Below are 72,089 nucleotides of genomic sequence, written 5' to 3'. Positions count from 1 at the left end.
TCTAAAGATTTTTACTGTTTTTGTTTTATCAATTTATCTAACATAATAAATTCTGATATGGGTTACCATCGTGAGTGTCTTGGCTATGACTGCATATTATCCAAGATTATTACTATAGCTGCTGAGAACATATGATAGCATATTTTGGATAAGCAATAATGGTCAACTGTGTAGTCGTTTATATATAATTAAAAATGGAAGATAATCTTTTAGAAATTAAATGTCCACAAAAATTTTCTCGATTGTTTATCTAGCTTCCATCATGTCATCTAAGAGGAAGCTCTAGCCACCAAATAGTTTTATGATTTTGATTGGTCGTTTATATTCTCTTCTTCAAGAATTGTTGATTTGGTAAAGCCTATAAATTTTTCCTTGTTGAATATGTTGATCGATGTTATTTTATTATTCATTTTGTCAATTGATTTATTTTATATTATAACAATTTGTATTTAAATTTAATCGGTGAAAATTTTATATTGACATTTTTTTATACATCAATTTGTATTAGTTATTTTTTTATTATTGTTTAAAAAAAGATATATAAAGAGATAAAAAAAATGTAATTGAGATGGAAAAATAAAAATGTAATTTATCATATAATAAAATTTAAATTATGATTAAAAATAAAATGATAATCAAATAATAAATGTGGATATTAAGACAATTCTAACATGGAGGCCAATCTACGTCTGAACATTGCGTAAGTATTATCTCAAAATTTGATCTTGATTTTACAATGTACATTTATTATATTTCACGTCTTTATCGATGATAATTCTCTTACGATGGATGCTTTGAACAATTCCACATATATGACTGAATTTGTCAAGCTGGCTAGCGATGACAGCGCCTACATAGGGAAATTGCAAAATTTCTTCAACACCAGCAAGATATCCAACGGAGAAAAGGCCGCTTTATTTCTCCGAAGTCTTCCTGATGACGAATTCAATAATATTGGGGCAATTTGCACTGAGGAAGACTTCCAGGACCCAATCGCCCTGCTTGGCAAATTCAAGTTACAACATCAATTGAAGACCGAGAACGCTAAACTATCATTATTTTATGCTGCAACTCAAGGCAAGGATGAGACATTCTTGGCTTGGGTCACGCGCGTAGCACGACTCGATAAAGAATATAAATTTAATGGCATTCAGAGAATTATTGAGAAAGTGAGAGTATCTTCGTATTCCAAAGATGTCAGGAAAGCGATCAAGAGCTCTATGACCATAGAAGACATTTACAATCTAGGTCTAGAGGAAGACACCGTGGACCCAAGTGGCATCAAGGGCGAGATGAAATTGTTACATTTAAATGAATCACCTGGTGTACAAAAGGTAATCACATGGGCAGAGTCAAAAATAGTTACGTAACAACAAAACCCATTCAGGACTCTCACGCACATGGTAATTCTCTTATCAAGCAACCCCAGTTCATCAATGACAATCGCCCCGCACAGCATTTAGATGAACGTTACGATTTACGCTGCGACTATTGCCGTGACAAACGTGATGAACGTTATGATATACGCTACGACATCGACCGCGACAAACGATTCAACGGACGGCACAGCAACTTCCACGACAATCGTTTTGATCAAAGCTACAATAATTGTCACTATAACCGCAACCGTTTCGATAATCGCAATGATAACTACTACGACGATCGATACAACAATAGCGGGTACAAGGTCCATGGCAATCGCCACGACTATCATTGTGACCATCATCAAAGCCCTGATCGACGGGATGACTGCTATAGAGGTGATAACCGAATCAACTATCCCCATCGTGGTCAGCACAGACACAACCATCAAAATATTAATGGTTTTCCGAAATATTCGTCGAGGCCCAACCAGTACAAAAATGACAATAATACTTACAATAGATCTTCTGATTACAAAGATCGTGATCATCAATTGAATACGAACCATGCTATGAACATCGAAGTAATTGATGATGATGACGACTCAAACACATGCCTTAAAGAATATAATCTGCAGAATTTGGAAGTGTACAATATGGGGGTCAAGGATACCATATATGACGCCTACAATGTGACAGTGAGCATAAACAACATACCCACGTTAATGCAAGTTGACACCGGTACCAAGTACAGTATACTTCCGAAGCTGACAGCTAAGACTGTAGACATAACCGCGATACGTAAGACGGACATGAGACTCACTGTTTATGACGGCAGCGCTACCAATATATTAGGTCTTGCCAATGTGAAAGTTAAGTATGAAAGAAACTCACATACACTAGGCCATTGTAGTGGATAGTGATAAGAATCCCCTGCTAGGACGTATGTGGCTCCACACCTTCAACAACCTTTTAAAAATGTTCCTAGTGGGTAATGTAGAGAATGATCTCGAGAAGATAATCTCGACAACAAAAAAAGACCTCGAATCAACTTACTCCTACAAACCCAAAATGGTCAGACAAGAGAAAGTTCACTTGAAGCCCGATGCTGTGCCTAAGATCATACCTTCAAGGAGAATTCCGTGCGCCAAGATCGATGCAACGACTCAGAAATTGGATTGCTGGCTGAAGCATGACAAAATAAACCTTGCTCGAAAGGAATCTAGATGCCCGATGCCATGCACAAGCGACCCGGTTTGGAAATTGGCTAGGGGTTGTTTTTTCTTTACCAAGCCATCGTTCGGTTTGAAAAGAAGACTGCACCATGAACATGGGTGGTGTATTGCGTGGTGATCATGAATGTTAATGAGGTTACTACTCAACTTATCCAAGGAAATCATAAGCCGAATTTCTTTGGAGGGTGGAATGTTGAATATGTTGATCGATATTATTATTTATTTTGGCAATTGATTTATTTTATATTATAGCAATTTGTATTTAAATTTAATCGGTGAAAATTTTATATTAACATTTTTTTATACATCAATTTGTATTAGTTATTTTTTTTATTATTGTTTAAAAAAAAGATATATAAAGAGATAAAAAAATGTAATTGAGATGGAAAAATAAAAATGTAATTTATCATATAATAAAATTTAAATTATGATTAAAAATAAAATGATAATCTAATAATAAATATGGATATTAAGACAATTCTAACATTCCTTATTAGTCCATTCTATAAAACATTGTCTAAAATGATAACAGAGAATTATATTAGTTTCATGACCTTTTGTCAATGTAACTTGATAAGAATTATAGCCTTATGTGGTTTTTAAAAACCATTATCAATTGAGGCATATGTATAAATTAATTAACCTTTTTTATCACTTGTAATTCTTTAAGCAAAATTTTTTTATATCAGCAATCGAAAATATTTTATACTGTAATAAATAGTTTTGTATTAAAAAATATTATTTTTAGAAATGTCTTGTTTTGTTATTTATATGCTAGTTTATTTTGTATGCAAAATATTATAAATGACAAAATATGAAATTCAGTATAATTGTCTAGAGTTAGCATATTTTCAAAATGTATAATATATTAATATAAAACCTGGCCAAAGGCCGGGCAAAAACGGGCCAAAGGCCTACAAATCGGGGGATATGGGGGCGAAGCCCCCCACAAGTTTTTTTTAGATTATAAAGGCTAGCGACGCCCCTGCTATATGTTAGCTAGCTTGGAAATTAATGACGGAGTAATGAAACCAAGTTCCTCTATTTTTAGAGTAAGGAGGCTACTTCCAGTTATGTTTAGTTTTAAGTTTAAAGGTTGTTCTAGAAAATGTTTATTTTAGACACAATAAATCTTAATAATTGAGAAATGGCGGCACATATAAATGCGTTAATAAGTTTAGGTAAACCTTTTAAAAATAAGAATTAGAAGCTGATGCTTAGATGAATTCATCAAGATTCGTATTAATTCAATATATATTTTTGAAAAAATCTAGCATTGAGAGACTGTTATGTTCAATAACCATAAAAAGCAATGTATAATTAAATCCTAAGTGTTATATTATGAATACTTATTAATTCAGGTTATTTAATTCTTTCCTTTAAATGCGCATTATGTTATATTTACCATTTGAATATTAGATTTATTCAACTGACTTAATTTAGCCTTTTATTTTAACCTTATTTTATATTCATCATTTTAAGATTAGTTTTATTTTTTTATTACTTTAACTTTAGATTAAAAGTTTAGTGTTATCTTACAATAAACATTGGAATATGGATTTTTTTTGAATGTTATTAATTCTTTGATATAACACTAGGAATCAAATTTTAGATTTATTTTCATTAAAGATAGCCCAATGCGAGAAGAGAAAGTATTAATATATGTTCAATTGCACTCTGGACGTTTGGTGGACTGTCATATAGAGTGCCATCGTTTAAATTCATATATTCACAAGAATAAATTTAAGTTTGAGATATTTAACCAATAAATTAAGAGGGGGAGGCAATGCTAAAAGATTTTCTTGCTGAATATCTTTGTGAATCTAAGTAAACAGAACCATAATTAAGAGTGAGTAGAAAATAATAACAAGCCTTCAACAATTTTAATCAGAAAAATGAGATAAAAATTAGGGAATAAATAAATTTCTGTACAGACTATTAAAAAAATTTTGAAATTTAAACTAAAATTTAACTTTATAGCAGCGTGAGCTGCTCATCTTATATAATGCTAAAGCCTGACTTGGGTATGAACTAAAAGTTTTGTAGTTTTTCTCAGGATTGTTACTTTTGCCCCTCCATATTCTAGAATTAGTTGTAGGTTTGTTGGTAAGAATTTCCACAAGAGTAAGTGTTTTGGGACTCTATGTAAACTTGCGTATTCAAAATAATACATATATCGTATATTCTCTTTCTTTATATTATTAGCGTGCTGGTTACATGCTATAGACGTGTTTTTTTTATTTAATTCACGTATTTTTTTTATAAAATATCATCGATGCGTTATTTTTATAACTTCATTATTTTCCTTTATATAATCATAATTTGCGCTTTTAATGAATTATCAGCAATGGTTGAATGAGCTTAGTTTTTATTGGTTGTTTAACTGTAGCCACAATAACATTCATTGGATGGTATAAATCGTGCTCAAGGCAGAAAGAAGTAAGAAAAATTTTTGAATAATATATATACAGTATCTTTGATTTTAGTTGATAAGAAAAATGGAAGAGTGTAAAAAGAGACTAAATGCCAAGAAAGAAAATTCGGAAGCGGCGCATAACGTTGACCTTTTACTACACAATAAACTCAAAGAAAATATAGATTTTGTGAAAAAAGAAATTGACATTGAAAAATATCTTTTAAATGAATTAAAATTCGATAAAGTCATTTTATTGGAAGATAATGATGAATATAACAAAAGAGTAAAGTTAATTGAATGGCATCAAGGCTTTTCAAAAAACTAATTATGTAATAATGTTCCTTAAATTTTATATATAATTTATGTTTGAATTAAATTAATGTATTTCTTAATAAAAATGATTAAAAATTTATACATTCTAATCATGGGCTAAAGAATATGTTAAAATAATTATATTACATATATTAATGTTTATAATATATAAGTTTCTATAACAAAATAATTACTAGAGGGAATATTTTTAAGCATTTTTTTATGCACCTAAACATAATTCAAATAATATTTTGGATCGAAATCTTGCTACTTATATAGGCCCAATACTAAGAAATTATTTATATGTTTTTAGAAAAAGAATTTTACATTTTTGACCAAAGCCTGATATGAGCTAGTTGGAATCTTACCTGCTAAGATTTTTATCCAAATAAAAGCTGAATTTCATAAATATAAAGTAATATTAAAGTTTAGCTGTCTGATTTTTACCAAAAACAGATTTATAGATTATGGTAGAGGTTATATAAAAGAACCGGGACAAGTAATAAAAAATTAAAGAGCCATAAAAATATTTAAATCAAATTTAATTTGAAATTAATATTTTTAAAAAACTTTATTTGTTTCTTTTTATTTAGAAAAACACCCGGTAGGCATTCTGTCCTTTTCGAATGCGAATTTCCAAATTTTTGGTAAAAATGTAAATATTTCTTATGAAAATAAATAAATGAAATATATTAAATTATTAATAAACCATACCTGAGATTCAATTTTGCAGGGAGATTCAATTTTTTTATTTTCGGTATGATAGATTTAAATATGGAATGGTATAATCTTTCAAAGTTAAATATAAAGAACTAGTATTATTGATTGTAAGATAAAGTCTATGTTCATCAATATTTTTATCGTATTATTCAAAAGTGATTGTAATGTATTTGTACTAGTATTCTATTTTATTTAACCATATATTTATTTCTAGGTTCTCATAATGCTAATTAAAAGTAAAATTAACACAGACAATATAACCCTTCCACAATCAAATTTTTAATCGGGCATGGACTTTTTACCTCTCCTTTTATTTCCCATGGGCGTTTAAATAAGGGCCTTTGCCTCTTGCGCGCATGGGTAACTGCGGCCTACCCAATAAAGGTGGGTGATCTCCCATCTTTTTTATACTAGTTTGATGGGCTTTTTCTTGAGAGAACCAAGCGTTGCTCTATATATAACTGTTATATATAACCTTTAGGACTAGTGCGCTTAATATCATGTACGTAAATATGTTAAATTTACCAGTTCTTTCCAAAAATTTGGTGATTTAAAATTTTTATAACTCTAAAACACGTAATTCGTTGAAATTTTGATAATAAACTGTTTAGAACTTAATATCATCGAAATTAATTGGAATATTTTTTTCATAAATGGGCGAATGGGTTCCCTTGTTGGAATATCGCTAGATACTTGCTTTTTTCAACAATTTATCTTAATCATAAATTATAACGCAAAATACTAACATATTTGATATTCTTATTTAAAAGATGACAAATTATTCTGGAAGTTTTTTTTAATGAGAAATGGGTAGAGTAATATTAATCAAAATGGGCAGTATAAATTAAATAAGCAATAGAAAAATTATTTGGTTTTAATTTTTATTTTAGTAAATAATTAATTTTCAAGTTTTTATAATTTGGGCAGTATTTAAATGGGCAATTTAAAAAATTTTGATTTTAGTGTCCCCCCCCCCCAATACATGCATATTATTATGCTTTCATGAAGCAAATTTCCGATTAAATAAAATAAAATGATTAAGTCTATAAACATTAAAACATTTAATTATGCTCTTTTGAAAATACTTATATATTATCACATATCTTGAAATAGGCTTTATCAACGGGCTAGACATTAAAAGTTAAAATCAATTGTAATTCTTCAAATTTATAAAAAGTTTCAATGAGATCTATTCTTCATAATTAATATAATTTATGTTTGATTTCAATTATATATCTGCAAAAGTATGCTAAGGCCGGGCCTATTTTTAAAAATAAATTTTGGCTCGGGCTGAGTTTTTGGTCTATTTTTTAAAAAAAATAAGGGCCGGCAAGGCTGGGCATAAAATTTGAAATAAAATTGAGATATTTTAAAATTTTTGCTAGATAACTCAATATCTTTTATTTGTTTTTTTTTAAATGATTAAAAACTCGATTATGTTCAATGTAAAACTATATTGAAAATTTATTCATTTCTATATTTAAATAAATTTAGGGCTAAGCTGGTCTGAAAAATAATTTTTATTTAGGGTCGGGGTTATAATAAAAAAAAAATTGTTAGGAATTATGTCTGGTCGGATAAATTAAAATAAAAAATTTCGGGTCGGACAGGATCTGAAAAATATGGCCGGTGCCCTAACATCAATCATGAGATAATAATTTAAAATTATTTTTTCAAAAAAAACGAAAAATTGATCTAAATCTCATAGTCGGACTATCTAGAATGGCGGCCAAAAAGGCATATCTTCCCTCTTTAAGAAATTCAAATAAAGACTATCTAATTTTATCGCATAAATATCTGTATTAATGATATCGATGCCTCTTTATTCAATTATACTGCAAATAAGATATTTAAGAAAAATGAAATCAAATAACTATTTTTATGATTTATTACAAAACATAAAATAACCAAGGATTTTAGAAATACTGCATAACTACGTTTTCCGGCAATAAACAAGACTTTTTTTGATAGCCTCCTGCTTTCTAGTGAGAAAAAGTCTATGGATACCTTGATCTCATTAAAAAAAATTAAAAATTCGATCATCTATTTAAAGCACTTCGCTTTTATTACAAAATAAATTAGTGGAAACAATAATTCAATGATGACAAAGCAAAAATATAAACGCTGGAAAACGGTATTTATGAGTAGATTTAGCTATTATAAATTAATTCACTCTTAAAAAGAAATATTTTGAATTTGGATAAATTCAAAATACAAAAATATACGCAATCTAAAATAAATTATAAGAATTTAATATTCAACAATGAAATTCATTACTTAAAATTTGAGTGAATTAAGATATAATGTGAATTTTTTTTTTCTTCCGAAAATATTTTATTGCCCTTAAACTTTCAAAATTTATATATTAAGTACTAAAGTTATTATGATTTATTCTATTTTTTATCTCTTAAATGCTCATGTTTGATCGATAAAATTATAATTTCAACAAATGTAATGAATGGCATATATTAGAACGCTTATTTTATGCCACCATCTATATTTTCTAACATTCCTTGTGGGCTCTGATCCGAAATCAAAGAAAAGAAGCGGAGCGTGCTATTTTTCAAATTCGACTCTATCATGCCGGGGAAACAGTTACGGGAACACAAGGTTATATCTACATTCCATTAATACCTCAAACGTAAAAAGTGTCTATTTCGATAATATCGATTATCCTTTTATCTCCGACACGTATTTCAATGGGTTTTCGTTGGCACTAACCAATTTAACGTGGATTAAGAGTCATATAAAAGATATTCGTCCAGGAGCTTTCGATAAAATTAATCGTTTGAGAGAGCTGGTGTTGAGTGACAACAAGATAAAGGAGTTAAAATTATATTATTTCCAAAATTTGGGAAATATCAGGGTTTTAGATTTAAATGACAATCACCTGTCCAAGATAGAATTTCCGGTGTTCTACAATGGGTCGTTAAGCTTAACCAAATTACTGCTATGTTGCAACCTTATAAACGCCATTGCCGATAACGCCTTTTCCAATCTTCCAAACATTAAAGTGATAGATCTTCACTCAAATGAGCTAACTAATTTAAACTTTTCGTTTCCGTCATCATTGATTAGATTAGATTTGAGTAGCAACCGTATAATCACGGTGAACTATAAATTATTAAGTTTCTCTAGTAGCGTTGTATTGTTAGCGCGAAATCCGTTAGAATGCGATTGCCAGACACTTCTAATTTATATTAAATATAGGCGAAGGGAAAATTATTTATTAGAAAATTCGGTACTGAAAAATCGAAACACAACCGAATATACTGAAACTCAGGAGGGAGAAATCTTAAGGAAAGAAGAAAAAAATACGTTTTGTAAAACCAAAGATACACCAATAAAAATATATGGAATGTTTAATATCACGGATTATGCAAACTCTAACAACTGCATACAACAAGCTAAGAACATGACGCCAAGTATTAGTACTGTCCATACTTTATCAAAGAACGATCCCACTAGACGGTACACAGATAAATTAGGAAATTGGTTCAGCGAAAGAATTTATATGGATAATAGCTCGGGTCGAGATGAAAATTTGACAGCCATCTTCCTAAGGCAGATGTCCCAACAAAGAGACTTTAACGCGAACTCAAATTTTGATTATTATAATCAATTGGAAACACCTCAACCGCAGAGAGAAATATCATTTTTACGTAATATATTGCCCATCATTTTAATATTGGCATTTATAATAATCATAGTAACGGTTTTCATCGTTCTAGAATTAAAAAGGCAAGGGTATTGGAAAAAAAATGGAGATGATGAGAATGCTTTCAGCATAGAGAACAGAAATTATTGTCCCAGCAGACTTAGATTCGAATCCTGATAAGCCAACTGAATTGATTGGCATCATTTCAGCTTTTAAAGAAGTTGATTTGAAAAAAAATATACTAATTCGAGATTATCAAGTTATAACGATTCTCCCTAGTTAATACCAAAATTTTCTTTCTCTATTCGCACTTTAAAGTTTTTTTTTATATAAAATAATGAAAACTCTAATTTTATCCTTTATAAACTTTAATTTTCTCAAATTTTTAATTGATTTCTTTTTTATGTATAATTGTTATTTAAAAAAAACAACTTATAATGTTCATTTTTTTAAATTTCTAGAAATCCATTTACAAACTAGTGCTTCAATATTGCGGATCGAATATTTCATTTATTCGAATATCGATTCATTCAGATTATTTGCATATTAATTTGTTATTCGAATACGAATATTGATTTGAAAGAATATTCAAATATTTTTTTAAACTTTTAATCCCATTCATTACTATTGTAAAAAAAATAATATGATTGATATATAACTGGAGGAAAGATATAAAAATAATAACTTAACATTTCATTTTACAGAAATTAATATCATATTAAATCAACCAAAAAAACTCGATTCTCAACCCAACTCTCTTAGATTTAAAAAAAAATTTGTATGTTGATTGTGTTATATACTAGCTAATAAAAATGTATTTACTTTTCAAATCGGCTTACATCGTGAGATATGGCCATCTTTGGAAAGGTGAAAATTCCAAAATACACTATATTTAATTTTAAATATCTCAAAGAGTAATTTAACTAAAAACATAATTTAAATTTTATTAAATAGCTCAAGAATAGCACTTTAATATATAAGATTTATTTTATTGAAAATAAGTCTAATAGCAAAAACAGGAAATGGCTATAAAATAAAAATTGCTCCCTTTTTACAGATAGACATTATAGTTCCTAATATTTGTAAATCCTAGACTGGGACAAGTACTTGGGCTAATAGTTATTACACTTTAAATATAAGTAGTATGGCTTAAATCCTATATTATTACCAAATATATAAAAATTTATTTTTTAAAAAGTGGGGAATATATGTGAATAATAGCATTGAAACTAAATTCCTAAAAAACGCGATAATTTTACATTATTTTAAATATTAAAAAAGCCTTAATTTAATAATGATTTTGTAAAAAGTCATAAATTAAGATTAAAACAAGCTGACTCTTCACCTCAAAGATTGATATTCGTCCCACAAAATTTTTTTTTCTTTAGATATTTTTGACCTGGGTATTCCATGAGCGCATGATGTAGTTTATTTTTCATTGTCGTTAATTATCTTTGATCGTCAGAAATACATTTTTATTTTAAAGATTATTTTAATATTGTTATAATTAATTATCAAGCAAAATAATTATATTTGACAGTTATATTCAAAATTAATTCCAACCATTTTTCCATGAAATTAAATTAATGTATATCCAATTTATTTATTTTTAAACGAGTGATAATTATATAAAATTAATAAGCATCTTTTATTTGTCACCACAATAATATAAATGTCCAAAATTTATTTCTATAGTCAGTTACGATCTTAGAGATGTTATTCCGTGGATGATGCAAGTGAATTCCATCTTATCAATTAATCAAAAAATTTGTAGTTCTTGCTGGAGAAAATTAAAAAGATATTCAACAAATCCCATTTTACCTTTTACTTCCTTATATTAACTTACCTTCTACCTCAACTATCCTTGAAATATTCAGCGATTCTGAACCTGATCAACCATGTAATAATGTCGAATCTTTAACAGATTTTAATACTTCAATTGTAACTTTAAATGCAACTTTGCCATTTTTACACGTATTAAAAAGAGAAGGTTAAATGAAAAAAAATATCATGTAAATAAATTTTTGAAAATTCAGGGAAAAATATAAAAAAAAGCTTTATAAATAAATCTCGAAAATAGATTACTTAGCTCTTAGTTTGTGGCAGACCTACAGATAATTAAATTTCCCTGCATTCTAATATTTGGGATTCCAGAAAACTTATAATTTACAATATATTTTTATTTTTTCACCTTTTAAATTTGTTGTCCCCCTGTGAGAAAAGATTGCGGAGTTCATTATATTATACTGTATTTTTCATGAGGGATTCATTGGAATTAAATCTTTCTGATTAGATGTCATTCTTGACACCCAATTTCAATATAAATGGAAAGAAGGGGCAGGAACAATTTCCTACCCTATATTATTCAGATGAAAGCTAAGTTTCTAAGAGGAATAGGGAGTAAAAATTATATTTTGGAGAATAGAGGGTAATTTCAGCCTGCTGGCTACAAAAAGATTCTCTCCAGTAGACGTGCTATAACTAACACCAAATAAACTTGAAGCCAATTCATTCTTTGTTTTTATTATGATATAAAAATTCGTATATAAAAAAATGATACGATTTATAAATATAAAAAAAAATTTATATAAAAATTTTTTAAAAAAAAGAGAAGTAAAACATACTTTTATGGGGGGAAGCCATTATTTTATTTAAAAGTAAAAAAATAATTTGCGATAATGATCATTTTATACAAAAATATATTTCCTTATAAACGAAATTAAATGAATGACAAGTTTCATAAAAAAAAGATGGTACATTATATTTATATATAAATAAAGCTTTTTATTTGCGTTGGATTTATAAATTATAATGCTGTATCGTTGAGGTTAATGCATATTTGGTAGTAGTAAATCATTCATTGATTCGATTTAAAATTTTGTTATTATTCTAAAAGTAAACTTAAAATTTTGCGGTTTTAATAGAAAAACAAAGCAAAAAAAGCGGAGCAAATTTATATCATCATTAAAAAAGCTATAAATTATTTTAAAATGATTGATTTTTTATTAATATCGATAATATATTCAAAATTTTGTTATACCATATTTATTTTTATATATATAAGGCCAGATTATGAATAAATTTGTATTTTGTTTAAAAATAAATCAAACTATTTTTAATTGTTAAACTCAAATATATTTTGTTTGCTTTTTAAATTATATTATAGTGCAATAGTTAAATGCAGAAAACTAGTTTAAAAGCTTCTAGAAAGATAATTTAGCATATTTTTCTTTGGAAATGTCGAATTATATTATTATTTAATAAATTACCCTTCTATCTTTATTACTTCTTAATCAAATAGGTTGGGATGAAAACTAAAAAATATTAGGAAGCAGTATTTTATTTTGGAAATGTTAAACTGAATTTCTTTTAAACAAATTTACCATTCCATATTTCGTTAATTTTTAATCATATATGCCGTTTTTATGGCATTTAAAAAAATGTGAAGCGTAAAAATTAAAAATTATATTTATTATGATGATGGCGTTAAAAATAGGGAGTAAACTCCCATTTTTGATTTGTTAGATTTTACTACCCCTCGCTTCCTTTTTAACTGGATTGCAAAAACTATATAAATTTTTTTTAAAAGGTAAATAAATACAAACTACCCATGCATTCACAATTAGCGCTAAATATATAAAAGATGCTGCATTTATGTATATTTCGCCGCGAATTCGTGCCAACTATGCAGGGTAAAGGGCTGACTTTAAAAGAAGAATATCACATTAAATAAGAAAATGTCAAAACCTTCCAAAACTCCTTACTCCTCTCTAATAAAATTATACTGTAACGATCTAAAAATGGTAACTAAAAAAACTCAATTAAATTTAGCAAAACGGGAAATTCCTGACACCCAAATTATATGTTATATTTTTTTTAATATCATTCTTCTTTAAAATAGTTTCGCTAGTTATTATATCAAATGGACGTCTATGCTTGAATAACCAATCGTAATTTTCGTTCTGTTTCTAACCAACCAATCAAGAATATAGTAAATAACTGAAAGAATTATTTTTTTTTTCTGAATTTAATTTTCATCGTTCATTCGTTATTCCTGTCTTCCTCGATCCATTCTCCTCCGCTGGAGCTACCCCCTTCCCCGGTAGTGTCTTCCGTATCGGAATATTCCACCGCTATCCGCCTGGCTAAAATAGATGCTACGTCGGTAGGAAGGGGAGTGTTAGGCGGAGGCAACTCGGAGCTTCCCCCATTTGATACACCGTTATTCGTGGAATTGATATTGGTGGCGGAATTATAATTACCATGGTAACAATTATGGGCTGAATTAAGTGAGTTCGGCAGGAAGGAAGGTGGGTTAGAGGATGAAGAATAGGAAGTGAAAATATTCGAATTACTGTTCATCTTTTTGAGTTGAATCCCTAAGTAAGATGAGAGGGTGTGCAAACAAAAAATAAGATTTAAATAGAAAGAAAATTTAAAATTTTTGATAGGATTGAATGAGAATACAAATCAGGTGGTGATAAGCTCAAAGTTTTCATAAAATTTTAATGTAAAATCTATAAGGGGAAGCAAAAATGGCGTGCCACCAGCTGATTCTGTATTTTTATATGTCATTTCTACTTTATTATATTATAAGAATTAAATTAACTTTGGACACAAGTTATATAATTATTTTATAAGAGTTTAAAAAAGTAGCAACTCTAGATTTTTAGATTCAACATGAATATGGCTAACCCTGCAAACACAGCTAGCGTGAATTCGCAGCGAAGTATATAAAAATACATTATATTTACTATACGCCGCGAATTCACACTAACTGTGAATGTAGGGTAAGGATATATCTAAGTGTTATCGCGTTTGTCAGTCATTAAAAAAAATTGAACTAAATATATATAGTTATAAATTAGGCCTATTCAAAAATGAAAATAAATTGAATAGCGCCCTATTTGTATTCGATTGGTTTATTACTGATAAAATTTACAATTTGAATTAAATAAGAATAATTCCATTTAATATAAGAAAATATGTTGACAGTTTTTTTAGTTTCATATATCTGATAAACATGCATATTAATTTAACATAATAATGCCAGACCTATTTTTAAGAAAAAGTTTTCCTTATTGTTTTCTTCTTTTTATAAGACATGAGATTTATTACAGCAAATTAGTTCCAACTAAGGAAATTCTTTCACGAGCTGTTTATGTTTACCTGGTTAATAACGTCACCCATTATATTAATAGGTTATGAATAGAAATGAAATGATAAAAATTATATCAAAAAAACATATTTATTATTTCGAATAATTTAAATATTCGATTATATTATTCCGATAATGAATTATTCTAATAATTCGTCGCATATTCCAATTACTTGTTTTATTCTTATCGAAGAATTCTCTATTCGCATTCGAAGAAAACGAATAATTTACTATTCGATTCGTTTTTAAATAGGCCTTTATATAAATTATACAAAAGTAGTTTTAAACATTTAATAATTATAACCCATTACTTTTTAATATATGGAAAATTTGCAAAATCAATACAACTAACTTAAGCAGACGATAAAATTTTAAATGTGAAAACTTTTATCAAATTTTGGAAATTTTTGGCTTCCCATTAACCTTATGCCCTCGAATGCTCGGGTATGACCTTGAGCTGCATTTATAGTAAGCGAGATTAGCTAATGCGATGAGAAATCAGCTGATTTATCACAGCTATAATATATTTTGAAATATAGGTAAAGAGTTGTCAGGATTTTATCATTTCGCTCGCATATATAAATAACATCTATTATTGGCTTGATTAAGTGAAATACGTAGCAAATAATTTCGTATAGCTTGTCCCAATCGCGCTTAACAATAAATGCAACCTAAAGCCGTCATAGTGGGATCCGATATGACACGATTTAACAGCTGATCGATTTTTAAAATCTGATTAATAGATCAATTTAGATATTAATTTTATCTTTAATTCTATTCATAATAATTTAAGAAATATTAATCTTAATAAAAAAATTCATCTAATAAACAAGTTAAAATCGATCAGCTGTTAAATCGTATCGGATCCCACTATGAATGAGGCTTAAGTAGCAAACTCTGCTTTCAAAAAATACATATTTAACCCTATTATTAAAATATTAGTTAAAAAATAAACAATATGTTTACCACTCCTGATTGCTGATAGCAAATCGTCCCTCACTGAACTCGTAGTTGATACGCGACTCAAGTTAGAAATTTGTCCATCGTTTTGATAGATAACCTTGACGATAGGATGATTGACGGTTTTATCTTCTGGACCACCAGTGTCTTCGACGCTGTCCGCGTACTTGATGCTGGAATCATCTTCGACCCCGTTATGATGAGGGATTTTGTCTTCTACGACTTTTTGGTTCGAGATATTATCGGCGACATCATTTCCATTATTAGCCAGGTATTTCACATTTTGATTATAATCATTTCTTTGAGGAATATTCTCATCATTCATCTTGTTTTGTTCATTGAAGACCTTTTTGGATGGTATAACATCATCAACAGGCTTAAAATTATTTGTGATAGGAGGTCGAAATTTGTTTTTGGGTGAGTTTTGAACCCGGTCGTAGTATTCAATACAATTTCCATTGGGTGCCATATTGTAATCTGTGGTGGCATGACTATCTAATACATCAATGGAGTAATTCGGAGATGGAATTTCTTGAGAATTTTCGTTAGGAGCTAGGGGGGGGGGAGAGTTAATATTAAAATTGCACAAATTTAAAAAATAAATAAAAAATACTGGATAAATTAGGGCCTAGGTTTAATAATATGAATTTGATAAAATATTATTACAATCTATGAGCATTTGATTATTATGTGGATCATCATCGGATATATTCGTCATACCAACGTTAAGAGGTGGTGGGGGTGGAGGAGGAGTGGGAGGAATGGGTAATGGCGGTGGAGGCATATTGGGGCGCGGTTTGGAAGCTACGTGATTAAAATTATTAATAATGCCATTGCTTAAACTGCCAGTAATGCTTCCATTGGCGCTATATTCGTCCTCCTTGAACAAGAAAAAGTCGGGAGGGGGAAGAAGTTGGGAGGGGTCGGGCGATCTCAACATAGAATAGCTAGTGCCGTTTTGTTTTTCGCGAAATTCAAAGTTATTATCACCAATCCTGTATTTGTAAGGGGAGGTGGAAACGATGGGAAATGATGGGTGGTCAAATTGGCGTGAAGTGCGAATCGGAGGAAAAGGTTGGCTAATCTTTAGTTTACTGGGACTGGGATGATATAACATAGTATTCGTTTTTCGGTTATCTATCGTGCCGAAATCGAGATTTTGGTTATAGTTCAAGCCATAACTTCCTTGATAATCAAGATTGGGAGGTGAATTGGGGAAATTAATGGGGTAAATATTTGCGTCATTCGCAAACATATGGGGAACATTGGATGGTTCGTTTTGGCTGTAATCTGCCGAACCTTCTGTGTTAAAGTTGAAATCTGGGCGGCTATTGTTTGGAATTTGATTAACGCTAGAATGGTGATCTAGACGATTGTTGAATTCGTTGCTGCCAGCAGGTCTTATTTGAGAATTGTTATATACGCGATAAGTAGTGTTATTTTGAGGGAGGCTACAATTAGAATCGGCAGAGTATAACGATTTGGAAGTGAGAGGCTTCTGAATAAATTAATATTTTTATAGGAGATAAATTAAATAAAATGTAAGTGTCGTAATTTTTTTTCTTTACTATCGAGAAAAATTCATGAGGAAACAGTAACTCATGTTACTCCTTACTAGAAAAATTCATGGGGAAACAATAACTCATGTTATTCCTTAGAGGCGGGGTGTGTTAGCTAATAAAATCTGTCCATTTTATAAATGTTTGTTTCCAGTTACAGACAACAAATTGGGAAAATTTAATTTTTAAAATTTTTTTGATTCTATGGATAAAGATTTTTTTTAAAAATCAATCAGCTGATGCTTAAATGTCAGGAATTTAATGTTTCTACTAAATATTAGCGCAATCTTCCGAATGGATTCTGTTTAAGACCCACATAATCATCGTGATGGAATGACAATATAACGAAAACAGTTGGAAGAAAATGTACTTTCTGAATGGGCTGAAAGTCTGAAGTTGATAAAATATAGGGAGGCAAAATGATGTATTTAAATGGGTTTCGAAGGCTCGAGAAGTTAAAACAAAATAAATTCGCAAATTAATTTGGAGGGTGGAACGGAAAGAGACATGTATTTGGGATTAAGTAAATGGCTAAAAGGACTCTATGTTTTTTGAGATCAGTTGTTTGAACACCGAAGAAAAATAAATTAGCAGTAAAATGAGGAATTCATATATACAGAAAATTTCAAAACAAGGAAAATAAGTGGCTTAATAATATTAAGGGTTTGAGACGATTGTGTTATGATATCACAGAAATTGTAAACTTTAACCCTATCAGAAAACAAATTATTCATATTAATAGAGTGCAATAGATCAGTTATTCAAAAAAATATGAGATTTAAATTTTCTTTTTATATGAATTAGCCATTGCTTACGATATGAAACGTTTTCGCTTCGCGGTATTTTCCAAATAACTCATTTCAAAATGGCACAAGTCCGAATTTGACCGTTTGAGTTAAATGTCGCACTAATTTAGAAAGAGATTGTAAGTTATGAATTATGATAATTATGTTTAATTTAGTTTAAATCAAATTATTTAACTTAAATCAATGATTTTTTAAAAAAATCACTTGTTTTAACTTTATACACCCTTAAAAAAATATACGTTTTCTTACACAGGCCTTGTAATAAGGAAGATATTTAGAAATGCTATAGACAGAATTTTTGGACATAAATTTAAAATAATATACATAAAAGTTTTTATAAATAAAATGAAGATGGCGAAAAGTATTTAATGATCCTTGCTAGTAAGCAACATCTACCACTAATTTACACTTTATCATGGCAATAAAACATATATAACCGTAAATTAGGAAATTTATATAAAATATTCAACATTATCTTACGCGTATATTGGGTTTGGTTTCGATATTGTTTGAGTCGGTTGTGGAACTCAGCATATCTCGCTTCCAAAGATCGAAAAAATAACTGGGATCCGTGTACAATTTCGCGGCATCTTTCCCGTCCTCCCTTTGATAAAATTTAAAATAGAAAATATTTTTAAAAACTTTAATAATCAAAGTAAAACTGTACAATAGGCTCAGTACTACTGATGGGAGCTCCGTATGGGATATGTTTTTTTAAATCTATTTGACTGACCCAGGCTTTTAAAAAGAATCCAATCCAACTTTGGTCGAAAACTACTACTGATATCTCATAAATTCATTTTCTTTTTTTCTTTAAAGTTGATATTCGCCTTTAGCTATTAATAATTTTTAATAATCAATCGAGATTATAATCTTTTCTTATCAAATTACCCAATTTAAATTACATTCCAAGTAAGATCCTGAGTTTTTTAAATATTTGAAAAAAAAAAATATCACCCTCCTTACTTTAAAAAAATATATTTACTTTAAAAAAATATATTTTTTAAAAAAAACCTAAATTTGTTCAATTTTTCTAAAGGGGGCGGAGCGTCGCACAAGGCGTAGAGTCGTTTTAGCGTGGCGGGCATAGTGTCCTTTCGGACAACTTGTTGGTCTATTCGATTTTTGTTGAGATCTTATGAATCCAATCCGATTGTTGTAAAAAAAAATGTGGGTTTAAAAAAAATAATATTTTTATTATAACCTTAATAAATCAAATTTCCTGAGAATTCCTCAAATATTCCCATTTTTAGTAAACAAACACTAAAACTGAGCGAGTTTTCAAAAATTTGTCACCAAAATAAGAAATAATTCCCACTATAGCAAGTTACATATATATATATATATATTTTTTTACTATATAACAAAAAAAAGAAGGCTATTCAACCGAGAAAATAAAAATGATGTAGGAAGGAGAACGAAAATGATATCAATTTTTATTTGAAAAAATTAAAATAAACATTTATATATTATTTTTTTAAAAAAATTACTTAACTGGGACAGAAAATAAAATTTGCGTTTTTTTTTTATTTTTAGATTTGGAAACAATATTTTTTATATATTTTTCAAATCGATTTCCTTTTTTTAAATTTTGAGAGAAAGAAAAGTAAATGTAAGTTTGTGAAAATTATCTACTTTTCCATAAAAAAAAATATTTTTGATTTAGTTATGATGGAAACTATTCTTTTTTCCCCTATCCTTTCTCTTTTATGTTTTTCATTTCTTTCTTTCTTTATTTCATTTATCTAATTCTTTCCTTTCATTTTTTTTAAAATGGAAATGTATATTGGAATCGCTATCGGACAGACACAGAATTCTAAAGATCTATATCCGGTTCATGAAAAAAGAGTTCGTAAAAATGCAATAATAAAAAAAGAAATAGCCCACCTAGAAATTTTCCTCTACTCTTTCTCTCAATCTTCATTCTCGGATATTAAGAATTTTTTTACATGGTCATTTATTTTATAAAGTGTAGTTAAAAGTTACTTTTCAAATGTTATCTAGATACACCTATATACGACATAAAAAGTATATAGATACCGATACAAAATTCTCAAGATTTCCTTTTGATCATGTAAGGTGTGACATAATCTTGAAATTAAAGTTTTTTGAAAAAAATCCCATTTATCCGTAAACAATTTTTTAGCCACACTAAAAAAAAATTTCAACTGGATATATAAATTACAGATTAAAATATATCTAGATAAAGGTAGAGACACAATTTTTTTTATGAAATGTATCAAGATACTTTTAAAACTCTGAATTTTATTATTAAAAAAATGTGATTTTGATATTAAGACATGTCCTAGCGATCTGTTCCAATTCCATAAATCCATTTAAATACATTCTAGCGTTTCTTTTTCTGAATCGATATAAAAAAAATTTAATATGTGATGATCAGCCATAATAATAAAATAATTATATAACCTGAATTTAAAACGCATAAAATTATAATAGACAATTTTTTAATTATCAGCTGATAAGAGATACTATCTGCTTGTGATATAAATGCGTTTAAGAATGTTTAATAATAAATTCCTTTAGCTATCAGGGTTACCAAACTAAAAAATTTCCTAAAGAGTATTATTTTAGATAAGATATACTATACGGTATAATCAAAAACGGCAAACTTGTGAAAATTAGAAAATGTGAAATTGACATTTATTGGCATTGCTCGTTTTAAATTTTCATAAAAAAACAAAACAAAAACTTCATTATAATATTAACAGTCGTCGATAAAATAAGGACCAGTTATTCTAACGCAACGCTTAATTAAATAGGATATATATATATTATAGAAGACTAAAAAGTATCCTTTAACTTCTAAGGATAGAATCTTATAATCCAGTTAGGATTATTTAAAATTAGCATTCATTTATAGTAAACCCAATATAGCTTATAATCGCAATATAATCACTTAATCGGTATATCTCATTGTTATGGAGAGCTATATCAAGCTTACTATAAATGCGGCCTTTATGTCAAAAACCTCGATTTAGGCGTTTTTTAAAAAAAACGTTTCAAGATTTGAACTAATAAAATTTGTTCAGCCAAACCTTTCTCCCATCAATCTACGAAATTTCGAGGTTTAGGTAATATTTATTGGCTGAAATCTCGATTTACCCCTTTTATTAAGAAGCCCCGAAATTAAGGTTTTTGGTAACACTAGCGGTCTTATTAAAACCTCCATCTCAACCCGAAATAAATAACATATTAATAAATAATCAATAAATATTTCAGCTGTTATTTTACCTTTAATATAACCGTCATTTAAATCCTCCGGAGTTTTAATGGATGACCCATCTTGTCCCGATCCTTCTAACCCTGTAAGGGCGACCGAAGCCCTGTCCATCCTGGCCTGGAGGGATATGGAGCGACCGTAAAAGTCAACGGCTTGGGCGTGAAGCCCCTCGAAAACCGAACCACTCAGACGAGCCAGACCTGCTAATTTAACCAGCACGGTAGCCAAACGGGTATTACCAGCCTGAACTGGCCCATCGGTTTTCTGGGTTAAACGAGCGACAAGATGGTCATTAGAATTGTTGGTATTAGAGGGTGTCTTATAATAGCCATCGTCGAGTTCGCGAGTATTAATATCGTGGTTAGAAGCCGGGGAAGGATATTGTCGAAGAGGTGCTTGCCCTTGGGATTTCGCCGAAGAGCGAACAATGATAGGCATATTATTTCGACTGTCCGGGTAAGCATTTTTGGAGGTATTAACGAGATTATAAGGTAGGATACTTTCAGCGAGGAATTCATTATCAATAGATCCATTATTTAAGCGGGCAAAATGGGAGAAATGGTCCGGGTTGTTTGAGGAGTTACTCTGGTAATTTTGGAAATTACGGCCGTTTTGGTAAGCCTCTGGGTATTTGACTCCGTTACGAACGGCGTCAATCTTTATGTTGTTTAGGTTATGATTACTGAGGGCGTTTGTGAACTGGCCGGGATTGTTGGAGCCGTTAAGTGCGTGCATTCCGCCAAAACCGTAATCTTGAGCCCCGTGTTTGAGAGATCGATGATTATTCTGGTGGGAAAAATGATCGTTATAACCGTCAGTGAGAGTATCTAACCGCCTTAGACTGCCGTTGTTGGGCTGGGGGAGCGCTCGATAATCAAGAGGCATATATTACTAAATATTATGCGTATGTGTGCGCGCGCGTGTATAAGGTACTGCTTTAATAAGCGGGAAGAAAGAAAATAAATGAATGGCGACTTATGTTGGATCTGTGGTAGTATCGTATTTTTATTCAAATAAATATTAAAGCCCGTTCAGTTTTCTTACCCCCCCCCTCTCTATATCATTTTTTACTGTCTAACACTTATATTTATAGTTAAAAAAAATGCAAATGATTCAAATAGTGTACCGTAACGCTTATAATCTTAATGCATATCATTTGGGCCTAATGGAGAAGGTGGGGGGGGGGAGGAGTGATTTTAACTAAAATCTTAATCGAGCCGTTTTGAAAAATAGACCCAAATCGGGCTTTTTAACAACAGTATTTGGACCACTATTCGCCAAATCTCGAGACTTGCATAATATTATTTTGGCTAAAATCTTAATAGGGTCGTTTTTAAAAATAGACATGAATAGAGCTTTTTAACAACATACGAGTCCGAAAAACTTTAAAAAAATTTTATCGCGTAAAAATAAAAGATGGAGCCAATATTAATTTTAATGAAGATAAATAGAGATACGGTTAAAAACAAAATATCTATTCGTTCATTCTTGGGGTAACTCCTGGCGCATCTAAATATCTATTAATTAATATTAAAATGAAGCTTTTTTACATGATTCGTAAAATTTTAGGAGAAAAGTATATAAAAAAAAACAAAAAGTCAAGAAATTTAGTGTAATACGGTATAACACTTAAATTATCTTCTATCATTTAGAGCGTAAACTTTCAGTTTAATTTCGCCGGAAATGGATTCAACCATGGGTATAGTACCTAAATTAAATCATAAACACATTTACCATGAAGAAAATTTTTTCCCAGAACTTTTTATTATTAATCAAAACTATCCCAAAATTTCAGGGCAAATTTGCCTTAAAATCCATAAGGTAGGGGAAGCTCTATTTACATGTTGGAATACAAATCCGCCAAAATATTACTCTCTTTCAATATCAGCTGTTACGATTTTTTTAATAAAAATGTACATATTTACGGGAGGGGGGAAATATTAGAAATCATCACGAGTAAGTTATTAAAAATTCAATAAGATATTTCGGAATTTAAAATAAGGATTAGATCGGAATCTCGTATTATTTTATAAATTAAAAAATATATAATAAGATATCGATTTATTATAATATTATGGTACATTATTTTTAAAAAAAAGAATTTTTCTTTCAAACATTATAAGGAAGGAGGAGGAGGGGGTGGCAAAATTTTATAAAATAATATATTATTATGGATGGATGACCGATGTATTAAAAAAAGTTTAAAAAAATTTGATTTATTTTTTTACATAAAATGAAAAATACGATTTAAAAATCCGTCATTCAAATATTTTTGTATTTGTGTCCGATAACCAAAATAAAAATACAAAACTTTTGCTCAACTTATTAAAGGAGTTGTTGTATTTTCTTTCAAAATCTTCATTTTACAAAAAATTATCAAAATGAAAATCAAGTCTTAAGAATCAGTAACTCATGGAATCGGCCAATCCAATAGTATATTTCAGAATTGAAAATCTCCAAAGATTTTTGATTCCCAAGTAAAGATTAATCAAATTTTGCACAAAATTCTAAATCCGAAATATAAGAAAATCCTTTACGATGCATAAAAAAAATCTTTCATAATACAAAAATCTTCATCTACTCATTTGAATATTTTTGTTTAAACCCGGGTATATCAAAAAAACGATAAAAAGTAAATGGTTCCCAAATAATAGGTTTGTGGTTAGGGTTGGCATGATTAAATCAAATTGAATTTAAATCGTAATTTAAATCAATTCACTTTTTACTTGTATTTTTTAAATAATTATTAGTTTATGTTTTCAAATAATAAAAGGAGTTTATTTTAGCTCATTTTACAATATGTTATCAATAAGTTATTTGCTAAATTTTATCATCATAAATGGTTTGTTGTCATATAAACTTTTTTATCATTTTAAAATATTTAAGAAGACATAAAAAAAATCTCCATAAATTATTTCAATCCCATTATAGTAAAAATATTAATTTAATATTTGTCGATGTTGTTGACACTAAGATTAACTCAGATGCCGAAAGTGTTAATTTAAGATAATCATATTGTTAATATTAAAATTAAATTATAGATTATACATGCATCTAATGTTGTTAAATGGCTCGATTCGAGCCGACTTTTAAAAACGGCTAAATATTTTAGCCAGAAAAAACGCGCCCAATTCTCGAGATTTCGTGAGATGTCCAAACTTGTGTGCCATCTATAGCAAATCTTGGTTCGTATATTTCTGGATAAAATATTGAGTTAGCAGTTTTAAAAATTGACTAAAATCGAGACACTTAACAATACTATTTGCGTCTATGTTTATTTTCAGTCAAAATGTTATCCTTTAAACTAAAGATTATTTATGAGTAAATTTTTTTAAATTTGATGTTACCACAAATATCTATTTTTATGAATTTGAGACAATTTGCCGATAACTTTTGGGTGTAATTTTATATAAAAAATGTATGAAAAAAATATTACAAATCATAATGAGTTCGAAAGTTGTAGACAAAATTTTCTAAAAATAACAGAAAAGAAACATGCTGGAATAAATTTCCTGTAAGAAATAACACCGAATCAGATTGCATTAATAAAATTATTTTAATTCCATAAGAGATTCCGATGCCTAAGAATAAATACATGTCCAATTAATAATTTTGCATCAGGAGTTATAATATTCCTCAAGGTCACATTTTTAAGCTCATTATTTTATAATTAAATATGATTTAAATTAGTCTTGTTGAACGGCTCGATTTGGGCTGATTTTTAAAAACGGCCAACTCAATATTTTATCCAGAAAAATTATTACGCAAACTTAAAAGTTTTGCTCATAAGATGGCACAAAGGTTTGGACATATATTAGCGGAATTTTGAGGCTTATATACAATATTTTTATACTGGGTGAAATATAAAGTTAGCCGTTTTTTAAAATATATTCAAATTGAGCCGTTTAACATTAATCTATATAATTTAAATAATTGTGATTTAATCAAATAAAACAATTTTTTCATTGCATAAAAAATTATTAATTTTGCCAATCCATCCTATTTGGTAAAAACTAGGAAGAAATCGTTTAAGATCCAGATAAATTTCTCGAGGGGTATTGGAAAGAATTAATAATAAATTTTCTAAGTGGCTCAGATAACGGTCCTCAAGGAAAGACGATGGTAAAAACATCATAATTACACTTAAAAATAACAATCAAAAAATTTATTTTCCCGTCCCATTATAAATTTCATTGTAAAAATAAATATTTTTATAATAACGTTTAACCAAAAAAATTTTCATTCTTCTAAATAATTTTATTTTTCACTTACAACTATAGGTCAAAGCTATTTGTCTTGGGAAGAAAAATAAAAATGAACGAATTTAATTATTATGCGTTTTGTTGGAATAAAATAAAAATAAAATTCAACTTTTTAAACTTTTATTATAAAGAGAATCAATTTTTAAAAAAATCTATTGTTTTAAATGATTCAATTATCTTATTTAACATATCCTTTCTTTCTTTTTTTTTTCATTCCTTTCCTTTCTTTCTCCATCGTATTTCATATCTTTCACACTTCACTGTCTCACTCGATTATTTTCCCATTCTTTAATTCGCGAATAGGAAATTTGTAAAACTAAATCATTCATTTGTTAATTCGATTATCTCTCTATTATCGAAAAAGATAAATGTAATATTTATTATAAGATAAGGGGGGTTAAAAAAAATTGACCCGGAATGATGCATTGTGCTATAAATAAAAATTAATAATCTATTATGCTTTAACTTATAAAATTTGTAACTTTCGGTATTACCCCGTGCAGTTTGTGCATCATTCCTATTTTATTTGATTTTACAATAATATTATATTTAGAAAGATTATAGATAAACTATCGCCTAATCGTCCGTCAGTATTACTATAGCGTCACATAGTAAATAATAATTTAGGCTAGGATTAGTGTTATGTAAAGCTGACGGACGATTAGCCGAATTCCTTAGACTACGTTTAATTAGTTTTAGTATTAGCCAATTTTTTTAGGCTAAGTCTAATTAGACTTTAGGCGATTTTTAGCCGATTAAGCAATTCAAAGGTACTGCCCAGTTCTGAACACACTTTAGATGTACAAAATAAGTAATAATCGTTTTAAAAAAATAGCTGGAATATTCTCTAGGAATAACTAGTAAGCAATTTTTTTTATATTTATTTATAGTGATAAATTTTTAAAAATTTATATTTTTACGTTGAACCGGGTTTAAAAAATAAATATTCCAAGACGAACTTTATAATGATCAGACTGTCATAAACCAAATTGTAATTAATATAATAAAACGCTATTTTTTTAGGCTTTAAAAAATGGGCCTTTTAAATGTTTTCGTTAAGATTTTATATTTATAAGGAACAATTTTTCAATATAATTTCTCTTTAGAACTTCCGAGGTTAACTCAAAATTTTATGGAAATACTAAGGAGGCCCTGAACCTAGAGTTAAATTTGTGATCTGGTAATCATAACTACTCTTTGCATTACAATTTTAGGCCGCCAATGAAAAAAAAAACTCAAAGTAGAATGCTAGGATGTAGCAACCTAATTATATAAAATATAATATTAGGTTATATTAAATTGGAATAGCCTTTTATTTTGCTCTATATATCTATTTATAAATGCCACAGGGAATATATTCAATTAAAACATATATAAATTTGTAAGAGAAATTAACAAATTCTATATTATACATAATTTATATCCGTTTTCGTTAAAATATTAAACAACATTTCAAGAGTAATAATAGTTTCAATTCATAAGGTATAGAATTGATTGTTTATGTGTTATAATATTAAGACATGATTTAAACAAAAAAATATATTATTTTATTCATTAAAAAATTTTAACAATAGAAATATTTAATTAATTAAACAACTCTTGTTAAAAAAATAAGCTAATTTTAAAATATTTTTTTCAAATGTAAAAAAAAATACAACATTTTGTAGTGATAAAATGGGTCTAGCGTTAAGTGTACTATATTGTGAAAAAAATATCCTGATATTTTTATCCCCTATTCTATATTTCGTTAATCTTATTTTCACCCTTGCTAACTTTACTTAAGAAAATAGAAATTTAAATAATTTTAATTTTGGATTAAAATATGTTAAAAAAAATAAAGATTTGGTTATTTGTATATTAGGCAAAATATATCTATATATTTTGGAATTGAATTATGACTGAAGATATAAAAATATTGGTTAGAGTAACTAAAGAATTAGCATTTTCCATGCAAGCACTGCTTTTACAGTGTTTTTTTTTCCTGGAAAGAATTATAAATGATAAAAAAAAATCACTCTGTCTATAAAAGTGAGTTAATAGAAAGTTGCAAAAAATTTTCTGAGATTAAAAAATTTGATTGAAGGAGCAGAAACCAAGAGTAGGTATTTATATCTTATGAACTTTGGAAGAAAAGTGCAGGGACATTTTTTTTGCTCTGATCTATATACCAGTTCAGTATATTAGTAGAAACCTCTATTAAGTTATTTGAAATTAAAAATGATATTTGATGTATACTAATATACTGGATTTTATTTCATAAGGACAAAAAATATTAGAATCTCTGCCATTTTTTTTATAAAATATTCCCAACCAACTCTAATTTCTTGAAAATAGTGCTCCTGGAATGTTTAGGACCCTTGTTTTATAAATATAATCCTTAAATTCATAAGGGGGGGGGGGGTATAAATTCTCAATGAGGTATGCCAAACTCACATTTCAAGCTGTAATATTTCCATTTCTATTAATCATTATATTTTTATATTAATTTGAAATAAGATTTAACAAACTTTTTAAAAAATCATAGATTGTAAAAATGACTTATATAAAATAGAACAAACAAATTTAGTATATAAATTCCCATATACCGGTATATGTATCATTTGCATGATTAAGTCCAGATTTAAGTTTTATATTTTTAGACCCAGCCCAGCCCAACCCAGTTTTTTTTAAAAAAATTTCAGGCCTGGTTTATTTCTTAAAATTTATTATTAATTTTTATAGATAATAATGGTGATTTAAAATATTTGGTTAAAAATAATTTTTAGCCTAGTCTGGGTATTTAAAAATCAAATTTTTAGGGCCCAGCCCAGGTATATTAAAAATATTAAAATATAGCCCAGCCTATGTACCCAGTCCTGCCGGTCTGATAAACTATAAAATAAATTTAATATGGCTATTAAAGATTTTAGATCATAATTAACTATTTTTATAAAATATAAATTTTAATATCAACAATTATATGAAATATTATTTAAAAAAATCATTACAATTAAAAAAAATTAATTAGGAATTAGTGTATATATATATATATACATCTTTTATTTATGGAACTTGATTAAATTATAATATAATACATGGAATAAAAAGATATTAAGGAATTATTATTAATTAATCATAAAATAATGTCAATCTTATATTTAATATAGTAATGATAGCCATTAAGACATAGGATATTTTAAACCCATAAGTAAAAGATATTAGGAGAAGGGAAGGGGATGCCAGAAAATTAAATTTTAGTGCAATAATTCATAGATGCTAGCAATTTTTATTTAATAATTATTTTAATTTATTAACAAGGTAATATAGTAGATAATTTAAATAGATTATTAGATTTCAAATAAATTATTAATAAAACATTCTAGATTACACCAACCATATATTAATTTACATTAAAAATTCTAGTATGTATATATATATATATGTATCTTAGCTTTAAAAAATTATTAAATCATATAATAATTGATATATTTTATTTATGCAGATATGAAAATATGTATCAGTAAATTACATGATTTGTAGAATGCCTAAATAACTCATAAATAAATGCAATGTGGGGGAAAAAGTACAATAATGGATAGTTGGAAGAAAGTGTCTGTTTTAAATTCAAAAGAAATACACCATGGACATGGAAAGATCTTTCCGGGAAAGTGAACTGGAAATAATTATTAAACCAGGATCTTTGTCCCTGCTCTGAAATATATAAGCATAAAATTCTATTTGAGGATAATTATTTTATGATTCGCAATGAAATGCTATATAAATAATGAGTGTATTATAGTTTTTAGATATCCACTTCCATTCAAAGTTTATACTCTACTATCAATTAATCCTACAAAATAAGTATCCAAAAAAACCATATTAAATTTATAAGTAAATTATTTTTAAAAATAACAGGTAAATTCTTAATTTTAACAATGATGAGAATATATAGAACTTTTATAATATAATCAAGAAGCAAAAATTATCTCATGTATGTATATTCTTTATTGCAAAAACATAGCCACCCAAGGCCAATACATCTCTTCTTTATTAAAAATATAAATAGTATTTGCTCACATATTTTAGATAAATTTACTGAAATCTTTTAACATTCATTCATAATATCATGCTGAAATATTTTTTCAAATTTCGTTCATTATCAAATAAGTATTATCATTATAATAATGTCATTTGTCTGTCACAACTTGTTGCAAATGAATTTAAACTTAAAGATTTTATTCCTTTATTTGAAAATATTGATATTGGGGAAATATTTTTATCATCGAATGTTCAAAACATCATACTAAATATTAACAAAGAAATTCTAGATGTAAGCAAAGTCTTTCAACCTATAAAACAGAAGGTTGAATTATCAACAATTAAACTAATGACAAATGAAGAATTAGCGCCATTAATTGATGATGCTAAAGTTAGAGCCCTACATAAATTACAATCACCACCAATATTAGCCCCACGAAAACCCATAAAAGTAAATATTACATTAAGTTATTAATTCTATTTAAAGTTAAAAGGGGATTTTAGAAGAAAATATTCAAATTAAAGATTTTGACACTGCAAATTATGTTTTTACAGATATTACCTTTGGAATTAATGATAGAGAAAGATTTATTGTGGTTAGAGAACCTAATGGTATCCTGAGAAAAGCAACATGGGAAGTGAGTATAAGTTTATTTCAATATAGATACCTTATATATTTAACTAAGGAAAGAGATCACATGAATCAAATTTATTTTCCAAAAGAAAAAAGAGAATTGAGAGTACCCAAAATGTTTGATGAAGAATATTTTCAAGTTTATATATTTATTTTTATGAGATAATATAATACCTGTGCCAATGCTATCATAACATTTAAATTGTTTAAGATTTTTATTATATCTATAATTTTTAGATATTTTTTTATAGACATTTTATTTTAAAATATTATGGTCAGCCTAATCTTATTTCATTTAATCCAACTAGCCCTCTTAATATTTTTTAAAATTTATTTGAAAAGTAAAATATGCATTAGGCTTAAAGTTATAGATTTTAATAATTTTATTCTTCATTATGGTTACAAATAATTGGAAGTCATATCTAGTCAGAAAAGGTAAATTAAATGATTCCCATATAATATGAGCTACTGGGTCTATTATTATATAATTAAAAAAATAATGTTGATTTTTGCTTAGGGGTCTTAGGACTTACTTTGTTTCTGTGATATATATATATATGTAATTTATTTTTAGTGCCTATTTATTTAACAGGATTCTTATATTGTTTTCTTCCAAACTTCCTTTTACCATCATGGTGATATATTGTGTAGCTCATGCTATTACTCTTTTTTTTTGATAATCTGAATTAGGTTGCTGTTTGATGGAGTGTTGTTAAACGACTTGTTTTGAGCCGATTTCTAAAAACGGCTAATTCAATATTTCATCCAAAATAGTATTACGCAAGCCTGAAGATTTTGCTTGTAGAAGAAACAAAGGTTTGGACATCTATTAGCGAAATCTTGAGGCTTAGGCAATATTTTTCTGGCTAAAATATTGAGTTAGCCATTTTTAAAAATTGGCTCAAAACATTAACAACACTAGTTTGATGTTGCAATGGGTCAGGCAAATTTAAAAAAATAAGTGGGCTAAGTAATTGTGCATAATTTTTTTTAAGTTCAGGCTGAACAATTTATACCAAAAAAATCAGGCAAGGCCTCACAAATTTTTGATTTTTTATAAATTTTAATAGGGTAGTCTAGGCATTAAATACATTTTTAAACTAATATTTTGATTAATACTATTTTAAAATAAATTGCAATATGCTTAATTATTTGTATTTTAAGTGGTGTCTAAATATAATATTGAATCTATAAATAGTATAGTAAATTCATAATTAACAAGTTATTTATAATATAATTCAATTACACATAGACAATACAGATATCAAACAGAATAAATTTATAATATTATTTTTGTAGAAATACATAAACATAGAAGAGTTATAAGTAGTGTTGTTAAATGGCTGGATTTGAGTCGATTATTAAAAATGGCTAACTCATTATTTTAGCAGAGATATATTATCTTAACCTTGAGATTTCTTTTCAAACCTTTTTGCCACTTTATGAGCAAAATCTTGAGGCTTACATAATATTTTTTTGGATAAAATATTGAATTAGCCGTTTTTAAAAATCAGCTCAAAACAAGCCATTTAACAACACTAGTTATAAGAGCCTTAATTTACCCTGAAAAATAATTAGATATTAAAATGTGATGGCCAAAAAATTTTTAAATAATTTTAATAGACCATGCTAGACAAATTAAAATGAAATGTAATTTACTGGGCTGTGCAAAAATTCTTAAAGGGCCAGGCCCTGCAGATCCATAGTTTACACATAAAATATCTAACACCAATGGTAAATAAGAGTTTAAAGATAACAAAAGGGACTCAATTATATAGTATAAACATTAAAAATGGATTACAAATATATTATGAGAAAAGCAAACTCAAGTGCAAAGATCCTCTGCATGAATAAAATTAACACTTATTTTTTATAACTTATTGTATATTGCAAGATTTGTTTTCTATAATTTATTTACAATAATATACTTATTTTTTAAATTTAGGCAGAAAGTAGTAATTTTTCTGTAGCTCATAGATTCTTATGAGAACATTTTTTGGTGTCGACATAGTGTTGTTGTTGTAAAATGATGATATCATTTTTTTGGCGTCGACATGGTGTTTGTTAAATGGCTAAGAGGTTGATTTAGCTATTTTAGTCAAATTCAGAATATGTGGTTAAACAAGCAATATGAGTCAGCGTGATTATTTCTTGGATAGGGTAATAATAGTATAGTCATATATCTACAACATTACACATAAATACTTGAATTTCAAATTTTAAAAAATTTAATTTGACCCAAACCGATGGGGGGGGGGGGGGGGGGGTTAAAATTTTTATAAATTTTCCTCATTGAAATAATAATAGCAGGCCGATTCAAGATAAATTTTCGACTCATCAAGCCAACTTGTAACAAACGCATCTGGTTCATTGAGCCACTCAGTAAAGTCTTATTTTACGATTCCACCTAGATTTCGGAGTCGTAAAAACTTTAACATTAGTGTTGAGTATAGATAGATGGTATATAATATTTAAGAATAGTTCTGACTTCCTCTTTAATTTTACACTATTCAATTTTATTAACGTCGTTACTTTTACATCATAGTCGGGGAAAAGGTAATTAACTTACTCGTTACTTTAAAAAAAATAAAACGCGCCACATTACTTTTTAATAAGTGTAACATTATTCGTTATTTTCAATTTAAACTACTATAACAGGTTTTAATATTTTATAGATATGTAAAACAAGGTTGAGTAGTAATTTTTAAATATATAATTAACTCGATAATTACAGACCCAATGTAATTAGTAAATCTAATTAATTTCATTTTAAAAATGAAGGAATTAATTTTTTAGGCACATCATTTGTGACTAATAGCCAGCGTCTACATGAGTGGGAGGGGTAGGAACAGTTTGCATCTTATTTTTTTGATAGGGTAGGCTGCTTTAATGGAGGTATGATAAATTTTATGGGGGGTTATCTATTAAATTTTGAGATCAAATAGGACAAAATTTATTGCTGTAAAAATTAATACTATTATTATAATACAATTCATCGACCAAATCTATATATTGCAAACAATCATACACATTGTTTTCCACATAAAACTTTCTGCTATCCTTGTAATTTAAAAGGTTTAGATATTTTAGCAAGCTCATAATGCCTTAATAATTTATTGTAAATAATGGAGCTTTTAATTGAATTTATTATCTAAAAAATAAATTCTTTATATTCACAAAATATCGATAGTTGGTAGTAGAGATAGATTAATTTAAGTTATTTTATTAATTCTCTGAAAAGTGTATCAATAAATTAAAAAAATGAAAATAATAATAGAGAGACACCGTCGCCGAAGGCGGCGGAAATTTTAGGGGGGTAGGCACAGATTTTTGAAGGGGCTTTGCATCCAGTGAAAATCCTGTCAAGTAAACGCTGCTAATAGTTATAATTAATTATAATCCCTTTTCTTAAATCTATTTAATTTTTTATGAAAAACGATTAATGGTTGATATCTAATTTATAATTTTGGTAATATAATTAGGTAGGAAGTAATAACGTCCATAAAAGAAACTATTTTTACTTGAATTCTTATTTAATTGAGATAAAAATTTCAGTGATAATTAACCAGAAATAAATAAGAGTTGATATAAAAACTTAAAATTTTTAAGGATGATTTCTAATTTGTTTTTATTTTTTTCAATAAAACTTTGGTTTTGGTTGGCACTAAAAATTCTCAATTTTTCTATTCCTTATAATCCTTATTTGACAATAAGTAATAAAAAAATTATAAATATGTCCCACCCTCAAAGATAACACGCATTAAAAAATATATATTATTTTACTCCTAAAAATCAAACTTAAGCATTATATCGAAAATTGGCATAAAAAATATGGAATTATTGATTTCATAAAGCCTTGCGAGTCTTAAGCTCGGCCTTAAAACTAACATAGACAATGATGTTTTCACTTCCTTTATCTGAATAAAATGATAACTCGAATTAATCTATTATAAGAATAGCAATTAGTAAATTTTACTTTATAAAAATGTGTAAAATTTTGCAGCAAAGTCCAACCTCTCATATTCTGCCATCGAAAAACTTAAATCCTAAAAAAACAAATACGCTGGCCTCACCAACACTGTGTTCAAAATCGTTACCAAGACCCTAGGCATGTTTGGAAGTGAGGCTCTCAATTTCATTAAAGATCATAGGAAAAAAATGAGAGGTCTCAGGGGACCCCAATGAAAAATTTTACCTTCGTTTTCAATTTTTTAAATATTCACTCTTATCTAGGGTGATATGTACCCTTTTTTAAATATTTTTTTTCTCTTAGTTCTTTTTGGTTTTTCTTTATAGATTTATATATATTTTTTTTTTAATTTTATTTTTTAATATATCCTTATTTGTGTTTTAATTCAATAGTGCATATATCCCATTTTAAAATAAAGTATCATCTAATAAGAAAAGTGTAATTATATTTTGAATAAAAATTTCCTGCATATTGGGGAGGGAATTTTCGGGTCAGACAACTTGTGAAAAATATCTTTAAATGAACCCTTTCAAAAGTTTCCATGCCAGTTTAGGTGGCAGGACCACTAAAATTTAGGCGTATAAGATATTTTGGAAAATTCGAGTTGTCTTGATTCTTTGCAAATCATATATATTTTTCCTCTTTATTTTATTTTACATAGGACGCCCTGGAAAAGGGTAGACATATATTCGTACTAAACAGAATCATAGTCCAATTCGAACCTGACCATCCGGACTACCTTAAACACATGTTCAGAGTCTTCGATCACCTAATCCTCCACTCCAAATTGGAAACCATAAGATCCACCCGTTATTTTGGCACCTGTGTTTTATATTGCGCGCTCAGGGGCAACGTGGACGACATATTGTTGTATATCTTGAAAGATATGGGTAAAACGCCAACAAGCTATGATAATCTGGACACAAAACTTGAGAGTATTTCACTAAAACCATCTAACGCTGCTATAAAGGCGTCTTACCTTACTGTCCAGCTATATGATATCGCCCAAGAACAATTATATTCTACATTTAATAAAACCAAAAGTGATAATAATATTTCGACAATTAATAGTTGTCCCATAGAAAATGACCAAGATTTAACTCTAAATACTCGATTACTAGAGAATGATGATACAGAACCTCTTTTATTTCAAATTTTAAATTACGTGAAAAAACGCAGGGACAATAAATCGCTCCACAAGGTAATCGGGAAAGATGATATCAAATTGAGAGAACTGACTGACATAATAAAAGTTTTATTAAACACCGAAGATGATCTTGAGAATCAAAGGCAATTATAACTTTTGGTTCTACTTATAGTTTATATTTTTTTTAAAAATATGAATTTTGTTGTGAAAATATTTGCGAAATATAAAATGTTGTAAATTTTATATCAATATAAATTATAATAATTTTATAATATCGAATTTTATCATATTTTCGAAAAAAATGAATGGAATAGTTTTAATGGTCAGTTGTTCAGATATTAATTTTTTTTTCCTGATTATGAGTGGTTCTAAGACTTGATATTATTTTTAAATCTTTTATTACGTAACTCTTTCTCCCATTCTTTTTTTCTTGAAAGAAATAGCATCATTGCTGTCTTAGCATCTTCAATCTTAAGATTAATAAGTTATAAAAGGAATATTTTAAATTAAATACCACATGTTGAAAGTCATTTAATAAAATATAAATCTTTCTATGATAATAAGATATATTTAATTATTGAACTTTTGGTCAATATAATTTATAAAGTATTTTAAATATCAAATCAAAAAACCTTAAGCTAGCAAGAATCAAGAAGGTAACAAAGAGATATGTTCAATATTAAGAAAACTTATAAAATATTCAACTTTAAAAAAAAATGGATTATATATCTTAACCCTTTTAGCGCGCAGCGAGATCATTTGTCATCAAAATTTTTAATCAATTAATTTTTATATTTAAAAATCTAATGGGTTGCTACTTAGACACATGAATTTACAAATTAATATTTATTATTTCGTATTTTATCATTAACCTGACAAAATCATTATTTTATTATATCAAAATACAAGTTCAAAGTTAGGTATTTTACGCGCCTAAATTTTTACTCTTTTACATCGATAACCATTCTATATAAATCAAAGTTATATAATGTTTTTATAATAGATTATTACTAGTATTTCAAATTTAGTAAAAAAAATTTAACAATAACTATTATTTATATGATTTTTTGAAGGAAATCCAAATTGGTAACATTGGGATTTTATAATGTAATTTTTTTCACAAATTTTTTATAATTAGATATTGAAAATATGATATAGTAAGAATTAAATATATGTTATTTTCCATTTATAAAGTCAATATAATATTTGCAAAAAGTTAAGAAAGTGGGAATTGTTTTTATAACACTTTTTTTTAAAATTTTTATAAATAATTTTTAGATGACCTCAATGTATATTATACCAGAGGGAGATAAATTTAAATAAATTAGCACAAAACCGCATAAATGGGGAATTAAATTTTCGCTTTATGTGGATCGTCTGGAATGCTATATGATTTCGAAATATATTTAAGAAAATCCACAAATATAAAAAAAACTTTGATGGGAATTAGTGGAGATATTGTTATACGACTATTAGAAACTGTTCCCCCACATAAAAATCATAAAATTTACATGGATAACTTTTTTTCTTCATATAATTTAGCAGCTGCGCTCAAAGATAATGGGTTTATCATATCGGGGACCCTTAGATCTAATCGATTATCGAAATGTCATCTGGTTGATGATAAAATCTTAAAGGAAAAAGGAAGAGGGTCTATGATTATAAAGTGGATTCTAATGATATTATAATTTGCAAATGGTTTGATAACAAATCGGTTATCACCATATCATCATTTATGGGTATACATCCCATATCACGAACGAGAAGATGGTCAGTGTCTGATAAATCTTTTATCAATGTCAAAATTCCAGCCATATTTCAAGACTATTACGGGTATAAGCGGGGTGGATCTCCATGATATGCTAATTGAACTCTACAGAACTGACATAAAATGGAAGCGTTTTTACATGCGAGTTTTCTTTCATTTATTAGATTCCTGTGTAGTGAATTCATGGTTGCTCTATAGACGCCACATGAAACAGAAAAATAGTTAACATGTATCCCTTTTAGTATTTAAAACTCAGATAGCTAAAGGATTGATGATGGTTGGAAAGGAAAATGATGGAAAAGAAGGTAGACCTACGTTGAAGATTGAAAAAAAGGAAGGAAGTTGAATAGTTTTCATCCAATCCCAGATTAGATAAAACAGGGCATTGGCCATCAGCGGCTAGTAGACACAGATGCAAGTATTGCGAATATGGTTATTCAAGATTTGAATGTATAAAATGTAAAATATCTTTATGTTTAAATAAAAATCGCAATTGTTTTATTTCTTATCATTCAAAATAAATTATATTTTTTTACATATGAATATCCCAATGATGACAATTGGTAACATTAAATAATTCTATATATATACTTTTTTAAATAAAAAAAGTTGAAAATGTGTTATTTGTGTCTTGTTTAACTCAGTTTAAGAAAAAAAAATTTTTTGTTCACGGGATATTTTGGGCACGAAAAGGTTAAGAGATGATTAATTATTGCCTGATCTTCTAATACTCCACTTTCTAAGCAAAATTTTATGATGAATATTCATCAAAATTTGGTTAGACATATGTAGTGTTATTAAATGGTTTGATTTAAGTGAATTTTTTAAAATAGTTAATTTAATATTTTATGAAATGAAGATTTTGTTCAATTACTGAAATTTTGAAGCTTATGCAATAATTTTTACTTTTAATTATTGAGTTAACTATTTTTAAATATTAGCTTAAATCAAACCATTTAAATATCCTAATTTTAAGATGCTAATATCTGACAAAAAATATAGTGACCGGTACATGAAAATTTTGAAATACATGAAATAAAATTGCCTTAACTTTAAGGTTATAAAGATTTTTTACTCACAAATTTTACAAAATTAAGTATTAGCATAACTCTATAACTAGTTAATATGGTCATTGTAATTAAAATGTTTATAAAGATAGAGCAAATAAATTTTAGAAAAAAATTACTGGATTATGTATCCCATTTTGAATATTTGTATCTAGAAAAATTTTTGCTAATTTTTTTAAAGAAGGATATTTTGTCTTGACTGCTTGACAAAAGAATTTATGTTTTGAAGTGTCACGTATTTTGCTTCTGGGATGAGTTAGGTATAAAACTTTTAGGTCATTCTTCAGTGCATGGCCCACTAATATTTTATCCTTTAATATATCTGCCACATCTTTTTGTACAACTTTAAAGGATTTACCTAAATTAATCCTAAATGATAAATTCAAAATTGTTAACCTTCATTCATATCCTTATATGTCATTCCAGTTATATCATATCGGAAATCTGTAATTTTTTCTCTAGGTTTTACAAATGTATCATAAATACATTGACCATTTTTATTAACAATTGACACTCTGGCTAAATGATTTTCTTGTCCATTATATCCAGTTCCCACAAATTCACAATCTATTGCTATATATTTAGTACTTCAGTTAAATCATTAAATATTATTTAATGAGTATTTACTTTAACAAATGAGAATCTGTATTTAAAACTTTCTTATCTAAAAAATGTTGATTATTAGATTTAAATTTTTTTCTGATGGTTCTAGGATTTCTATTTTTCTCAATTTTCTATAAATGTACTTAATTAAAATTATATACTTATAAGTAACCTTTAACAAGCACTTCCAATTTGTTGAATATTGTGATGAATTTTTTGGTATTTTGGGGGTTGTTTTGATTTCCATAAATCTTATATTTTATTATTCGATTATGTTGTAAGAGCACGATATAGCGAAAAATTGGGAATCTCGCTTATATCACCTATAAAATTTTTTAAATAAATTTGAAATATTAATAGATGCTAGGGATAGGGAAGCAAAAATATCTATTTAAATTGTTTTTAAAAAAATAGACGAAATATTCTTATTTGCAGATTTTTTTATAAATTTAATTTAAATAGATACTAGCATCTATTAATATCAATTTACAATTTTCTAAGAGATATTAACAAGATTCCTAATTTTTCACTGTTTCTTCTGAATTACTCTACAGCAGAGATTAGTGAAATTTTATCAGATGTAATCAATTTAAGATACCGAATGTGATTTCTATTGCAAAAATTTTGTCGGTTGTTTATAAGTAATTAAGGGATTTATTAACGCTTTTGCTCTTTGACGTTGAAGATTCATCAGAGCTACACTAGGTATTCCTCATTTCCATGGAGCAAAATTTTGGTTGAAAAATAAAAATGAAGAGCTCTCCACACGTTTGTGGGCAAGCTGCATGTCCTTTTAGCACAAACAGTTGGAAAAATTTTGCATAAACTTCTGAGAGCAAGGCAAAGAAAGTTTATACCCAAGAACTATAGTATAATTTAATTACTAATGGTGAGGTGTAGAATATTTAAAGTTTAAGATTTCTTTGTGTGAGTTTTAAATGATTCCAAATCAATTTTGAATGTATTTGAATATTTAATATATTGAAGGATTTATTTATACCTATCAAAAAAGAATTTAAAATATCATATCCCTTAAATTACATATTTTTATAATAACTTTTCTTAATTAGTATAATCTATTAGAGATGTAATTGATGATATATTATTGTTATTTGTATTTTGATTGAGCGAAAATATGGATATTTGTCTTTCATTTAAAGTATCTCTCTTTAATACGAAATATTATTTTTGACAGAGATCTTAAAGTTATTTAGTTTTATAAATTGTTTCATGTTGATATATAATTCCATAGTTTTATAGTACCATAGTGATTTGTACTTTGTGTACTGTTTCCCTTTGTATATTTAAGGCCATGTGATCAGGGTTGCCAGGTCAAAAGTTTCAAATTGCAGGAGAAAATTGGTATTATGCGGGAGAAATACGAAAATTGTGGTAGAAATATAAAAATTGCTAAAAAAAAATTTTTGCGGGCCGAAAGACCGCAACGGCTTTCGGCCAGGATTTTGTTGATTAAGTTATCCACCTATTATTTTTTTTACAATTAGTTTATATAAATACAAAGTCGGTAACTATTTTTCAAAATAAAATAACATCTTGATTTATTAAAATATATTAATTTATAAAAAAAAACAACGATCTTTTTTAAATATACAAGAATGTAAACAAGATAAAATTTTATAAAAAAAAACAATTTTAATTTTACAATTAAAAATATAATTTATGCGAATGTCCCGCAAAACGACCGCAATTGGAAATCTACCGTGTGTGTGTATAACATTATAGGGATAGGCGCTTAATTATCACTAATCACGTTTAAATACATATAAGGTACTATAAAAATAAGAAATAATACAGATGCAACTACAGTTGCGGCAATTGTAATCACTTATCTTGTAGTACAACATTCAAAGAGATACTTATCATCACAATGTTGGTACATTCTTTTTCCCATAATATTTAACGACTCTAATATAAATGAAAACTATACTTGTAGAACAAAAATGAGCAAGGCTATCAATATTTTAGGACCTAAATCCAGGAGGTCAATTCTTGACGTTTTGAAAGATGGGCATACATATGCAATTCTAACAAATGCATTTAATCCTTCATCCTCCGCTATTTCAACAAAATTAAGGTCGTTTCAATACAACTATTAAATTTTTCCCCCTAAAATAGGGAAAAATCCAAAAACATAGCTAACCATATAATGGTAAATATAGTAGATTCGAGATTATCAATAAATTTCATGTCAGCTTTCTGATCTGGTAATGCCTCAGTGAATTTGGTAAAACAGTGTATTTCAGAATTGAGTCAGCACAATGTTGGTTGCGATATGTTCCTAATACAGGCCAAAGATAGAATTTTAAAATTTTATAAACCTTTAAAAAATATTTCTTAAATAAAGCTTATAAAAGTGGTCCTAACATTTTGAAAAAATTTTTCAATAATGAATGGCAGAGATATATTTATGAATGATTTCACATGTAGGAAATCTACTACATGCTGTTAATGTGTAGTTGCAATCAGAAGAATCTTAACAAAGATTCATAAAATTATGCTTCAGATCTGTTCATCTTTACAGTTAAAAATTGATAATAAATTTTATGGCGCCATTGCTAAAACTTAATTATATTTTATTTGAAATTTAAATAATAGAACTAAATGTTTACGGTTGTTATTGAGATATTTATAAAATTCCTTGGCATGACATATATATTTGTTTAACCATTAGCTCGGCATATAATGTTGTTAAAGCAATCCGATTTCTCTCCTTTTTCCAGGCAGTCCTCATCAGGCTAAAAATGCGCTCGGATGAGGTATTAGAATGAGGTTAGGAGAAGACATACTAGCATATTTTTTCCAAGCATGGGATTTATCGTTATTACGAAAAAATTCTATCCATTTCTCATCTGCTTTTAGACCATCTAACTAAGTATTTTGGCGAATCATAAAAAATAGACAGAATTACAATCTCCTCAAAAAAAGATATCAATGTCTTTCGATATTTTTAATATATTTATTAAATTATAAAAACCATCAATTGATGGTTTCTGTTCCAAGGTCATAATATTTATACAATTGTAAATAGAGTTATTAGAATCAAATTTTGATTGTAAATATTCTAAAATTGTCTTAATAAAAATATCTGCTTCATTTAAAAATGTATTAATTAAGTATTATTTGAACATTTTAATATAATATATTTAGCAAGAGCACCATAAAATTTATTATCAATTTTAACTGTAGAGATGAACAGAGCTGTAGCATGATTTTGTGAATCTTTTTTAATAAAGAATATTCTGATTGCAACTGAATATTAACTCCATGAAGTAGATTTCCTACATGTAAAACGAATCCTAAATAAAAAATTTTCAAAATTTTAGGACAGCTTTTAAAATCTCTATTTAAGAAGTATTTTTTAAGTGTTTGTAAAATTTTAAAATTCTATCGATGGCAGGTATTAATGACAACCACCTGATAGGTATATATCGCAACAACTTATACCATTCCAAGTCAGACCACTTCACCAACTCTTTTAATTCATTAACTCTTTTAGTTGATGAACTAAATTCGTTAAAACATTTCATTACAATTATTTCGATATCCACAGATAGTACATTCTGCCTTCTTGCAAGAATTATGTAGTATATGGCATATACAGCCAATTGGTGATAATTCATTATTGTGCTACCTCAATTCGGTAACTTTGGTTTTTGCCCAAATTTACAAAGGTATTATCAGCGCAGAGATCTAACATGCAAATCATTGATAACCCTGAATCACCTATATTTACCATTATGTGGCTAGCTACATTGTTGGATTTTTCACTATCAGAGGAAAAATTTTTAACAGTTATATTGAAATGTACTTATTCTTGTTGAAATAGCGAAGGATCGAGGGAAATGTTTTAATATTTCCCTCATTAGATGCATCTGTTAGAATTGCATATGGATTCCCATCTTACAAATCGTCTAGAATTGGGGAGATGATAGACTTACGCCAAATGGCGTATTAGCAAGAAATAAAAGTTATATTTTATCTTATTTATTTTCCCATTTTATAAAAAGTTACGAAGTTAAATAAACGAAATTAAATGCCCAATATTTTTTGATGATGTTCGCAATAGTTCTTAGTTCTTACCAAAGGTATATTATTGATATAGACAAATTTATAAACCTTTTTAATTAGATGATAAAAAAATCTTCTTTACACTATTTGAAGGATTTTCAAGTGACCTAGTAGAGGTAGACTTTGTACACTCAGACTCAAAGTTAAAAAATTGTAATTATTTACAGTTAATTGTAATTCTTAAAAATCATGATTAATTTACTTTTTTAAAATATTTAAAGCCATAGATGACACATTCATTAAAATCATTCAACATACATTTAAACATTTTTATAATCCAACTACCAATATTTAGAGAAAATATGCTTTTAAAATTTAGTGTCAGTAAAAAGACAGTCCCCCTAAATATAGGAAGGGTGCTAACTGTTCCATCAAAGATGGAAACAATTGAACCAGATGGGAATTATTTTTACTGGTAATTTAAAAATCATAAAAAAATTTGCCTGATTATATAGGTTAATATTTTATAAATTATAGTTGTATTTTTTTATACTAATATTAATAGGATATGATTTTGTTTCTTTCTTTACCTTAAATTTTAATGAATATATCCTTTATTAATTCAGAACATTATTTTTTTTTAAAGCATGATTGATTTTTTCTTAGATAGTAACATTTAATTTTTTTTAAAAAATAATTAGATCTATAAGTAGAGATTACAGGAAAACAAGACTCCTATGGTTTGATTAGTGAAGAGATTTTATGTGTAGAGAAAAAACGAAAACAAAAAAATATATTTTATTTATTATTAATAATTATTTTAAAAATGTTCATACTATATATATATTATCTAAAAATATAAATTAGAATACATATAATCAAAACGAAAAACAAAAGTAATAATATATAAATTTGAATTGTAAGTCAAAAAGCAAAAATGAAATAACAGTACAAATTTGAATATATAACAATTAGATCACATATGGTCTTGCTGATGCTGCAAAAAAAATATATTAGATTATGCTTAGGGTCAAAATACATGTGAAGATGATGTGCAACAGTATATAATAGAAAAGGTAAATAAGAATGCTGAATGTGCAATGATGCAAAGTGTTGCCACATTTCTACCCCGATTATGGTGTATGCTAACTATGGAGCTTCATTTTGCTAGCAAATGTATCCACTATTTAAATATGATGATGGAAATATAAAAAAATTTATATTAACTATTCTGGATCCCATTGTTAATGTTATTGATTTTGAAGATTAATCACAAATGTTGATAATTTTACTAAAAGTATTTTAGTTGATTGTATTTGTCTAGTTTTTATGCATATTTCTTTTTATTTATCCTATTTTAAGCATATTATAAATAAATAAATAGAATAAAGATATCTTTTTTAATCATACCATTTTTATATACATTTTATTACAACATCATAATCACACCAATTATTATGTTTACTTTAGATTAATTTGTATTGCTTGTACAATTTTTCCCAAATTCTAAAAAAAAATTTGAAATTTTTTTTAAAATCTGAATTAATCTTTTTTTTTAAATCATCAACTCAAAAATGTCTATATTAAAAATTTAGTATATAACATGAATATCATTTTTTTAAATAAAAAAAATAGCCACCTTATAAGATTTAATAAAATGTTAAAATTCATAATGAATATTTTAATGGCAAAAATTTTGCCAAAATACATAATTTGATTAGTTTGAAGTAATTCTAGAAACCCCGAAGAACCATAAGAAAATCTCAAGAAGTCTTTTAGAAATTGGTATAAATATTTTCCAAATGGTTCATAAGTTTTTAAAATTATATTAATTTAGGTGAATTAAAGAAGATTATGGGAGCTCATTTATTAAAAAAATATTATCAAAAGATATAATTTATAAATTTCAACATAAATTTAATAAAAAAATTTATATAAAAAATGAGCAATTGTTGTAAATTTGAAGCTTGCTAGGGAGATTGTTGTGTGTCAATTTTATAGAATAAGTTATCACAAGGTAAGGACTTTAATGTTTCCAACTAACCTTTAAAATAAGACATACAATATAATATAAAATGTATTTCTTTATATTTATTATTTTCTCAATCATTCTAAATTTCCTAATTCATTGCCATCTTATTTTTAATTTATATATCAAAAATAAACAACTATAATTACTTGGAGTGACCAAAATTTAAAAAAATGTTATATAACATTACTGAAAAGATGGCAATAGATATCATCATACCTTAGAATATATAATTTACTATTAACAATAAATAAAGTCAATATACATTTTTGTGAATCTGTAGAATAACATGAATATGTGCCGGTGAATAATAAATAAGTTTTATTAACTTTATTAAATAAAAAATATATTATTAACTAACTTCTTTTTTCTTTTCTTAAGGTATAAATACCTTTTCTAAAATATAAATTAGAATATAAAACGAAATACAAAAAAGTAAAATAATATTAAAAAAGTAAGGTTACGCCGTTTATAAAATAAAATTAGATTATAACAAAAATAATAAAAGTTCAAATGCACAAAACAAAAAATAAGATAAAGGAATAACGCAACATTCTCCCTCTTCTGATAATTTCATCGGAGAAGTCATAGAGAGTTTGTTGTTCAAGTGGTTTATAATTTTGGTAATCAAGTTGTATCACAAATCATCATAACGTTGGCTTGTCCAATCGTTGGTTTGTATAAATCGATTTTGCACGTTGGTTTGTTTAAATCGCAAGCTATCGTAAATTGTCTCCATTAATCATAGCTTGTTTGATAGTACTCAATTGTTATTATCATTTTTCCAAAATTGTTATTATAATAAATAAGTTGCGAATAAGAAATAATAGTTCGTCATAAGAATAAATGAAGAATGATAAATCAATAAGATTGTTATATTTTTAGCGTTTTAATATAAGCGTTTTAATATTTAATTTAGTTTATGCAATTTAACATTTATTTTATATTTTAAGTTACATAGTCTTTTAAATAAACAGGTTTTTTTTTATTCGCACAGGTCTAGAGATAGGTGTTATATCGTTATTATCAGTAATTTTTATATTTTTGTCCATACTTCCCTCCTTAAAAGAATCCTTAGAGTCATAGTTAATAATTGTGTTAAAACAGTTTCTAATTCTTATTTGATCTAAATGTCTCCTCAAAATACCTTTCTCAGTCTTAATTTGGAACAACATATCACTTTCCTTATGTGTGATTATACCTTTGCACCATTTATCATCACCTTGTATTTTATACCAAACAAAATCTCCTACGTTAAAAGTTCTATTTTGTGGTAAAGTAACGTTTATTTTATTCTTCTTTTCCTCCATCGGTTTTAATAAGTCCCATTTAATTCTAATATCTCGATTAAACATTCTCTGTGATGGTGTAACTCCTGTAGTATCATTACGCGTATTTCTGTAATTAAGTAAAAATTTGCTAAGTGCGATATCTGGGTCTATTTTATTATTCCTTTTCATGTGTGTTTTGAACGTTCTAACCATGCGTTCAACCTGGCCATTGGATTGCTGGTGATAAGCAGATGTAAGCACATGTTTAATACCAAAATTGTTGCAAAATTTTTCAAAATCGTTACTCGTAAAGTTAGTGCCGTTATCAGTAACTATAGTTTCAGGTATTCCTTATAGCGAAATAGTTTTAAAGATTTCTTTTAAAGTAACATTAGTCGTAATATTTTTAACAGGAATAATGATTGGAAATTTGCTGTAGGCATCGACTATTATCAACCAATTTTTTGTGAAAAACGGACCCGCATAATCTATATGTATCCTTTCAAACGGTTTAGTTGCCGAAACCCATGGTTTTTGTATCTTTATAGGATTATCGTGATATATATTACAATCATCACAACTTTTCACTTCCATAACAATATCATTATTTATGCCAGGCCACCACATGTAATCTTTGGCTAAGGATTTGATTTTTCCTGCTCCCAAGTGACCTTCATGTAATGACTGTAGTATAGTTTTTCTCATAGAAGACGGAATTATAATTTTATTGCTTTTGTAAAGACAATCTTTAATTATACTTAATTCCAATTCAATGTTTTTATAAATATTATTCATTATAGGTCTGTTGTTATTAATATCATTTATGACTTGTTTTAATTCCGTATCTTTCAAAGTTTCATCACGGATTTGATCAAAGTTAATAGGTAAGTCCTCATATTCATTTTTAATGGTTACATTTTCAATAGTTTCATCACGACATTCTTGTGGTAATCTTGAAAGGCAATCAGGAACAACATTATATTTACCGGCTTTATACTTTATATAAAAATCATATCCTCCTAATGTAATATTCCACTTCTGGAGTCTTAACGACATGGTGCTATTATCCTTAAGACCCTTGGTGAAGATGTGAACTAGAGGCTTATGGTCAGTAATAATTGTAAATTTTGTGCCGATTAAATATTCCTGAAATCTCTTTATGGCGAACATTATAGCGAGAGCCTCACGCTCAATATTGGTATAATTCATTTCAGATTTTAATAAAGTTCTCGACGCGAAAGCTATAGGCTTTTCTTTACCATCTTTTTCAATATGAAATAGAACAGCTCCTAAACCACATTTTGATGCGTCAGAGGCTATCCCTATAGGTAATTCAGGGTTAAAATATGTCAAAGCAGGTGGAAGACTAATTAACTTCTTTAGATCATTAAAACTTTAAGAGTGTTCTAGATTCCAAGCCCATTTTTCTTTATTGACAATCTTATAAAGAGGATCGGCAATTTCCGCAAAATTGTTCAAAAATTTTCTATAGTAGCCAGCCATTCCCAGAAATGTTGATAATTCAGCAGCTGATTTTGGTTCTCGCATATTAATTATTGCTTCAATTTTGTCGTGATTAGCATGAATCCCCTTAGCGTCAATATCATGACCCAGGAACCTCACTTTGTTTTTAAAGAACACACTTTTATTAAAGTTAGGTATTAGCCCAAACGATGATATTCTATCAAACACTTTTTTTATGTTGTTTAGGTGGGCTTCATCATTTTTTCCAGTTATAAGTAAATCATCAATATAAAATATAACGTCATCCATGTCCCCGAAGATTTGATCCATAATCTGTTGAAAAATTGCAGATGAGGTCTTAAGCCCAAAAGGAAGTCTAGTAAATTGGTAATATCCCTTATGCGTAGATATGGTTAAAATATTTCTGCAACTTTTATCAATTGGAATCTGTAAGAAAGCATTTTTAAAGTCAATCTTCGTAAATTTCTTTCCTTCCGAAAGTTTAGCAATTAGATCATTAATTCGTGGTAGAGGGTATCTAAAGTCTTCTAGAGCTGGGTTTACAGTATCCTTAAAATCAGCGCAAAGCCTAATGCTCCCATCTTCTTTATAGACAGCGGTAACAGGACTTGCCCATCGGACATCATTCACCGGCTCAATTATTTTATCATGTATCCATTTCTTGAGTTCTTTACTAACAAGATCAATTTTTGAATAAGGTATACGTCTAGGCGGTATAATTTAGGTTGGGCATCATTTTTTAAATGTAACTTGACACTTGCTTTGTTAATTGGCCCATTAGTCAATTTCGATTCACACTCTTTAATCAATTTTTTTATTTCATCTTCGTAATTAGTGTCAATATTTGCTATAAATTTATTTAAAATATTTTTGAAAGCATTGATCCACATACGTCCCAACAAAGCATTTTTACTTGATTCAACCACTACCGCTTGTAAATATTTGGACATACCATCATAAGTCACTTTAACTTGAGTAGTTCCTATGATTTTGATTAAATTCCCGTCATAAGCAGTGAGTTGTAGCTCGGATTTCTTAAGATCTCTAATACCAAGTTTTTTAGCCAGACCATGAGGTATGATAGTGTATTTGGATCCAGTGTCCACTTGCATACAAGTAACAACATCCGTTATCTTTGTCATTAATCACGTCACCAGGTTGACATTAAAATCATTATCATCTTTGTTCTTTGTAGAATCAACTTTCTCTTCAATAATTTCTTCAATATTCATGTTGTAATCGTTATTGTATTGTATTTGCTTTTTATTATTTTCGTCGCCACTTCTATAATTATTTGAGTTGTTATTATATTGTATTTGCTTTCTCTGAATATTATCATTACCTCTATAATTATTTGAGTTGTTGTTATATTGTATTTGCTTTCTCTGATACTTATCATTACCTCTATAATTATCTGAGTTGTTGTAATAAGATTGGTAATTGTTACGATTTCCGTCACCGTATTGGATTTGTTTTCTTTGATTATAATCATACCATGTATTATTTCTACCAAAATTCGATTGATTATTATTATTATAGCGATAATTGTTATAGTTATAATTGTTATAATTATCGTGGTATCGCGAATTATTATTACCATAATTGTATCTAAAATTATTATTGTAATTCCCATTTCTATATCTATTATCATAATTATTTCTAAAATTATTTCGAAAATTATTATCATTTCTACTGCAAAAATTTTTATCTTTATCGGATTTTTTATCATTATTTACATAACTTATATCATTATCCTCAGACTTAATATTACTAGAGTCCAGTTTCACCCCTAATTCCACCATCTGATTCAATGTAAGGTCCAAATTTTTGGAGAATTTGTATTTAATTTTATCGTTTAAAGTAGATGTCCGTAATTTCTCTTTTAATCTACTATCGTCCAAAAAATTACATTTCTTATGAAGTTTCGATACTCTAATGTACCACAGCATAAAACTCTCTGATGAGTTTTGTTGAAGAAGATTAAATTTATTAATTAAAGTATTTAAATTTAGCGCTGGTAAAAGATAGGTTAACTTTTTAATCACAATTTTAAGATCTAAAATATCGGTATCAGAACAAATTGCCTTAATGTCGTCAAAAACTTCGTCTGATAAATTATTAAGCAAAGTATTAATTTTAATAGAGTCCGATAATGTACTGGTCGAAAAGTAATTTAATATTCTGTCTAAATAAATTTCAGTAAGAGGACCCACTAACTAGGGATCTTATGTGTAAATTCTTGTTTAATTTCCATATTTAATTAATAAGACACATAAATAAGCAATTATAACATTTATTATTTTATCAATTCAAATTTTTGGTATAGCTATTCATGTTTTGGTAAATATACAGATTAATTCAATGAAATCATTGTCACCATAAATGTAATGTTTCCCATTTAACAATTCGAAACAATTAATCATATCTCTTAAGTTCATAAATTCAAACAACACGTCCTCCGTACCGTCTATCCTATAAAAGTTGACATCGGAATTATAGGTTAACTCAAACAAAATATCGTAGATGGAGATTTGATGGGGTACATTTAGTAGTTTGAAGGCGAACATAATTGATGAAAATAATTTTGAAATGACTTACCCTTTTTTTATCCATCTTATATAGAATTGTTTGTACCATTTTATAATTTTTTTTATTAACCATATTTACAAAGGGAAAAAAATTTTATTTTTAAAAAAATTTTCCATAAGGCGAGTTTCTTTTGCCAAAACTGGAGGCACCATGTAGAATAACATGAATATGTGCCGGTGAATAATAAATAAGTTTTATTAACTTTATTAAATAAAAAATATATTATTAACTAACTTCTTTTTTCTTTTCTTAAGGTATAAATACCTTTTCTAAAATATAAATTAGAATATAAAACGAAATACAAAAAAGTAAAATAATATTAAAAAAGTAAGGTTACGCCGTTTATAAAATAAAATTAGATTATAACAAAAATAATAAAAGTTCAAATGCACAAAACAAAAAATAAGATAAAGGAATAACGCAACAGAATCCAATACTGTAAATCTTAAGTTTGTAAATTTGAAGCTTGCTAAGGATTGTTGTGTGTCAATTTTATAGAATAAGTCATCACAAGGTAAGAACTTTAATGTTTCCAAGTAACCTTTAAAATAAGACATACAAATATAATTAAAAATGTATTTCTTTATATATATTCTTTTCTCAATCATTCTAAATTTCCTAATTCATTCCATCTTATTTTTATTATATCAAAAATTGTCTTTAAAAATTAACTACAATTACTTGGAGTGACCAAAATTTAAAAAAATCATATATAACATATTACTGAAAAGCTGGCAATAGATATCATCATAAGAATATATTACTATTAACAATAAAGTCTGTAATTTTTTGTGAATCCAATACTCTAAATACTAATTTTAAATTCTGAGGTAATTGAATTTCGTTTACGATATTATTTATGCATCCATTTTCTTTACCACTTCGTAACTTTTTATCGAATCGGAAAATAGTATAAATAAGGAAAAATATAGCTTTTATTTCTTGCTAATACGCCATTTGGCGTAAGTTTATCATCTCCCCTAAAATTGACCTATAGGATTCAGGTACTAAAACACTTGTGACAGCCTTGCTCATTTTTGTTCTGCCACAAGTACGGTTTGCATTTATATTGGAGTCGTTAAATATCATGAGAAAAATATTCGACCCACATTGTGATTATATAGCTCTGTGAATGTTGAACTACATGATAGATGTATACGATTTCCGCAAATTTAGTTGCATCTGTATTATTTATTATTTTTGAGAATATTTTTGTATTGCAGTCGATGTTGATATACTCCCCTGTACTGACTTATATGAATGAAATGATATTTATTATTAGATAAAAAAACAGGATAGAACGAAATTTACAAACTAGACATGATTTTCGAATAAATATTTAAAATATATTAAAATATAAAAATAATCAATTAATGTCTCTCAAAATTATTATTTATATATTAAAAACGTTAAAATACTATAAAAAAAAATTGCGGAAGAAATTAAAAAATTGCGGTAGATTTTTGCGGGAGATTTTCAATTGCGGTAGATTTGCGGGAGAGAGATGTCTGCGTGTAAACTAAAAAATTGCGGGAGTCTCCCGCTGATGGGGGGGGGGTGGGGAGACATGGCAACCCTGCATGTGATGGCAGCTGTGATCAGAATTTTTTATTATGTGGACTAAAAACTGAATTCGCGTTTTTTAAGTTTAAGTTTACTGGCATATGATTGGATTTTCCAAAGATTGGCATTTGAGATGATTTTTGGATAGAAGATACTATTTATGATTAAGAGGCATCTGGCTTGTTTATTTTTCATATGTTGCCTCCATTGAGTATTATGAGAATTATTGTCGAGTTGAAGATACGTAGTCTAGTAAATAACGAGATCTCTTTGTTTTCTATAATTTTCATTTACATGTAGAAAACACCTCTTGCCTTCTGTATTCTAATTCATTTGCAACTACCTTTATTATCGAGAGTGACCTCTAAGTAATTAATTTTGTCTACTATTTTTACTGCGTTTGCCCCAATCTTATAATTTTGTACGGTGATGCGTTTGGGGAGGGGAGAATAACTGTTTTGTTGAAATTTGTCACTAGTAAACTCGAAGGTTTCTAATAGGTAGAATAAGTTTTTGGTTTCCTTAATATTTTTAATTACCACTACAATGTCACCTGCATATGATGTAATTCTATTTTCTAAAAGTATCGACTCGTTTGTCCCTAAATCTATTAGATCGGTCGCGCTAAGTGCTTCTTTAATGATTTTATTTATTATGATATTAAACAATAGTGGCAATACAGTAATTAATCAAATTCATCAAAAATCAGCAAATCCAAGCCACAAATCCAATCCTATTTTTTTCGCTTGAATTCTTAATGCTTACTAGATATTATAAATAAAAAATTCTAGCCCTCTATTTCCTGTTGAAATTAATTAATGAAAGTGACATAAATTAATTGCGAAAAGGGATATCCAAATTAGCATGTCATCTTGATATCCATTTATTCTAATGCCGATAGCGTTATCACAATGCCTTTATTCTCTTTCAATTTTAAACAATCTCAGGCGACTCTCTACCCCTGGTAGAAGTTTCTGTAGCTATCTGATATAGACAAATTAACCAGTGTCTGCATTAACCCCCCAAAAAGATAGGAGTTATATGCCTCCATTATATCTGGGGGGGGGGGTATATGAGTAAAAAATATATTGGAAATAAGATTATAAATGCGTTTTAGCATTTCTCCTTTCATCATCGTAGTCTGTGCTCTACGCATCGTCGGATGGATAATGTTTCTGTACCTTAATAATAATTCGTGTTATCTAATACTGGATATTTTCTCCATAGCAATTTTTACCCTTCTTACAAATCTAGCGGCTTACTCGAATAAACAAGGGTGATACGGAGGTGTTGATATGCCCTTTAACTTCCTCTTTTAAATATTTTTAAATTGGTATCGATTTCATTTGGGAAATATTTTTCCAATACCTAGATAGTTTTCTCAGATGTGGTAGTTCTTATGCTCATATATCTTTGAAAGACTTAGAGGGTAAACTAAGTGACGGCTTTGGTTAATCTGACGCTAAACGGAAAATCATATAATAGGCTATTTCAGACAAAAGTTCTAATTTTTTTAAAAAAATAATGAAATTATTATTACTTTTAGATTTTAGAAAATTAATTTGAATTTCATATTTTGTCAGTTATTATATTATGCATACAAAATAAACTGGCATATAATATAAATAATTAAAACAATACAAGACATTTCTAAAAGTAATATTTTTTTAATACAAAATCTATTTATTACAGTAATATTCTCGATTGCTGATATAAAAAAATTTGCGTCTAAAGGATTATAAGTGATAAAAAAGATTAATTAATTCGTATATATGCCTCAATTGATAATGGTTTTTAAAAACCACATATTGCAATAATATAATTCTTAGTAACTTACATTGACAAAAGGTAATCAAACTAATATAACTCTCTGTTACCATTTTAGACAATGTTTTATAGAATGGACTAATAATGAAAAATTTATTGGCCTAAACCAAATTAACAATTTTTGAAGAAGAGAGTATAAACGACCATTCCAAATATAAAACTATATGGTGGTTAGAGCTTCCTTTTAGATGACAAGATGGAAGCTAGATAAGTAATCGAGAAAATTATTGTGAGATATTAAATTTCTAAAAGATTATCTTCCATTTTAAATAATATATAAACGCAGTTGACCATTATTGTTTATCTAAAATATAATATCATATGCTCTCAGCAGCTGTAGTAATAATCTTAAATTACATAGCCACACAAATAATAGATGCTGGTTAATTTACATTCATAGCCACGACACTCACGATGGTAACCCATATCAGAATTTATTATGTTAGATAAATTGATGAAACAAAAATACTAAAATCTTTGGAAGAAATAATTATGCAAATATATTGAAGCCTAGAGTTATTTACACGGCAATGTCATATTAGAAATGATTCATTCTGGAACATAAAATAAGGACCAGAGTTATAAGATAAAAGCGAGTAAGATTTTATATGTTATTGTAGCACCACATCTAGTTGATACATTATATCTTAAAATTATAGTAGTTTGTAATAATATCAAAAATATACTTGCATTAAACATTTAACTCAAAACTGTTTTTCGAAAAAGAAAAAAATAGCTTTCCTAAAAACACGTAAAAAAAGAGAGAAAAAAAAATATCAAATTTTTTACATCTATTGTAAAAAATAAAATGTTTAATTTTTAAAATTATTTATAACTAAATAGATGGCGTTAAATACTTGAATGCAAATTCTATATTTATTATCAAAACTATTTATTAGTAAAATTTATTATAGTATTAACTGTAATATATTATATAACTGTCAAATACGGCTATAAAAGTGATATTTTATCTAATATTTTATAAACAACTGTATATAGTAGAGGTTATAAACTATATGTCTACTTACTTTTTATAAAGAAATCACTTATACTATTTAGACATTGAAAATATTTTTAGGAATAGGTATGATAATAAAATTTAAAAATAAATATATATTGATTAGAATATTAAATTTGTTAATTTTCAAATACTATATGATTATAAATATTTAATTAGGTTTATATAATAATTTAATAATAAAAGTCAATTAAACTTCAACTGTTAAAGCTAAATTAATATTTAGTGAGTTATTGATATTATATTTTTAATACAGAGTTTGATTGCAAGCTGACATAGTTAAAATATGATTTATATGTATTAATCTAAACTAATAATTAAAATAGTATTCATTTAATAAAAATTTAAATAGTCTTATTAATTTCTAAATAATAAAATTAAATCTATATATTACTTAATCGAATTATAAAAGAAATCATTCAGGGGGCAATCAAAAAAATTTATTTTTAGTTCAAGGGAATATTAAGGAGCCATTAAAAAATATTTTTTTGCTTCAAGGGGCTATTCAAATTTTTCAGGGGGCTCGAGCCCCTGCTCGCTCCCCCCTAGTGACGCCACTGCTATATACTAATATCGAAATCCCAATTAAGCCATACACATTTCTTATTCTATCTTGGCCCATCCTTTCTCTGATAATTGGTAATATCAATTCTCAAGATCCATTTAAAATGTTATTCTTTGTTAAAGTAATATTTCAACAACCTTTTTATTTATAATCTCTATTCTTAACTTTCCCGTTTTCTGATATATTTAGTCATAGTAACCGTCATTGGTATGACGTGTACAAACATCGGTTGCGCCGCTTAAACGAAAAATTCAAAAATTGAATATTTTAAATATATAATTATAGAATAATATTAAGAAATCGTAAATTATCGAATGGTTACAAATAAATAAGAACAAAAAAGGATGTTTACATCGTAATCAAAAGGTTCGCCCTATTATATTCACATCACCCTTGGGGAGTATAGTAGCACATTCTAAAAAGAATTTTCAAATTGTTACCAAAATTTTTTTTTATTTTGTCCTGGTTTTTTTAGAAGCTTCCTTGTTATATTTTTGCCAAGTTTCATGCATTTTTATTATTTTTAACATATAAACGTATTTTGGAAACACGCATTTTAATTCTTATAGTTTATTTAAATCAAGGCATTATCCCAAAATAAGTTTAAACTTAAATATTAATTTGATAAAAATTATGATTATTGGATGTTTATATTAGATTTTTATAGTAAAAATGTTGAATATATATATTTTTTTTAAGGCAATTTAACTTTATTTTTGACACCATTTATAAAAATTTTCGCAAGTATTTTATTTAAAACTAAATCTTAAATTTTTTTATATTTGCAATTAAATTTAAGTTTAAAGTTAAAACTTAATAAATATAAAAAAATATTAAATATTATTATAGAAATTGAAGCGTGTTATAACAATTATAAAGTGGGGAGGGGGGGGGCGAGCTAGATGGTTACACGTAACAAAATCTTTAAGCCCGGCATGGTCCGGTTGGAATCTAGTTTTTTCCCTTCCCGCAGTCCAAATTTGTACCCAGCCGTGCCATTTCCTGTTCCAATTTTTTTTTTACTAAAGTTGTCCAGCTCGGTTTTTTAAAAATCAACAAATGTATCCTATGAAAAAATAATCATTAATGATGAGGATTTCGATTTCAGGATAATTAGCAATAAACACAAAATGTAGGAAAAGTAAAAAAATATCATATATATGAATGAATGAATGATAATAGTAGTAGATCATTTAATCAATTAAAAGCAAAATGAAATTTTAATATTTTAACAAATTTAGAATAATTTTTTTCTTATCATTCTCTTTTAACCCTTTAAGTTTTCTATTAATATATTGCCATATTTTTAATAAATGCTTGAAAATTTTTTTTTTTTAAATACAACCTCCACACACATATGAATAAGTAACTTACTTAATAATATATTTTGGTGGTTTCATTTTATATGATCAACTCCTTTAGAAGATATAAAGGTTGACAGGTGGTTTTTTATTTGCACTACCGAGACCGAGCACGTCGGATCTCCTGAGCTAAGTCCCAACCAACAACTTGGATTACTTTTTTTCCACTTTAATATTAAAGGGTTAAGCAAAATTGCTATAATAATTATTATATCGTATTTTTTCCCCCCATTTTTCTACTATTAAAAATATCTTAATTTGTTTTTTTATATCTATCTTCAAAGAATATATTATATAAATTAATTAAAATCACGTGCTTACCATAAATCAATGTATTAATTTTTATAAACTATTTAATAATTGTACGAACCTCAGCAGAAATAATAGTTCAACATAAAATAGGAGTTTAAAATATCTAAACCTTTATAATGTAACAATAATTTTTAAAAAATTATAAGATGGTAAAATATCCTCCATTGCTACTCACGGTTTAAAATAAAAACTCTAGACCTGCAAAATGTTCCAAAAATGAGACCGACCTGAAAACATTCGATAATTTTTTTTTATATCTGATTATATTAGAGTCTCATAGTGTCTCATATGTTTTTTTTAAATTCAAATGGAGTTCAGAAAAAATATTATAATGTAAGAAAAATCTGAAACAAAAAATGTTTTTTTTCTCTGTTAATACTTTCCTTAGAATTTTTGATCAGAAAAAAACATTGTAAAATAGTTTAATTTTCCCTTAAAAATATTTAAAAGCTTGAAGAAAATCTAAAACATTTTACTTCTATTAATTAATTTTTTGGGAAATCTAACATTTTTATTAGAAAAAAATTAAAAAAAAATGTTTTCATAACTTGTTAGATAATTATATTATAATAATATTTCCATTTTACTTCTATTAATAAGTCTAAAATAAAAAGATAGGAATTGCGTGCAAAAATATTAAAAATATAAATATTATTATTTTAGGTGGGTCTTATTTTTGTATGATCCTTCGTGTATTAAATAATAAATTAAAACGGATTAAATATGTGCTAGCAATGTTGACCCAATATTTTATCCAAAAAAATATAACGCAAGTCATAAGATTTTGCTCATAGTAGGAAGAGAATAGACCGACCTAAAAACATTTGATTATTCTATCAGATAGAATAGAGTTTCATATTAGTTTTTTTAAATATAGGCAGTTAGAAGCCTTGGACTACCAAAAAAAGGAAACTTTAAAGGCAGCCTAGAGCCGTTCCAATCATGAATAAATATTTTAAAAATATTATATTAATATCGTATTAACAGTAAGTTTTTCTTTTTCAGATTTTTAAAAAAATGTTATTTCTAGCAGCAAAATACATTATAAATAACCTTATTTTTTTTTTATTACTTAATACATTGTTCAATTTTTTTAAGATGGTGTCCTAAGCCATTTTGTAAAAATTCGAAAAGTATCAAAACTTTAGAAAATTTTTAAAATTATAAAGAAATATGTTTTGGACATGTTTTTATATTTATATTTAAAATAGCTTATTTATATATTTTCATTAAAGTTTCAAAAGTTTGCGAATTAATTTTTTTTTATGTTTTGGAAACTGCCTAATTAATATGAGAATAAGAAACAAACGTGTTTTTTCTATTTTAATACTTTTTTTTTTATTTTAAAATTTTTTTAAAATTAATTTAATTTTCTCTTAAAAATATTCTGTAGCTTGTAGAAAATCCAAAATATATTTCTATTTTTAACTTCTATTAATAAATTCCCACAAAAGATAATATTTTTTATTCGAAAACAATAATTTAAAATATGATCATTCTAAAAATAATATAATTTTTCTCTTAATAAAATCATTATAGCTTGTTAGAAATTTATGTAATAATTGATATGATATGATATATCTATTTTTTTTATTTCTATTAATAAATCCTTGGGAAATTTGTTGATATTTTTTTTTGCTTAAAAATAATAATTTAAAATAGTATGAAAAATAATAGTATATATATAATTATAATAGTTCATTTTTACATACGAACTTACTATTCAACTCTCTATTATTTATATATTTTTTTTTTTGAAATTTGAACTTTTTTGAATTATAAAATTAATAAAATACTAATAATAATTTTTTTTAACTCTTAAATTTTTTATAATAATGAAGAATATTCTACCAATTTTTCTTATTTCGACGATGACTTTCTGCTGCATTGGAGGTAAAAATTTCTTTTTTTAGAACACTATAATAATTTTTATAATGTTTTAACCGTTAAATTTTATAAATATTTTGATAATATGACACACGACTTAGAATTTCTCAATTTCGAGTATCATAAGATTAGAGCACACAAGTACCTAAAAGATTATCCTTATATTAAGGATTTATATTTTTCTATCATTGCTGCAAATTTTATTCCTTTTTCATATAATAAACTGATTAATTCAATATTAAAATTAAAATGCAATACAAGAAATATTTTATAAATATAATTTTGAATTTGTGGCCGTCCAACAGGGTAAATATTTAAAATATTCACTAAAAGTTTCTGATTTTTCAAAGAAAAAAGTTTGGAAATTAATTTAATATTATGTTGTAATCCTATCTCTTGAATGAATTACTTTAACATATGTTTATTGAGTTTAAATTTTAAAATAAAAATTATTTAGCAACAAACTCCACCACAATAGATTCTCAAAGGGAGGAGATGCCAACATTGCGTAATATTATATGCTTTTAAGAGAATTTTAATTAAAATAAATTAGTAATAAACTAAGCAAAGGAAAATATAAATAAACAATATAATTAGTTTCTGTAACTTGAAAAATAAAACTATGTATATTACATGAAAATTTAATTTAAAAGATTGTCATCCGTAGCTTTATTGATCTTAAGAAATCTAGTTATATATCAATAGAAAATAATGGAAAATACATATTAGTGAACATAACATTATCTATAGATCAAAATATGAATACTTTGAAATTTTAAACTGCATACTATATAATATTTTTTACAATTAAGATTTTCTTATAACTTGTATAATTAAGATTTTTTTTAAAATCACTTTAACACTAAACACGACAATTGAGCGTATATAACATAAATTTATTTAATAAATATCTTCGCAAATGTTTACTTTTCTTTGAAAAATCTCAATTAGGTTACACTATAATCAATTTAAACTTATTTGTAAATGAGTTAAGTGGTCTAGTAGAAGAAAGATAATCATTTTTTGATACTTTAACAAATCTTTTCATCGTGTATTAAATATTTCAATCACTTAAGTACAAAACATCTCGAACATTAACAATTTATTCATTCTTTTAAAACGAAAAACTATATATTTGTAACTAAGAAACTTAGGCTTGATTAAAAAACAGGAAAATAGGACTGATAAGAATAACTTCCTCCCTTAAGAAAATTTGATAAAAATAATGTTAAAATTCTTATCACTTCTTTGGTCAAAATTCAATTATAACTTTTAGTGTTGCTAAACGGTTCGATCTTTTAAAACGGTCAACTCAATATTTTGACAAAAAATATTACTTAGGTCTGGAGATTTTACTCACAGATGACGGAAATTTGGGCATCTATTAATGAAATATCATAAAGTAGTAATGGCTAAATCGGTCCTAACAACACTCCACATCTTAAAGACTTATTTGAAACGGGAAAAAATATTCTTTCAAATTGTTTCCAAAAATCTAATTTACTCATAACGATTTTTTTAAAACTAATGGTTAATATTCTATGGGGTCAAATATTACATAATATGAAACTTTTATCTTAGAATAGTCATTCCGAGGGAATAATTTTTATAGAGATTCGAGGTTTTAATTTAAACGATATATTATAATTATTACACATATTTTTGCTTCTACTAATCTTATAAAATAAATTTAACAGCACTCATCTTTCGAAATTGGAGTAAACATATTTATTTGTATAGGTTATCAGAAATTAGGAATACAAATTTAATTAGGAAAAAACATGCAAGAACAACTGTATTCTTAATACCAGGATAAATAAACCCATTATCAAAAGGAATAAATTTTAAAAGTCAATCATCCTAATTAGAAATATATCTATGGTTTTCTAACTTTCAACTTAATGCCAAATTATTTAAAAAAATACGATATTAATTTAGATGTATATCTGTAAATGAGTTCAAATTATGAAGGAATATAATCACAAATTTATTAAATTTATTCTTTATTTTGGTATTTTTTATCCAATTGTTTAATTTTTCTTTAAAAAATTAATTTAGCATCAATCTATGAAAATGATAGTAATACTAATATTCCTTAAAATGTTCTCTCTATGATAATGTTTGTCAGCTTAATTATATATAAATTTTAATATATTGGTAGATGACTTCTACATCTAAGCTAATAACGATAAAACGCCCTTCCTACTCCTAACCCCCTTATAATACCAATTTATCCAACTCCTAACTCTTTCCTACTCCCGAGCCAACTTTCTTCCTCCTACTCTCCCCTTATATAAATATAAATAAGGAATTCAGTATCAAAATTATAAAAATAAAAAAGGAAATCAAAATTAGCAAATACTCCTCACCACCATTTTATTTCTTTACCTTCGACCCCTCCCATTTTATTCTAATGACGTTATCATCTTTTCTCCCTCCCCTTCCCACTTCCAATATCATATACCCCTACTCTCATGGTTGAAGTGTTTTGTTGAATGATGGTTCATTTATGATGGAAATTAAATAAACACTTCTCGAAGTTTTAACTATATCATATTATAATCATATTTCACAATATTGTTTCTTTTTTTAAAAAAAAATTAATTACTCTTTTAGTAGAAAAAATGAAAAATGAAGGTTTACATCAAATAAATTTATATTATGAATATTATAAAAATCAGAATAGTGAGTTGTAGCCCCCCCCCCCTTCGCACCTTACTTATTCCGAATAAGAACTTATTTCAAATTAAATCTTAGCTCAACCCACCTAATTAATAATACTCTCAGTATATATTTGTAGTGACTCTTTCGTTTATTATCTGACAATCAATTTGAATGAATTTTTTCGAGTGATAGAAAAATTAATTAAGGAAGATTTAGCATCTTTCGAGCTTGATTTACCGATTATAATCACAATTATTATTATTATATGTGTTTTTTTTGTAGTTAATGATTTAATTTCTTTTAAAAAAAAATCACTTTAGTACAAACCCTCAATGATAAGAGTAACACTTAATTTATATATTTATACACTATTTGTAACTAAGTAACTCAAATTTGATAGAAAAACATGAAAGTGATTCACAAAAATTGTTATGGCCTTTGTCCAATTTCATGTTTCAACTTATAAAGACTTACTTGCCTTAGGAAATTAAAAATTATATATAACTTGATATAATCGAAACGATACAATAAAATGAGAATGCTAGGCTTATTCGTTTGAGCAATGAAAATGCGAAACCGTTGTGCATTTATTTATATATAAAAAAATTATTGCTTTTGATTAGCAACTATGGCACAGTTGGCGATGGAGCGCTTCAACATGGGGTTCGAATAAGGAAAGATGTTTTTTTAAAAAATTAATATATGGTGATTGTGCACATGATGTATTATAGCAGATCGGAAGCTATCACAGATTTCATCTGTGTTAATATAATATTTAAAAATACGTATTATTGCATTTTAATATATTTTGATTGTTTTTTTTAGAAAATTGCTATTCGAGCTGTGCTGCTTCATTTATAGTCAATTTAGTAAAATGAGCTCAATAATCTATTCAAGATAGAATAATTATGATAATAACTCAATTAGACAAATGTTCAACTGAATAAGATTTTTTAATTGAATAACATATATTTAAAATTAAAAAAATCCGATGTAACGAGTAGGTTTAAAGGTTAGAGAGATTAGGGTTAGTGTTATTGTTGGCATATCCAGGATTTAGGCAGAGGGGGGAATGCATTATTAGATAAATTTTTTTCCCTACAAATTTTATTGAAAATCTTTAAGTCCACTTATTATAAGCCTTAAGATAGATTTTTATAAAAATAATTTTGGGTTTTCATTTTTTTTCATAAAATTGCTTTTTTCGACAAATTTTGAATCATAGCTGTTATTTTAAAAGTTATTAACTTTTACTAATTTTTCTTTTAAAGTTTACCTTATAATGATAAATTGTTTAAATTTATTGGAGAGAAGGAAGTACTAGAGGGAGGGGAGTTTTTATTAGCTTAAAATTATATTTACTAGAACAGTCAAATTTGCGATGAGGGGTAAAATTTCCCCCACCCACATTGGCTACCAGCCTGAGGTTAGGGTTTAAGATATATTACAAATGGTTAAAAATAAAATTTAAACATTTTTATTCTGTCATATTTGATAATTCATCATACGACTATAAATTTAAATAAGTCAGCTGTTATAACCGTAATTTCCTTGAGTTGGACTATAATCAATAATTATATTCAAAGAGAAATGATTGACACTCCTCTTGAATTTATGATTTAAACCATAGTATAATCCTTTTTTTTATTTTAAATAATTGCAACTCTCTAGTTCTAACTATTCAAAATTGGAGTAACACAATATTTATTTATGCTTCATTTTAAAAAAAACAAATTTAAAATAAATTTTATTTATATTTATTAAAAGTTAAATAAGCACTAACTCAAATTAAATGAAGGAAAACATGAATTAATGAAATAAATTTAAATAAATGGAGTGGTTTTAAAATTGACCCAATGCAAATTTCATAATTCCTTATATGTCCAAGGCTGATTTTATTTCTTTATAATAATTATGTCCAAGACTGAATTTCATTCACGATTTAATAGCTATGATGATGCTTTAATCTTTTAATGGAATCAATTTTTCTTTATTAAAATCAATCATTCTTAAATTTCATCGTGAATAGAATTTAAAATAAAATTTATAAATTAATATACATTAGCTTACCAATTATTCTTATGAGATAAGGCTTCGAACTTTTAAGTGTGTCAAAAATTATTTTTTAAATTAGAAAAACCAAAGGGCTTTTCGCAAGATACTTTATTTATATTATAAAATCGTTTTTTATAATAAGGTATCACGTGAGGGCCTTGACATATTCATTTATGGCCATTTTATAGAAAAAAATACGTATTGAATAAGAATGTATTTGTAAATAATTATGAAAGAATTAATATAGAAAAAGATGACTACCTTTTCTTTTCCCAATTGTTTGTCATTTACTATTAATATCGCGCTTATTTTATATTTTTTACGACGCCTTTTATTTCTCTAATTTAATACTATTTTTTTTAAAATATATCGCTTAGTACTAGAGACCAAAAATCAATGTAACACTTTTTAATTAGAATAAAATTTTTTATACATTTACATATGAAACATTCCCTTGGTATTGGTATTCATTGGCACAATTTCATAAAAATTAAAAATGTTTTGTTTTAAAAAAAATTTATTCTTCCAAAATTACTACCAACTCCATTTGTTAGTACATTAGTGCTTACAAATTAAGCGAAAGTGTATATCTTTGTATTTTTCTAAAAAAAAGAAGCTTTATTGTTTAAGTGACAAATTTTTTTAAAATGAAAGCATAAACTTTCATGCGTTTTTAACAGAAAAAGACGCCGTTAATTAATTTTTATATTACCTATTAATATATCTTGTCTAAAATAAAACGCCAAACTCTTTAAATTTTAGGAACTATAAACATTAAATTTTTCTCTAATAGAAATTGGGATATAAGAAAAATGTGCTAAATAACTAAACTGTGGTATTTTTGAGATTGCGGTGATATGTGATAATCGTGTTAATAACAAAAGCGATATCGTATTTTCTCAAGTGGAAGCATTTAATAGATTTGTGATGGTTATAACTTTAATTAATTTTTTTGAACAAGATTAAAATATTTTTTAAAAAAAATTGTTAAAATCTCTAATAATAACACTTATATTTACTTTCAGAGAGGTATGCAGAAAAATATCTATTTAAATTTATTTGAAAAAGATTTATTTATTTTTGGGGTATTTATGCAAAGTTTAAAATTGATACTTTAGTTAAACATTTGAAATCATACCATTAAAGTATAGATAGAAATAATGGCTTACCAAAATACATCTCAAGTTTATAATGGTTTAAAATAGGGAACAAATTATGTGAATATCTCACTAAAACAATTTTTTAGCTCATTATTTATTTTTATCAAAAATGAAAAATTTGTCTAATTTGCCTCGCTCTCTTATTTTATTTATAGATAATATTTATTTTATATAAATAGCGAGACTGGCCACGGAATTATGTAAAAAATTTATATTTTTCTACTAAACTATTATCACATAAATCCAAAATAGTATATAAATTTAAAATACCTAAATATCGGCAGCTTCTGAGAATTTGTTTTATATAAATCGCGTAAAGATAACACTTATCACTTCTAATTCTGTATCATTTGCATATTTTTACATAAAATTACTTTTTTAAGAAAATATTTACTTGAGAAAGGGAATGTGGAATTTATTTATAGTTTAAAATTTTATCATAGGGAACTTTTGTTGTGGTTAATATCATTATAAGGCAAAAGGGGAAGTTTATCATTAACTTTTTTTACAATGGGGCCCATTATATTTTTCAAGAAGGGGCATTCTTTTGAACAAGATCATCAAAAATTGTTTTTTTTCATTGTTGGAAGAAATTAAGTTTGCAGTTATAAAATTGTATATCTTAATTTAGTTTTACTATTTAGCTGAAAGCTTTCTTATAAAACTAGCGATATTTTCTGATAAAATAGTTATTTGATATCGGTTTTAAATATTATGTAATAGTTATGTAATGGCAATTTATAATAACTGGATATATTCACAAATTATATTTTTACATTGATCGTTATCTCTTCCCTTGGACATATGCCAAGAACTTTAAAATTCTTAAAAAATATAGGCGATAAGATAAGAGCTCTTTCATCAGAACCAAAAGAATACTATTTTTTAAAACAAAACCTACAAATAAATATTTTGTCCTACCTCCGTTTTTATAAAATAATGTTTTATTTTATTTTATATTTGATATGTTAATTTTAATATTATAAACAAAAATTTATTAAAATCAAAAAGAATAAAAAAATTTTTTTAAAAAAAAATGAAATTTAAATAACTTTAAAATGTATCATATCATAGCAGACAAAATTTGAGTGTCACTCTTCGCAATTTATTTTTTAAAAGGAGACATATGCCTGTTGGCGCCATAGTGCAATTTTTCTAAAATTTTGCTAAATTATAATGGCATTATTTATTTTTTTTAAAATTTGATCTATAAAATCATTATAAAGTAAATATTTAAATTTATTGGAGAATGTTGTTAAACAGCATATCCGATTTTTAAAAACAGCGAACTCAATATTTTATCCAGAAAAATATTGTGCAGTCCTGAAGATTTTGCTAATAGATGGCACAAAGGTTTGGACATCTATTAGCCAAATCTGATCTTAAGTAATACTTTCCTTACTAAAATACTGTGTTAGCCGTTTTTAAAAATCTACTCAAATCGAGCCATTAAATAAGCATATTTTTTTATATTATATTTTAATGATAAACACAACAGTAGAAATATTTGGCAGTACAAATGGTAAATTATATTATAATATATATAATAAAGCCATGAGGCAATAGTCGATATTAAGTTAAAATCAATTAAATAAAACGCGTTTTACTCATATAGGCTTAAACTTATTTGTATAAGCTTTACTAGAATAATTGATTGCAAGAAAAAGTTTAAGGGGTTTTCAAACACAATATGCTTCTAAATTCTCCAATTTAAACCTTTCGTCTATTTATTAATCAAGTTTCTGATCTTACTAAAGGTAATTTATTCAAAAATATCATAATAATTAATAATAATATTATTTTAAACTTTTTCAACTTTATAGAACAAAAGGATCAGATAAGTATATTTATAAATTTTATCAATAGCAGCTAAAATTTAACAATTTATAAAAATTAGTGTTGTTAAACGGCTCGTTTTGTGCCGATTTTTTAAAACGGCTAATCAATATTTTAATTAGAAAAATATTGCCTGTCTCAAGATTTCGATAATATGTCTAGACCTTTGTTCCTTCTATGAGCAAAATCTTCAGGCTTTGGTAATATTTTTCCGGATGAAGTATTGAGTTAGCCGTTTTTAAAAATCGGCTCAAAAAGAGCCGTTTAACAACACTAATAATGAATTACTTCTTTAACCATATATTTCGCGAATACAGAAAAAAAACTCTTATTTATTCCAACGAGCAATTAAAATATCTTGTTCGAATAGATCTTTTTATATTAAAGAAAGATAGATAATAATATATAAAGTCAGCTATAAGTCAGAGCGCATTCTTATTCATTAAAAATTTAGAAATTATGCTAGTTGTTAAATGTAACATTTTTTGATATTAAAATTAATTTAGGGCGAAAATTCAGAAGATTTGGTAAAAATTTTATAAAATTGATTTATAATTTATTCATTTAATCATATTTAATTTATTATTTATAACTAATTAGCGAGAAAGTTTCAACTAGGTAATAAAAATATTAATATAGCTATTTATTTATGTCATAAGGTAAAAGTCCATGTGGTGACAATGATTTGTAAATTTATTTATAATTTTTTTCTTCTTGTGCCTGTCATATATATGAATTATTTGTTACACTAATTAAAACATGTAGTTTACGGTCATGGGGGAGGGGGCATAGATATATAGAAGGTATTTTGCTGTTTTGCAAAATGTTATTTTCATTATATAAGATTTTGTATCAATATTATCAAGTTTACGTGTACTTTATTATTTGGCGTGAAATTTAAAAAAAAAAAAAGAATAAAAATGTCATAAATGGGTATAATTAAATCTCTTCTATTTTAAAATAATATAATATATAAAATTTTGGTTAAATTTTATTTTATAATTTATAATATTTTTAACAACCATTGTTCATATTATTTGAATTCTATATAGAACCTAGAAATGATAGGAATAAACCAAAAAAAAATTAACCATATTTCTGGATTATATAAAATAGAAATTCTGTTAAATGTATTAATATCAGATGCAGTAAAAGTTATTCACATTGGGCTACCTTTCTTTTTTGCTAATAAATTCTCATGTGTTGGGCTCATATTTATAAAAATGTTGATTAGAAGACCAAAATCATAATAAGTAAAGATTATAGATGATATATCATTGTTTCGAGAATCTGGGGAGCGTAATTTTTTAAAACGTGAGTTAATCCAGACCTAAATCCTGCATGGCTCAGGATGTCCAAGTCTTCTACTTTCATTGAAAATTATGTTGAAACTTTTTTAAATCCTGCAGATACTACATCATGCATTTCAAAGAAAAAAGCAACCGGATAAATTCTTTAACAGCATAATGTATGTATATATAATTAGTAAATTTCTAATTTTTGAGAGTGATTATATAATTTTTATGTTTTCATTTACCTCGTATTATTTAAATTTGAAATGTATTTTATAATAACTCATTTCCTCTTTAGAAAACATATATAAATGGAAAATTCAATATATATTTAATAAGTTTAGACCTTCATTATAAAAGTGTCTGAAATTTATGGGATTAGTATAAATATTGTATACATGTTCTATATTTCCTAAAAGATTTATTTTTTTAAATTTAAATAAACATAATGTTTGATTTTAACGCGATAATATTAAATGTAATTAATTTAAATATGTATTTATGTGGTATTTTACATTTTAGTTTATACAGGTAGAGATAATTTATTATCATATTTTCTAAACGTTGTTTCCAATATTTTAAAAATATTTTTATGTTTTATGAGAATTCTTCTTAACTTTATGCCATAAAAATTTTTTAATCGCTTGATTTTAAAAAAAATTGTTCATGATTTCCGCTAAATATTTTTAGAATTAATATAAACATCTTTTCAAATTATTTAACAAATAATTTCTTATTTTAGAAAATCTCCAGAAAATAAGTAATTAAATTTTATTGAGTCATTAGATTTAATAAGAGCTAACAATATATTAGGAACAACCTCATGGTTCCAAGAGTTTTAGGTTATGTTTCCGGTTTCATATCACAAGAAATGAAAAAAGAATTTTAAACCGTTTACTTTAACTCCATGTTTCAAATAGTGTTCTTTTTTATTTGGGATATTTTTTTAAAATGGGATATTATTCTGATGGGATATAAAACCATATCCTGCTAATAAAAATGTAACTTTGGAAGGGTTATATTTCAAAAACACATTGATAGAGGAAATTATTATCAAATATAACTCTCGGTGGCCCTATATTTGAGAGTAAACCTTATCTTGATAGAATTTTAATATCAACTCGTTATTAAAAAACCGATATATTTTGTCTGTTTTACAGAAATTGAAATAGAAAATCAGAGTAAATAATAATATTATTTATCATTATTATTATGAATAGAAAAGCAATGATTATACATAAAATTAAATAATTTAATATTTTATTTATGTTAAGAGAATTTTGCCACAGAGGAATGTAATAAAAGAAAAATTATAATCTTCGAAAAAACTTGATATATTTTAATAAAAATAAAATGTTATAAATTATAATCATAAAACCAAATAAAAGAGAAAAATCCATATTCGGTTTTGATGAAATTGACATAATATGTTTTAACCAGATTAGAAAAAATCTTTAAAATTGAAGATATTTTTTGAACCTTAAATGTTAAAATTTTTTTTATAAGTAAATCTTAATTTATTTTCATGCATAAAATATATTTTAAAATGAAAAATATATTTTAAAAAATTTGTTCAAATTTGGGGATTTTTTTAAACTCTGGTGATTAAATTTGTTTTTTTTTATGCTTTTATATTTTCAATTTTTAAAAATTAATTTTAGTAAACGCGCATTATGATTTATGTAATTGAATTATTACTCTAAACACGAAAACTATTATGATATATACAATATAATGACTCAAATAGTGTTAGAAAAAATAGTTTATTTCATGGCTTAAAATAAACTCTATGCAGTATAAAAAAAATTTAAAAACCCCATTAACTTAAACTGACATACACCAGGAAAAGGTGATTAGCAAAATGATAAAATTTGGATCAATATTTTCAAGATATTTAAAAAAATTAAGTGTTGCTTCTCCTCCCAATATACTTATTGTTAGATAATATATTATCAATATTGTTTAAATCTAGTTTAATATAATTTAATTTTTAAAAATCATATAGTACAAATGAGAGAAAATGATAGTAATTCATAAAATTTATGTATAAATTGAAATACATATATAATCGTAAATATATTTCGTATATTGGTATAAGAAATTTACAGATATTCAGAATCTTTCTAAATCATTTACTGTGGGCAATTTTTGAACCTCAAAATTGTTTAAACAGAAATATATTCTAGAATGCGATAAGGAATATACCTATATTATCAATTGTACAATTTTTTACTATAAACTTTGGTGTAAATTTATCTATATCCCAAAAAATTTTGTATTCCAACTAAACAAACAAATACAGTATTCTTAAAATTGCCATTTTAGATATGTTTAAAGTTAACTTAGAATATAAAAATAGGTGATTTTGATTCATAATTCAAAATGAGCGCAATGAAAATGAAGAACTTGAGTTTCTAAACGATATTATTAGATTGAATATTTTATTTTGATGTGTTTAATTATTAAAAAAATTTTCATCACTTTAGAACGTTACATTGAAAATATAAGTAATAACCTTAAACTATTGAATATATATTACATTCAAATTTTTTTTATCTAAGTCCTCTAATTTAGTATGGAAACATGAATGAGCAATTACACCCCTCCAACATTCAGAAAATTTATTAAAATTTTTTTATCTAACATTTAATAACAAATTAAAAAATAAATGTATCTATAATTAGAGATAGATTTATACCTGAGCTGATTTTATAAACTAAAAAATTAAAATCATATTTCTATTTATTTTTTAAAGAATTTTAAGACATGATGTGGGCTTTGAGTTAAATGGTTAGAGTTAATGGTTTTGATGTTATCACTTATACTAGATGTTGGCTAAACTCCTGAGGCGCATTATGGTTAGTTTAAAATATAGGCGTTTCCAGGATTTTGCTAATTCCCACCTTTTCAAATTTGTGCGGACCCAAGGATCTTTATTGGTAGGGATGTATTTTTAAAATTTATTAGAGCGAAAGATCCTTGGATCAGCAATTCGAAAAGGACAAAATAAAGAATTTTTTTAAAAATATTGGTTCATTTCTATTTTTATTAAAATGTTTTTTTTCTAATAATTTTAAATATCGTTATTATAAAAAGTTAACTTTTAACATTTTTTTTTTGAAATTCTTCCTTATAATGTTATATTGGATACATTTTTGGGGGAAAGGGGGTTGGAAGATGTGTAGAGGGGAAATTTTTATTAGCTTAAAATTAAGAGAACAAACAAGTTTACTATGGGGAGAGTTCCCCTCCCCCCCACCCTGGTTACTCGCCTGGTTTTAATATATATAATATATTATGCTTTTATATAAGATGTAATAGTGTTACAATAACATAAAAATTATTATATCATTGTTAATTAAATTACTCTCAAAGATTTACAAACCATTATATTTAACCTTTCATTACCACATTTTTATATGAAAAAATCTCTATTTAACCTACAAAAATGGATTTATGAAAGGGGAATAAAACAATATCTTTTAGCATTTTAACAAAGTGCAACTTTCATGCTGAGAATTCCATTCCTATCTAAATTTTATTATTTTTGTATTAAGGCAATGATCGTTTTCTTAATAACTTTCTCCTGAGAGATAGTTTACTTGACAACAGTTTTTATTGAATCACATTCTGATCCCTCTTTCACCATACCATCAGTTGCATTATATTTAAATTAGTATAATGAGCAATTATAATCAAATCTTTAACAATATTATTGTAAGAATTTCTACTTTATAAGCTTTCAAGCCCATCAGGATGTAGAATAAATGACAAGGGGGTTCATGGATTTTAAAGAATGATGTTACAGAATTCGTGATAATAATTGTTTTCTGACTAAAAATCAAGAAATAATCTATTTTATTAAAAATTTTAATTAAATAAAAGTGTCTATGTAAAGGATAATTCAAATCGTAAAAATAATTTAAAAAATAATAAATAATGAGTCATTTTATTTTCTGATATCATAACAATACCTAGTACTATTCTAGTAGGGATGCTAGAAAATGCTAAAATTCGCTCATACATTTTTTTACCCAATAAGGTTCTCCGCTCCAACTTTTTTTAATGAGTAAAAAATGTTTTTTAAGTAAATCTATATTTATATACTTCATAGATGGGAAATATTTAGTTAGAATTTTATTTTACAATGTATTTATAAAAGGTATAACGATTCCATATAGCATCTAAGGGCTCCTTAATATAAAAATAATGTGTTTAAGAATAAATGATAGCATTTTAATAAATATTGTCA

At 26.6% G+C, this 72,089-nt stretch overlaps 4 protein-coding genes and 1 long non-coding RNA gene across 7 annotated transcripts; 2 read left to right on the top strand and 3 right to left on the bottom strand.

The window, feature by feature from the left end:
• Positions 1-12,841: 12,841 nt before the first annotated feature.
• Positions 12,842-29,275, bottom strand: LOC135931351 (uncharacterized). 3 transcript variants are annotated; one of them, XM_065468399.1, is made up of 7 exons: positions 29,197-29,275; positions 21,438-22,412; positions 19,200-19,320; positions 18,666-18,789; positions 16,487-17,318; positions 15,827-16,372; positions 12,842-14,081 (listed from the first exon to the last, which is right to left on the bottom strand). In XM_065468399.1, exons 2-7 carry the CDS (start codon positions 22,309-22,311, stop codon positions 13,744-13,746), a joined length of 2,835 nt encoding a protein of 944 aa, XP_065324471.1. In that variant the 5' UTR covers positions 22,312-22,412; positions 29,197-29,275; the 3' UTR covers positions 12,842-13,743. The 3 variants fall into 3 exon arrangements, with proteins under 3 accessions (XP_065324471.1, XP_065324472.1, XP_065324473.1); XM_065468400.1 differs by having other exon boundaries at positions 21,438-22,361; positions 29,197-29,257; XM_065468401.1 differs by having other exon boundaries at positions 21,438-22,358; positions 29,197-29,217.
• A 639-nt stretch (positions 29,276-29,914) lies between these two features.
• On the top strand, positions 29,915-35,659 carry LOC135931226 (small ribosomal subunit protein mS22-like). Its single transcript, XM_065468189.1, has 4 exons — positions 29,915-30,156; positions 30,200-30,343; positions 30,392-30,478; positions 34,971-35,659. The coding sequence occupies exons 1-4, from the start codon at positions 30,055-30,057 to the stop codon at positions 35,607-35,609; spliced, it is 972 nt and encodes a 323-aa protein (XP_065324261.1). The 5' UTR covers positions 29,915-30,054; the 3' UTR covers positions 35,610-35,659.
• Positions 35,636-39,578, bottom strand: LOC135931227 (uncharacterized). Its single transcript, XM_065468190.1, has 6 exons — positions 39,493-39,578; positions 39,067-39,217; positions 38,919-39,025; positions 38,688-38,878; positions 38,411-38,649; positions 35,636-35,926 (listed from the first exon to the last, which is right to left on the bottom strand). Exons 2-6 carry the CDS (start codon positions 39,139-39,141, stop codon positions 35,825-35,827), a joined length of 714 nt encoding a protein of 237 aa, XP_065324262.1. The 5' UTR covers positions 39,142-39,217; positions 39,493-39,578; the 3' UTR covers positions 35,636-35,824.
• Positions 39,579-48,853: 9,275 nt separating this feature from the next.
• Positions 48,854-50,275, bottom strand: LOC135931185 (probable ATP-dependent RNA helicase ddx42). Its single transcript, XM_065468119.1, has 3 exons — positions 50,059-50,275; positions 49,470-49,815; positions 48,854-49,316 (listed from the first exon to the last, which is right to left on the bottom strand). Exons 1-3 carry the CDS (start codon positions 50,273-50,275, stop codon positions 48,854-48,856), a joined length of 1,026 nt encoding a protein of 341 aa, XP_065324191.1.
• An 8,380-nt stretch (positions 50,276-58,655) lies between these two features.
• Positions 58,656-60,459, top strand: LOC135922130 (uncharacterized). The gene is made up of 3 exons (XR_010570751.1): positions 58,656-58,836; positions 59,288-59,338; positions 60,172-60,459. It is a non-coding gene; the product is annotated as an uncharacterized LOC135922130 (long non-coding RNA).
• Positions 60,460-72,089: the final 11,630 nt, after the last annotated feature.

This window comes from Gordionus sp. m RMFG-2023, chromosome 1 (genome assembly GCF_954871325.1).
Source record: "Gordionus sp. m RMFG-2023 chromosome 1, tfGorSpeb1-WG-v2, whole genome shotgun sequence".
Lineage (NCBI taxonomy): Eukaryota > Metazoa > Nematomorpha > Gordioida > Chordodea > Parachordodidae > Gordionus > Gordionus sp. m RMFG-2023.
The sequence above is the reverse complement of the archived record's forward strand: the minus strand, read 5'-3'. Positions and strand labels throughout refer to the sequence as shown.

Coding starts and splice junctions, on each gene's coding strand:
- LOC135931351 (XM_065468399.1), bottom strand. CDS start 22,311: ATGCCTCTTGATTATCGAGCGCTCCCCCAGCCCAACAACGGCAGTCTA. Junction 19,321..21,437: donor AAATGACGGTTATATTAAAG/GTAAAATAACAG, acceptor TGGATTCATAAG/ATCTCAACAAAAATCGAATA. Junction 14,082..15,826: donor GCTATCAGCAATCAGGAGTG/GTAAACATATTG, acceptor CATCTTACTTAG/GGATTCAACTCAAAAAGATG.
- LOC135931226 (XM_065468189.1), top strand. CDS start 30,055: ATGACAAATGAAGAATTAGCGCCATTAATTGATGATGCTAAAGTTAGA. Junction 30,157..30,199: donor CCCCACGAAAACCCATAAAA/GTAAATATTACA, acceptor TAAAGTTAAAAG/GGGATTTTAGAAGAAAATAT. Junction 30,344..30,391: donor TGAGAAAAGCAACATGGGAA/GTGAGTATAAGT, acceptor TATTTAACTAAG/GAAAGAGATCACATGAATCA.
- LOC135931227 (XM_065468190.1), bottom strand. CDS start 39,141: ATGGAAATCAAAACAACCCCCAAAATACCAAAAAATTCATCACAATAT. Junction 39,026..39,066: donor ATTGGAAGTGCTTGTTAAAG/GTTACTTATAAG, acceptor GTACATTTATAG/AAAATTGAGAAAAATAGAAA. Junction 38,650..38,687: donor ATATAAGGATATGAATGAAG/GTTAACAATTTT, acceptor GGATTAATTTAG/GTAAATCCTTTAAAGTTGTA.
- LOC135931185 (XM_065468119.1), bottom strand. CDS start 50,275: ATGTTCGCCTTCAAACTACTAAATGTACCCCATCAAATCTCCATCTAC. Junction 49,816..50,058: donor TGATTTCATTGAATTAATCT/GTATATTTACCA, acceptor ATAATTTATCAG/ACGAAGTTTTTGACGACATT. Junction 49,317..49,469: donor CTGGACTCTAGTAATATTAA/GTCTGAGGATAA, acceptor TAATAATTTTAG/ATACAATTATGGTAATAATA.